Consider the following 72,089-nt stretch of genomic DNA (forward strand, 5'->3'; position numbering starts at 1 on the left):
TGGATCAGCTGAAAAATGGCAGATGGAATATAATGCAGACAAGTGTGAGGTGTTGCACTTTGGGAGGACCAACCAGAATAGGTCTTACACAGTAGGTGGTAGGGCACTGAGGAGTGCAGTAGAACCGAGGGATTTGTGAATACAGATCCATATTCCTTGAAAGTGGCATCATAGGTAGATAGGTTCATAAAGAAAGCTTTTACCGCATTGGCCTTCATAAATCAGTGTATTGAGTACAAGAGTACTCTGAATGTCTTCAGACTACAAACTGAGCGGCCTTTAGATCTAGCTCCAACCTTGATCTCAGCTATGAGTACTTCCCGGCCAAGACCTTTCTTGCTGCTGCTGGGTCCCTCAGGCTTCCCTACCCCCACCATCATTCTCCAACCCTGGCTCCACAATCACCTCCTGAGGGCCTCCATCGTCCTCCCATCCTCCCTTCACTCAACATCCTGACCCTCTCCCTCTTCTGACACTTCCAACACTCCTCACTCCTTCAATCCGAGCTCTAATCCGTGCCATGTCTTCACCATTCTCACCAACTCTGCCTCTCAGCAAGAGCCTTTCCTTTGCCGCCCTTCACCTGCATCTTGTGAATTCTGTGCCAGCCAAGGCTCTGAGGTTGCCTTCAATCTCCTCCACCTCCGAGCCCATTTCTCCAGTAAGAATTTTCCATCTTGCACCAGTGATCCCTTCTACTATTTTGAACCGTCCTCATCTTCTTGGACAACCCACGCTGGTCCTCTGCCTGCCCTGGATCTTCTCATGCCTAATTGCCAATGAAACATCAACTGGCACAACTTCAGTACTCCTCACTCTTCCTCAAACCCTACCTTCTCTGAACATTCTGCCCTCCATTCTCTGTGCACCAATTACAAACTGACCATCAAACCTGTGGGCAAAGGGTTGTTGCTGTACTGTGGTGGATTGACCTCACTGAGGCTAGGCATCACCTCCTCTTTCTACCCCTTGAGGACCATCTGAAAATTGACTCTGACACCATCACTGACCTCATCAACTCTGGAGATCTTCCATCCACTGCCAACAAACTCATAGTACCCTTAACCTGTACTGCTCACTTCTACCTTCTACCCAAGATCCACAAACTTGACTGTCCAGGTAGGCCCATTGTTCTGCCCCACTGAAATCATGTCCTCATACCTTGACTCCATTCTATCTCCCTTGGTTCAGTACTTTCCCACTTACATCCATGACACTTCTCATGCTCCCAACCTATGCGCCAACGTTCAATACCCTGGTCCTGACTACCTCATTGTCACCGTGGATGTCCAGTCCCTATACTCTTTTATTCCACCTCAGAAAAGCCTTAAAGGTCTTCACTGCTTTTTCAATAGAAGGATCAACCAGAACCACCCCCACCCCCCGCCCGACCCACACAACCACGGTCCTCTGTCTGGAACTGATCCACATCCTCAAGAATTTTTCCTTCAATTCCTCCAACTTTCTCCAAACTCAAGAGGTAGCCATGGGCACCCGCATGCGCCCCAGCTACGCCTTCCTTTTTGTTGGCTACATAGAACATGTTCCAAGCCATCCCCAGTAATATTCCCCAACTCTTCCTCCTTCTTCTCATCTGCCTATCATCTTCCCCTGGTGCCGTCTTTCTTCCTTTTCTCCTATGGTCTACTCTCCTCTCCTATCAGATTTCTTTCTCTCCAGCACTTTTCATTTTCTACCCACCTGGCTTCCTCTATCACCTTCCAAGTAGCCTCATTCTTCTCTCCCCACCTTTTAATTCTGCTTCAGGCACTGTGCTGAGCTTGTCAATTTCATCAACTTTGCTTCCAACTTCCACCCTGCCCTTAAACTTACTTGGTTCATTTCTGACAACTCATCTTCTTTCTCAATCTCTCTATCTCTTTCTTTGGAGACTAACATCTTTTATAAGCCTACTGATTCCCAGGGCAATCTTGACTATACCTCTTCCCATCCTGTCTCCTGTGGAAATGCTATTCCCTTAGAACCTTCATCTCTGCCACATCTGTGCGCAGAATGGGACTCTCCTTTCCAGAACATCAAAGATATCTGTCCTCTTTCTCAGAGGAACAGGTTTCTTTGACCACCATTGAATCTGTCCTCAGTCACATCTCCTCCATTTCCTGATCATCAGTGCTCACCTCATCTTCCCACTGCCTTAACAGGGACAGAGTTCATGTGTCCTCACCTACCATCCCTTGAGACTCTGTATGCAACGCATCATTCTCTGCAAGTTCCTCCACCTTCAATGAGATTCTACCGTCAGACACATCTTTACCCCACCCACTCCGCTTTCTGCAGGGATGGCTCTCTCCATGGTTCCCTTGTCCATACATCCTCACCAGTAATCTCCCTCCTGGTACATATCCCACAAGTAGCCAAAGTGCTACATCTGCCCATTCGCCTCCTCCCTCACCTCCATTTCGGGCACCAAACCGTCCTTACAGGTGAGGCAACATTTCACCTGTGCTCCCAATGCAGCCTCTCCCATTGGTGAGACCCGCTGTAAATTGGGGACCACTTTGCCGAGCACCTCCACTCCATCCACCGAAGGCAGATCTTCCCAGTGGCCAAACATTTCAATTCCAATTCCCATTCCCATTCTGAAGTGCCAGTCCATGGCCTCCTCTTGGGCCAAGATGAGGTCGCCCTCAGCGTGGAAGAGCAACACCTTATATTCCGTCTGGGAAGCCTCCAACCTGATGGCATGAATATCAATTTCTCCTTCCCGTAAAAAAAAAGTCCTCTCCTCCCTTCTTTTTCTATTCCCCAACTCTGGTCTTTTACCTCTTCTCAACCGACTATCATCTCCCCCCCAGTGCCACCTCCTCCTTCCCATTCTCCTATGGTCCACTTGCCTCTCCTATCAGATTCCTTTTGCTCCAACGCTTCACCTTTTCTACTCACCTGGCTTCTCCTTTCACCTTCCAAGAAGCCTCATTCTTCTCTCTCCACCTTTTAATTCTGGTGTCTTTCTCCCTTCTTTTTCAGTTCTGAAGAAGAGTTTTGCCCCAAAATGTTGACTGTTTATGCATTTCCGTAGATGCAGCCTGACCTGCTGATTTCCTCCAGCATTTTGTGTGTATTGAGCACAGCAGTTGGGATGTTATGTTGAAATTGTATGAGAGACGTTGGTGAGGACTAACTTGAAGTACTGTGTGCAGTTTTGGTCACCGATCTACAGGAAAGATGTAAATAAGCTTGAAAGAGTACAGAGAAAATTTACAATGGATTGGAGGACCTGAGTTATAAGGAAAGGTTGAATAGGTTTGGACTTTATTCCCTAGAATGTAGAAGACAGGGGCAAAGATTTGATAATGGTATCCAAAATTATGAAGGGTATAGACAGGTTAAATTCAAGCATGTTTTTTCCACTGAGGTTAGGTGAGAGCTCAACTAGAGGCCATGGGTTATGGGTAAAAGTGAAATGTTTAAGGGGAACATGGGGGGAACTTCTTCACTTAGAGGGTAGTGAGGCAATTTAATGGTTCAGCACAGACTAGGTGGGTCAAGGGGCTTGTTTCTGTGCTGTAGTGTTCTATGACTATGAAGAAGAATATATATCATTTAGTCATTTTTTGCTTATTTTCTATTGGCATCTCAATGTTCCCCTTCAAGCAAGGCTAAAAGTATGGCCAGACCAGATGCTTCAGGGACATTTTCTATGTTACACTGACATTGACCACCAAGAGAATGGGAAGAATCCTATGTAGCCTGTGGAATGTACTCAGAGCTTGTGCAGCCTATATTTCCATTGTTGCTGCTAAGATGGGAATATTCTAACTGAACTCACATGGAATGTCCTGGGTAGATCTCTGCTGCTGTGCCGTGAGGTATTTTTTCTTTAGCAGTTTTCTGTAAAAGCAGTGTATCCTGAGAGTTTTGGCTTCAGTTAAAGATAAGGAGCCATGTTTCCCAACTTAGGAATATGGTGTCAGCCAACCAGGGTTGTCTTGGTATGTGTCATAACCTTTTACCTAAAGGAACATCCAAGAGTGCTGGGAGAGAGCAGATTTCTGAAGGGCAGTAGTCTGGTTTCAATTTTTTTTTGGCGGGAGCTGCAGAGCGGGGCACAAGGGAAGAAGCTGCAGAATGCTTCGTGCAGATGAATGGCTCCAGGGAGGAAGGGGCAATACTCCTCAGACAGAGCCAGTGTGTTCGAGGTGGTCTTTGAGGGCAATTCAGACTGTGGCAGGTGCTTTCATGCAAACTGTTGGAACAGCACGTGAGTAAAGTGATACACCCAGCTACTCCAACATGAGCTCCAATGTGTACATTTAAGCTGGTTTAACTGTAATGGGGCCTCCTAATTTTCTTTTCTTTTTCTGTAACTTTGTTAAAGTTGAGAATTTGGTCAATGTATTTCTTTTATAACTTTATGTTGGTGTATGCTCTGTTAATTTTCTGGCAAATGATAACTTTGCGTGGAGCAGTATTTACATGAAGTTCATGTTCCTCCCCAGAACATCTCACCTTTCCTGTCTGGTTGAGCCCCAAATCATACTGATCCTAGACTTACATTGCTCATGAAAGGTGACCTTCCCACCTCTGAGTCACATGGCTGTCAGCGGGGTTAGCTCCTGAGCCAAGTTTGTATGCAAGACAGGTGAGAGGGTTGCACACGTTTCAATGCCTCAAAATATTTAATTGAAACACTGAGAAGAGAAAAGAATGTTTTAAATTTTGGTGGATGATGTCTATGTTTAATAAAACCAGACTGATGTAAACAGCTTCCCAGTCTTGAACAAAAAGAACTACTGGAGGAACTCAGCTGGTCAGACATCATCTGTTCACATTTTCAACTGGACTGAAAGAGTGGAGGGGAGCTGAGATGATGTGGAGAGCTGGCAAGTCATAGGTGGATCTAGGTGAGGAAGGATTGACTGACAGAAAGAGTCCGGTGGGGAAGGCAGGAGATAAAAAGACATCAGTCTGGGAGTTGACAGATGTACTTAACAAAGTATTGTTGATGATGGAATCTGATAAGAAAGGGAGTTGAAGAGGACTCAAATAAAGGAGGAGGGGTGGGCAGATGGAAAAAGTGGAGGAAGGGGGAAATGGCATGTGAGTTATGGGCAGATGAATAGGTGGGGAGGTGGAAAGAATCTGGAGGAAGGGGAGAGAACCTGGGTCAAAGGGGACAGGAGCTGGGCAGTACTGTCAATGGCTCAGAGCAGAGCAGCCTTACAAAATATTCTGAGTCATGGAAAAGGGGGCCGGGCAAATCAGAAGGAGAGAGAAAGGGACAGAGGGGCAGTAGTAACCAGAAATGGGAGAATTCAATGTCCGGCTATAAAGAGTATTGAAATACAGAGAGTCTTAGTGGTACAAGTACAAAGTTCCCAGGGAGGACGTCACATGATGACGTAGGGTCGAGACATTGGGAATCCAGCTCCCCCGTAAAAAGTAATGAAATAAGGTTTAAATGAAGAAGAGTTAACAAATATCTACTAGAAACTATTTATAAGCAACTCAGGATTATCTTTTGATATGGCTCCTAAACCGAAACAGAAGAAAGCTACTACTTTGAAGACTGCGCAAATCAGCGGGGAAAAAGGCCTAACCGTCTCAGTGAAGCCTCGGACTCAAGTTGGATCTCCTCCCGGCGAAGTGCATGGCACTTCTGATGATGCGGGACAGGAAGTTGCAGCAATGTCGGCGGTCTCTAAGAAGAAACAGCAAGAACAATGCATGTGCGAAAGTATGCATGAACAGATATTAACAAAAGTAAAAAAACTACAAATCCCAACTACGGCTAGAAGTGAAACTGGAAGTGAATCGGAAGTGGAGTCAGACTCTTTGGGAAATTCAGAGGAAGAAGAAGAAGAAAAGAAAGAGGAGATTAAAGGAGACATAAAAGATATCCTGATATATATTATGAATGAATTAAAAGCTATAAGAAGGATGCAGAATACACTCGATAATGTGGTGGAAAACAAAGGAAGATGGATAATAAAATTAAGGAGATGGAAGTAAAAGTGGAAGAAAATTCTGAAAGAATAGATAAGATAGAAGACAATAATCTTGCCTGGACAATAGAAAGAAAACAAATGTTGGAAAAAATAGATACACTTGAAAACTCAAGTAGACGAAATAATATCAAAATTGTTGGTCTTATGGAAGGTACAGAGGGAGAAAATCCAATAAAATTTTTTCGAGAATGAATTCCGGAGGAAGCCAAGTAATTGAAATTGAAGCACACAGAGCTTTAAGACCAAGACCTCAACAAGATCAAAATCCAAGATCAACTTTGATAAAATGCTTAAGGTACCAAGATAAAGAAATGATCATGAAGGCAGCTACTCAAGGTGTTAAAAAGAGAAATGGGCCATTGACAATAGAAAGGAAAAGAGTTTTTTTTTATCCAGATATAAGTTACAATCTTCTGAAGATGCGGATGGAATTTAATCCAGTGAAAAAATCTTTCTGGGAAAAGGGCTATAAATTTTTATTGAGCTACCCAGCAAAATTGATAATTTTCCTGGATAACGAAGAAAGAAGATTTTTCATTGACTACCGGAAAGCGGAGAAATTTGTACAAGAATTACCTGATGTCCACGAAGAGAAATAAAGAATTATAAAAATGAAATGGACTAATGATGAAGACTGAAACAAGGTTGGACTTGACGGACATTTATAAAAAAAATAGTTGAGTATTAATTGGGAGTAGAGACATTAATTATTTTCTTTCTTTTCTTCACTAATATATTTTCTTTTTTTTGTGGGGGAGCTGGAGGAGCTCCTGATCGATGGCTGCGAGTTTCACGTGTACAATCATGGTGATTGCCATGACCCATAAAATGGGGAGGGGTAATGTTGTGTTCTTTTTATTTGCAACATTAGTGGGGGGGTACTTTGTTTTTTTTTTCTTATAGATTAGTTATCTTTCTTCTATTTTTCTTCTTTTTGCCTGGATGGTTGGGGAGAAACTCATAGCAACATGGAGAATTTTAAAGAGTTCCGAAGGTATTATGAATGATTAATTTACTTAATTTTTTAAGTCTTAATGTTAATGGAATTAATGGACCTGTGAAAAGAAAAAGAGTTTTAACATATATTAAAAAAATTGAAAAGAGATATAGCTTTTATACAAGAAACACATTTAACAGAAACAGAACATAAGAAATTAAAGAGGGATTGGTTTGGAAATGTCATTGCAGCTTCATTTAATTCAAAATCGAGAGGAGTTGCAATTTTGGTTAATAAATCCTTACTAATTAAAATACAAAATGTAATAATTGATTCTGTGGGGAGATATGTGATTATACGTTGTCAAATTTTTTCAGAATTATGGACTTTTATGAACATATGCACCAAATGAAAATGATGCAAAATTCATACAAGAAGTTTTTTTGAACTTGGCTGATGCACATGATAAAATATTAATAGGTGGAGATTTTAATTTTTGTTTAGATCCAGTTTTGGATAGGTCAACTAAAGTTGCTACAAAATCAAAAGTAATAAAACTAACTTTATTATTAATGAAAGTCTTAAACTTGATTGATATATGGAGAAAAATTAATCCAAGAGAAAGAGATTATTCATTTTATTCAAATAGACATAAAACTTACTCAAGGATTGATTTTTTTATTATCAAAACTATTCAAGATAGAGTGAAAAGTGTGGAATTTAAAGCAAGAATACTGTCAGATCATTCCCCCTTGATAATGACAATGATAATGATGGATAAGGAGGAATCGATTTATAGATGGAGATTTAATTCAATTTTATTAAAACGTCAAGATTTTTGTGATTTTATGAAAAAACAGATTCAATTTTATTTGGATACAAATTTACATTCAGTTGAGGATAAAATTGTATTATGGGAAGCGATGAAAGCATATTTAAGGTGTTAGATTATAAGTTATACATCTAAAATTAAGAAGGAATACATGGCAGAAATAGATCAATTGGAAAAAGATATCATAAAGTTAGAAAAAGAATCTCAAAGATATATGACAGAAGAAAAACGAAGACAACTTGTTAATAAAAAACTACAATATAATACACTCCAGACATATCGTACAGAAAAAGTAATTATGAGAACTAAACAGAAATATTACGAATTAGGTGAAAGATCACATAAAATTCTTGCTTGGCAGTTGAAAACAGAACAGGCTTCTAAAACAATAAATGCAATTAGAACAAGTGTAAATAAGGTTACTTATAAACCTTTAGAAATTAATGAAACTTTAAAAAATTTTATACTGAACTATATCAATCAGAATCACAAAATAAGATTGCTGAGATAGATAAATTTTTATCACAAATAACCCTTCCAAAATTAAATTTGGAAGAACAGAAAGGATTAGATATACCCTTTACATTAAAAGAGGTTGAAGAAGCTTTAGGATCACTTCAGGGTAATAAATCCCCAGGAGAAGACGGTTTTCCTCCTGAATTTTATAAAAAATTTAAAGATTTATTAATTCCTCCTTTTATGGAATTAATATACCAAGTGGAAAGAATGCATTAACTCCCACAATCTTTTTTAACAGCGATCATAACTGTATTGCCAAAAAAAGATAGAGATCCTTTAAAACCAACATCATATAGGCCTATTTCTTTGTTGAATACAGATTATAAAATAATCGCAAAAATTTTATCTAATAGAATATCTAAATATTTACCAAAATTAATACATATGGATCAAACAGGTTTTATTAAAAACAGACAATTAATGGATAATATAACCCGGTTACTTAGAATAATTCATTTGGCACAAAAAAGAGAGGAAATGAGTGTGGCAGTTGCTTTGGATGCAGAAAAAGCATTTGATAGATTGGAATGGGATTTTTTATTTAAGGTATTGGAAAAATACGAGTTAGGAAAATCTTTTATACAATGGATTAAAACCTTAAATACTAATCATCAAGCTAAAGTAGTTACAAATGGTCAGATTTCAACACCATTTTGCTTAACGAGGTCAACTAGACCAGGCTGCCCATTATCACCTGCTTTATTTGTATTGGCAATAGAACCATTAGCTGAATTAATTAGAACAGATTCAGACATTGGGGGCTTTAGAATTAATCAAGAAGAATATAAGATTAATTTATTTGCTGATGATGTTTTGATTTATTTAACAAACCCATTGCAAACTTTGCAAAGATTATCTTTTAGATTGGAAGAATATGGGAAAGTATCAGGGTATAAAGTAAATTGGGATAAAAGTGAAATTTTTCCCCTTACCAAAGGAAATTATAATCAATGTCGATTAGTAACTCAATTTTGATGGTCAATAAATGGGATAAAATATTTAGGTATTAGAGTTGATAATGATGTAAAAAAATTATATAAACAAAATTATTTGCCATTATTAAAAAATAAAAGAGAATCTTGATAAATGGATGATGTTACCAATAACATTAATAGGTAGGGTTAATGCTGTAAAAATGAATATATTTCCTAGATTGCAATATTTATTCCAAACTTTACCAATACAATTACCTCAGAAGTTTTTTCAAGAACTGAATAAATATGTAAGGAAATTTCTTTGGAAAGGAAAGATGTCAAGAATATCATTGGAAAAATTGACATGTAAATTTGATTTAGGAGGGTCACAACTTCCGAATTTTAAGAATTATTATAAAGTAAATCAACTTAGATTTATTGTGTCTTTTTTTGATGAAGAAAAACCGGCATGGATTAGAATAGAATTAGATAAGATAGGAGAAAACATACCAGAAGATTTTATATATAAATGGGAATCCAAATGGATAAGGGAAAAAAAAGAATCTCCTATATTAAGACACTTGATTGATTTATGGAATAAGGTAAATATGGACGATGAGATAAAGAAATCTTTATTAGCAAAAAGAACTTTAATTCAAAATAGACATTCCTTTTACAATGTATAATAAACTTTTACATAATTGGTTCCAAAAGGGGATTAAATATATAGGTGATTGTTTTGAAGGAGGTATATTGATGTCGTTTGATCAATTAAAAAATAAATATAAAATATCAAACAACACTCTTTTCTGCTATTTTCAATTAAAGGCTTATTTACGAGAAAAGCTGGGTCAAACAATGTTGATGCCAAAACCTAGTGAAATAGAAATATTAATTCAAAATGGAAAAATTTAAAAAATTACATCTTGTATGTATAATTTGATTCAAAAACAGACAACTAAATCAGGAAGTCATAAATTAAGAGAAATGGGAATCTGATTTGAATGTTAAAATTGATGGAAAAAACTGGTCAAGATTATGTTCTGATAGTATGAGAAATACAATAAATGTTCGACTTAGATTAATACAATATAATTTTTTACATCAATTATATATAACACCACAGAAAATAAATAGATTAAATTCAAATATGTCTGACCAATGTTTTCAATGTAATCAAGAAATTGGTACTTTTTTACATTCTACTTGGTCTTGTTTTAAAATTCAACCATTTTGGATAAATCTAAGACTTTTATTGGAACAAATTACTGGAGTACAACTCCCACATAGTCCAGTATTATTTTCATTAGGAGACATTGAAGGGACAATACTGAAACTTAAATTGAATAAGTATCAGAAAAAATTTATAAAAATCGCATTGGCAGTAGCCAAAAAAGTTATCGCAGTTACTTGGAAATCTGATTTATATTTAACTATGGATTGTTGGGATAATGAAATATATAGTTGTATTCCACTTGAAAAAATTACATACAATCTAAGAAATGAATATGATGTATTTTTGAAAATTTGGCTTGCATACTTACAAAAGATAGGATTAAATACTTAGGTCCTTTGAAGATAAAATTATAAAGTAATTGGGGAAAGTAAAAATAAATATTAAAATTATTTTGAACTCCATGGAGCATGTGGGGATCCTCCGATATCCAGACAATCTTTCTCTTCTTTTTTTTCTTTCTTTAGATAAGGGTTGGGGGGGGGAGGGTTAATATTCTTTTTCTCACTATTTCATCATTTCTTTTATTCTTGTAATTTTCTAAAATTTAATAAATAAATAAAAATAAAAAATAAGAAGTACAAAGTTCCCTGTAAGAGGTGACACAGGTAGACAGGGTTATCACTCAGGGCATTGAGGACAAGCGTTGGGAAGTCATGTGACAGCTGTACAAAACACTGAGACCACTCTTGCAGTTCTGTGTGCAGTTCACTTTGCATGATTGTACTGAGAATGTCATTAGGCTGAAATAGATGGAGAAAAGGCTCACAAGGATATTACTGAGACAAGAGAGCTTTAGTTATAGGAAAGAACTATTTAGCTGGAGCTTTCATTCCCTGGAGTACAGGACATGGGGGGGAGGGGGTGACATTATAGAGGCATATAAAATCATGAGGGGCATGGGTAAGGTGAATGGTCGCAGCATTTTTCCCAGAGAAGGAAATTAGAGAGCATAGATTTAAGGTGAGTGGGGAAATACTTAAAGAGGATCTGGGGGGATGGGGGGAGGCAGTCATTATTCAGAGGTGGTGGAGATATGGAAGAAGCTGCTCGAGGAACCAGCAGAGGCAGCTACAATGTTTAAAATACATTTGGACATGCACATAGATAAAAAAGGTTTTGAGCAGGGATTCTCAACTTTTTTTAAATGCCATGAATCCTTACCATTAACCAAGAGCTCCATGGACCCGAGGATGGGAACTCTAAGTTTTGAGGGGTATGAGCCCATTGCAGGCATGTGGGATTAACTCAAGTGGGAAACACAATCTGTATGGATGAGTTTGATCAGCGAGCCTGTTTCCGGGCTCTGTAGCTCTGTGCACAGTCCCTTGTGTCTCCATTTCACAAAGGGTATTTTTCTGCAGCCGTACCTCTTAATGGTGGCTGACCGACACCTGACCTGAAACACAGAGGTGAAATATAACGTAGTCAAATTCCCATGGATGGAATCTTCATTCCCACAAGAGAAAGCTTCTAAGGATGTAGAACACTAAAGGAGGTAACTATGTGAACACACACAAGATGCTGGAGGAACTCAGCAGATCAGGCAGCATCTATGGAAATGAATAAACAGTTGATGTTTTGGGTCGAGACCCTACTTCTGGACTGGAAAGGAAGGACTGAGAAGATGCAAGAATAAAAAGTTGGAGGAAGAGGAAGGATAGCTGGAAGATGATAGGTGAAGCTGTCAGGTGTGTAGATCCTTGTTAGTCCCTTGCCATCTGTTTATTTTGTCTGTAGTACCACTTGCCACTCACAAATTACATCTGGGAACTTTAAAACTAGGTGATGCTAGCAAACCTTACTGAGTGCGACACAAAGTATTTTGTGAGGCTGAATTTGTCTGGGCCTCTGACAATACAGTCCAGCTGCTGCTCCAGACCAGTGATGGGACAGAGACACACCTTGTGGGCCTGTCTCCCTGACATACAAATGTTTGTACTTTCAAACAGTCATTGTTATGTTTTAGGCTTTTAATTACATGTTCCACTTAATTTTAGCATTTCAGAATATTTCTATAAGTGAGTCGATCCCTCTACAACATAAGTGTAGTTTCATCCACACAGTATCTGAGAAATTTGAAGCTATGCTAATGAAAATAGGAGTAGAAAGCTATCATGATTGCATTTGTATGCACTGGTTATATCATGTCCCTTCGCATGACTTTCTCTACCTGAGAAAATCAGAAGATAAACACCCTAATAATTGCAGGATCTTTGAACTCTCAAACAGATTTATTAAACAGTGTGCACAGAGGTGAGCGGAACCAGGTTTCAGCATAACTTCCCTGATTCAATAGAAAACTAACAGCTCAATTGTATGGACAAGTTGAATGTGTTGCTGCAGGCTGGAGGTCTTTTAAACAGAGATTCAGAAGTGGGAAAGGAGAAGCTTCTTCGTACAGGACATTTTAGTATAGGAGTTACGTTGCAGTTGTACAAGATGTTGGTAAGACCACACCTGGAGTATTATGTACAGCTTTGGTCACCCTGATAAAGGAAACACCGTTGCGCTGGAAAGAATGCAAGGAAGATTTATGAGAATGTCACCGGGACTCAAGGGCCTAAGTTATAGGGAGAAGGTGAGCAGACCACGACTTCACTCTTTGGATTAGAGGAACTGAGGGGTAATCTTACAGAGGTTTATAAAATCACTAGGAGCATAGATAGAATAGAATAGAACTTTATTGTCATTACTTAAGCAATGGGATTATGGCGCATCTCTAGTCCATGCAAAAACAAATACTTACAAAATATGCCGCATGACTTAATTAAAAAAAGATCCCATATTTACATGTAACAAGTAACTTTGATAGACCATAACACTCAAACGCCATTAGCAAGCTGGGGTGCAGCATTATTCAGCTGCACAATACCCCTTGGGAAGAAGCTGATTTTCAGTATTAATGTCTTAGTGAAGTTATTTCTGTATCTCCTACCAGATGGCAGGAGATTGAACAGACAGTGTCCAGGATGGGATGAGTCTTCAATGTTGTTACCAGCACGCCATAGGTATCAAAAGTTGTAGATTGTCTCCAGGTTTGCTATTTAAGTCTCAATAATATGCTCAACCATCCTGATTACCCTTTGGAGTGATTTGTGACCTCTCTTGCTGCAGCTAGAGTACCACCCTGTCATTCCATATGTCAGTATGCTCTCTATCGCACTTTGATTAAAAATTGGCAGCAATTTTTGGGGCATATTAGCTCTCCTTAAGCACCTCAGTTTGAATAGTCACTGTTGTGCCTTCCCTACTACTGAGGTTGTGTTGACAGACTAAAAGAGCTCCTTAGTGTCATTCCCCCAAAATCTTAAAACTGGAGAACCCTTTCCATTACCTCACCATTTATGAATGGGGTTATAGGATGACTGCACAAAAAGGGAATGATTTAAAAGGGACTTTATGGATTATTTCTCGTAGAAATAATGTGCTCCAGAGGATGTGTTTGAGAAAGATACAATAACAACAGTTAAAAGCCATTTGGACAAGTACAAAGTTAAGAAAGGTTTAGGAATATGGACCAAATGAGAGCAAATGGAAGGGACTAGCTTGAATGGGCATCTTGGTTGGCATAGATGAGCTGGGCCAAAGAACCTGTTTCTGTGCTATATTACCCTATGACTCTAAACGCAGAATCAGAGAGATATGAACTTTTCTTGGGGTCACATGCCCTTTGAAAATGCATAAGAATTTTTCTTACTTATTCTTGCTTTCTAGATGAAATTTTCTTTTTGGCAGTTGGGCTTGGATGAACTTTTGTATCAACTGCGGTTAATTGTTTACTTTGGTTCAGACAACAGTGGGTTCCTTGTGGCAGATCTGAACCAGTGCTGACATGTTTGTCGAAGAAGAAGGAGCAATGTCAGGAAGTGAGGAGGGCCAGGCTGCAAAGGAGATGTGTTGCCTCCTACTGGTAATTTAGTGCCTGCATCTGAGCTGTGATTGCCTTGCTTTAATGGAAGCTACACTGCTCTGAAGAAGCTGTAAAAGGTAAACTGTATTAGTCATTGCAAAGATGTGCAATACATCATTAACAACCAGAAAACATGCTCATAAGCATGCTAATGTCCCACTTCCAGTGACATTGCATGAAATTAATTACACCATTGTGATCATAAGTTGGCACCTGATGACTTGAACTATGTGTGTAATCCCTGTCACATTAACTTGAACATAACCACAGGCAACTAACTGTTTGAGTTTTGAACCAGTATATGGGCAACAAGCAAAGTGTTTAGCAAAAGACCAGCTATCACTAGAGACCAACAATAGCAGCCTAAGATTAGGCGCAGGCCCTGGTCTGTTTGTTGCCATTCCTTGCCTATGAATAGAGACAGTACTTCCATCTCCTGCCTCAGTATGGCTAAAATCAACTCATCCAGCCAAGGCCAATGCTGGAGGCTGGACTGCCCGTGACATATGGGATTTGATTACATGAGTTCATATGCCATTTTAATGTTACTTAATTCAATTAAATCAATGATTACAGATTAGCCAGGGTTTCATTAGAAGACTGTGTTCAAAATATGCTGGAAAAAACAATACATGGATTCCAGTTAATTGGGCCATTGGTTAATCAGGACAACTTATTTGGAACAACTCATAAAGAACCAAAAGTAATCAGGAAAATTGCTAGGATTCCCTTTATTTATTTAGGACACTATGGCTCTTAATTGGGGCAGGAGACTGTTCCTGAACAGTTTCTAACTAGCATCAGTTGTGTGCATTTGTGTGGCCATTAGTGAAGTTTTTAAATAGGGTCAGTTGTGTGTGTTTGTTTTCCAAACACAGAGATTATTATCATCGATAACCAGTACAAAATAAGCAATAAGACAACTCAGAACTTTCTTGCTCACTGTGATTCAAACATTCAGGCTTAGAGCTGTCAGAACTGGCTGGGAGTGAAAAGGAAACAATTTCACCATTTCAGCAAGTAAGGAACTACGAAGAATTTGAAGGTATCATCAATCATTTTGAATGTTACAGTGAAAATTAAGATTTGGAGAATGTAATAGACAAAAGCATTGTCCTGACAAGCGGTCTCGGCCCGAAATGTTGACTGTTCGTTTCAACGGATGCTGCCTGACCTGCTGAGTTCATCCAGCTTGTTTGTACGTATGAAGGCAGTTCATTATCTAGGCTAGGTATCTGCACTAATTGTATTATTTTACAATCAATCAAAAGAGCACGGTAGCATACATGGGATGAGTTCCTCCGTCAATAACTATTAGGCATGAATACACAGCTTTACAATGCTGTATTGGTACTGGTGGTGTTCTAATTTGTTCTAGATTTTTTATAAGTGCATAGCTTATTACTCAGTTAAAAATAGTTTGTCTTTTTATATACCTTATAACTATTTCCATGAAGCCTCAGCTAACTGCAGAAGCTGCTTAACTGGGACAAGATACACTGGTCCTGCTAAATCTTAATTAACCAGAATCCACTGAATATTACGCCAGAAGCATCCTCTGGTAAATATTCAGAAGATCTGGCCCAATGCAGCAAAAGTGTGGAATAGAGTTCTATCATCTGTTAATTAAATCTTTTAGAAAGGGCTGAATAAATATCTGATTGAAACAGAAGACTGAAGGTTTTAAGGATAAGTATGGACGTAGATGATCAAAGGCTTAGTGGAATACTATGGTTCTTGCACTGATGCACTTATTGAAGTGGCATTTATAGAATGCAGCTGGTCATGGATGAACAATGTAGCAAGGTTTAATCAATAATCTGAAGGTTTTACTCAATTACATTCAGGACTCAAGACAATTTGCTGAGTTTCCTTCAACTTGCCTACCTCTAAAGATTAAATGTTTGAGAGAGTTTTGTGGTGTGAAAGTCATGTGCTGCCTTCTGAAGTTAGTTAATGGACAAAATATTATTTTTGAGCATCTATGCTTTCAAATGTTGCTAGGGATTATTCAATTACCATTACCTACTCAAGCCTATACAAAAATCAAATAATAAGCCAAAGTAAAATTTGCAAATTTCCATTAAATTACATTGAATAATAGAGTATTGTAAAATTTGCACTTTATAAAAATAGTAACATCTACTTGAAACGAAAGCATTAAAAAATTGAAAATCTACACAGCCAATTGTTTTATGTAAGTCAAACATCTACAAAACAAACTGATGAACTGGACTATTAACTGTAAATCTCCCAATGCATACTTGTTGGTAACTGTGAGCTGTGTCAGAGTCCATTAATTAGAAATGAACACACTCTCTGGCTTACCTGGATTGCAAATTGCGGGAATTTAATGGGCATATTTTTATTGGAATGGCTTGGAAATTAGGATACTTTCACAGATGAAAGCGAACGTTCACTGATGTTTATACTGTGTTTAATTCTATTTTAAATTCGTGGTGATGAAGCAATTCATGCCTGTGTGGACCAGGACCTGGTCAGTATTTTGAACTTGCAGGTATCAACTGCACTACGTATGGCCAACCAGTGATCTACTGGGGTATGCCCCAAACTTTTCACCGTCAAAAGACAATTCATGAGTTTGAATGAACTCTTCTCCTGTCTGACTGAATGTAAATCCAATAACACTTGTCCAGCTTAACAGTATACAGAGGATATTTGCCCCTTGCCTATCCTCTTATAATAAATGCTACCAACAAAACTACTACCTACCGTAATTTTGTGCTGCAGAACATCCACATTTTTCTATTCTCTGCTGATCCTACTTCTTGCATTTGTTACTGTGAAAAGAAAATGATCTCTCAGGTATGTAGCTGCTCAGAAACATGTCCTGGCTGATGGCACCAAACATATAACACGGGAACATCGCTGCTTTCGATTTTCACTCAGAAATTCATTTTGATTTATTCAGTGAACTGAATTTCAGGCTCAAATGGAACATGGTGGAGCAACTACATAATAGAACTTCAGACTGGGAATAAACTTTAACACATACAAATCTGATTGTAAAATGGGAGATGTAAATTTTGTTTCCTTGCCGGCTTCATCCTTACTCCTACTTATGCGGTCTCCACCTTTGCATCCTCGAGTGCAAAGGGTGTGCTGCTGCCAAGCTGGTGATGTACCTGCCTGAGAAGGGTTATTGGAGTCATTTCAATGTTCCTTGATTGGCTTGCTTTTCAGATGTTGCTCATAACGTTGTAATGTAAAAAAACTGTAATGTGAAAAAATTAGTGATGTAAAACCTTTCAGTAATCATCAATGAACAAGATTAAAGACCATCTTTAAAAATTAGCAAGAAAAAGCTCATATCCCCATAAAAATCTTAATTCTGTGTCTGAATCAACGAATGTGCACAAATATACCTAAAAATAAATTTCCTATTTCAGTACCAGTTTGAGGAAACAAATATCTATCATTTATTTCAATCTACTTTATTGTCTATCTCCTAAGAAGATTCAAGCAATGGGTTAGAATTGCACATTATTAATACACATTCATTTTTAGTTGATTATTTCATTCAAAAGCATTCACCTCAGGGTTACAACTAAATGAAGCCCTGAACTACACCTGATGCTTCACAAATACATGGCTTTAAGCAGGCTAATCAACATTTCATGAAATTTCATGTTAAGTGTAATCACATGAGCCCAGCTGAGGCCTGGCAGTCCATATATTCAAACAGTAGTAAATTGCATTGTACTTGGAGTGAATTTCAATTAAATGTCCTTTAAGATGCTTCTCATCTTAAATACCTGACAGGAGTTTAGCTGTGCAGTTGTGACAGGTTTGGAATATTTCCTCCAAAATCTTTTTGTTACTCTTATCCTTTGACATTAAACAGCTAAGTTATAATGAATGTGTGAAATTTCAGAAGTCAGGGTGTCAGCTGTCCTGAATAAAAAACAATATCAAAACATTTGAAGGCTGTGGAGAATGGTGGAAAATGTGCAAAAGCAGACCTGAATTCCTCCAAGTCTAGCCAATCGAGTTTATTGCTATATGCACAGGTACAGTGAGGTACATGTACAATAAAAACATGCTTGTCACAGCAGCGCAGGCACACAGATTCAGACAACAAAGACCAGACGAGTTTATTGTCAGATGCTCAGCAACGTGAATGCACAGGTGCCATGAAAACCCACTTGCAGCATATGACAGACGCATAGCATCATATTGTATAAGCAGCATTCACAAGAAAAACATAAACATAATTTGTACACACTTTTACAAGAAAGAACACAACTGGAACAAAAAATTCCTTGTAGTGCAAAGCGATCAAAATGGTCATAGTGTTGCTGAACTGCACCGACTAAGGTTTGCCAATTGCTTTGGGAATCGAACGGATGAAGGAAAGCAACTGCTTTTAAACGTAGTAGTGTGGGGACTTCAGGCTTCCGTACTTCCTGATGGATGGTAGCTGTAAGAGATTGCATAGCCCAGATGGTGGGATTCTTTGATAATGTATTTTGCCTTCTGAGGCAGCACCTCCTGTATATACAACTGATAGAGGGATGGATCTGCCTCTGACATATTAACTAGGCTGCCCATAACTATTGTACTGTTCTAATTACTGTACCAGACCATGATGCAACCAGTCAGGATATACACAGATCATAAGTTATACAAGTTGGTTGGCATCTGTCTGTCTTGAAGAACAATGGGTGATGATCATCATCACAAGCCTGGGCAGAAGGTACGGAGATCCTGAGATGCCCAGTCATCAAGATCCCCCTCTCAGCCTCACCAGTGTAGTCCAAAGGAAAGCTTATGAAGCCATACATTTGGCACCAGCTTGGCTATAGGAACTGCCGGAGGGTGTTCAGTGACATCCAGCCAACTTAGGAGCTCCACACTGGATTTGTTGTCTGGGTTTACTCCCACAGCCTTTGTCTCTCCTGAGGCTGCCCACAAGGCAGTGGGGCTATTCACCCACTGCTGGGGATCTGGTTCTCGAGCACCAGGCTGTGTCCACACACAGGTAGGCCTGTGTGCTACATGTGCAGGGGCCAGACCTCCTCCCTGTCGTTCAGCCTGAGTCAGAAAGGAGTTCAGCTTCTGTGCGTTGGCAGCAACCTTGTTGTTGGAGAGGCTGTGTACTGGCAGGGAGAAACTTAGACATTTGGCTCTCCGTATCATTGGACTGCTGGCCAGCGGTGGAAGCTGAAAATGAGAACGACAAGTACTACCCTCTACATTACCACACTAGGCGCATCACAACAGCCATTTTGAAAGCAAGTTATACATAGTCAAATATAATTTATACAAAAGACTGAAGCAAGTAAAATACATCAGTGTAAAAAGAAACATAAAGGTAGACAAGGGCGCGGTAGAGCAACAGGTGACGTGTAGTGTTCTGTTGCTGAGGTAGAGAGATTAGGGTTGTGCAGGTCAGTTCAATAACCCAATGATTGGAGGACAGTAGCTAAATGTGATTCTGGTGGTAAGTGGCAACGGTATGTCAGAACATTGAATTGTGATGGCCAGGCTAAGCTCATTCTTGAGGCTCATTAAGTTCATTCTGATTAAATGATATCATTTTACTCCTTCAACTGGGATAGGTAGAACAAGAAAAGGAAATTGGAATTTCTTCATTTAAGGTCATTACAGGCAGGCTTTAAAAGATGTCAATATCTGCAGAGCCTGTGAAACTTGTGGATGCTTCTGTTTAGGCAACTGGATGTCAATAGCAGGGATAGGAAATGTTAACTCTGGAGGAAGAGCCCAGATTCTGAATGGAAATAGCAGCATTTCCACATAGAGATTTTCCTATTTAACTATGATCATCTGCAGGATATACTGTAGGTACAAGATATGCAGATAGTGTTTTACTAATGTTTCCACTATTTGATCGTTTTTTTCTGGAATCCTCTTGGAGACCAGGGAGGGAGGTTGATGTTGCAGTAGCTTCCAACACTCATTTCCAGGCTGGATCTGACACAAGGATTGCATTCACTGCCACTTAGGGGAACAGCTGCCTAGGTTCTGATATGGATTAGACGATAAAGATTTTTTTGCAGACATAACAACTGCAGAAATCTGAAGCAGAATCAAACTGCTGGAGGAACTCGGTAAGTCAAGCAATATCTATAGGTGAAAACAACTACTGATGAATCAGATCGAAGCCCTGCATTAGGACCTGCAAAAGATTCCTGAAGCATCTGCATTTCATTTTTAATTGTTTTGCTGGTTATCTAATTATTGAATAGTTCTTCAATGGTGGTGTTAATCAGAAACATTCAGAGTGGTTGATTACACTGACATTTTCTGCTAACTCACAGTCTTTGTCAACTGTCAATGTTTTTCATATTTTGTTTTAGTTTGTTTGTTTTGCCATCACCCCATTTTACCTTTGGGTGATCAAATTACCTCAGGGAATGTTCTTTTAATGCACAGATCCTTGCTGGGCGAGGAAGATGTTACAGAGAAGTGGGAAGTATAGAATGCAGGATAGATGCACAGGTCCAACCAGCTTTCCCCCACGAAGTGTCATTATCTGGATCACTCAGAGTAAATTTCATCTTTATTCATGAGGCAGCAACTTGACGTGAACAATAATCCCACTCCACTCATTTTCCTGTAACCTATTATCTCTCGTCTGTCCATCAACTCCCTCCTTATTTTCCTGCCAGAGTGCTGGAAGTCAGGATTGTACTCTGGTGATTTTGAGCTGTGATGCAGCAGCACTAACCATGTTGATTTTCTTTTCTTTAAATGCATGGGGTAGGTTAATTTAGCAGTCTTATTTTGACTTAACCATCTGTGACATTTTATTTTAAAGCATGCATTCAACTTTAAGTGCATCCTTTCATTCACTGGTGCTGAAATATTATTTTATAGTGCTGAAAGATAAACAAATGCTTTGAAGTATTTTAAGTTTTTACAGCATGTGCAGTGAATGGTGTGCACCATTATAGAAATGATTAGGAAACTGGTGTCTGAGTAATATCAGTATGGAATGATGTCTGGATTCTTGATGGTATAGTGATAAACTATTTCCTGCTGAGGCATTCTCGGCCATATCCCAGTATGGTTCATATGGTGAGGCTATTTCGAAAGGGTTCAATGAAGTAAGTAGTAAGTGCAGCATAGAACCTTAAATACAGCCAGCAAGTTCTGTACTGCAGCCTCAACCTTCATATCAGATAGTTATATAGCCCATTACACTTGCTATGGTATAAAATGGACATGTTCTCAAATGAGCCCTGTTGCCTCCCTTGGGCATTTGTACTGCTTGTGCTTGCTAAGACCAACAACAGAGCTTGAAGGACATTAAGGTTTGAGAACATCTCTGTTCAACACTGAATCAAATAAATTATAGCTGCATTTTATGCTTCTCTTTATCTCACACCGTGCTTATTTTAAGGCCAGGGAGTTTTCATTCTTCCCAGGGATTCACCTATTATTAGCATTAATATGAAACTCTCTGCAGGTTAGTAAACAGTTGCTATTTAAGGAATAATAACTTGCAGGATAAATTCTATTCCTTCTCTTTTATCTTGAGTACCGCATAGATTTATTTAATTGCATTCCCTGGATAAAAGGTATAACACATATTCAGCATGCACTGGCTATTTCAATGTGTATTAAACAGTCATGTGTGACATGTAAATTAGCCTTTAAAGCACGTTAATAATGAGCATGGTGCAATAAAGAGCAATAGCCAGCTGTTCAATCTCACAGCAAAAGGCAGTTAAGAATAGCTTGCTCCAGAAACAAGTACAACTGAGGCAGTACAATGTGTAACACATACCAGGCAGGATTGCATTTTGCTGGGGATCTTAAGAGCAAGCAAACAAAGTCAAAGCCTTTAAGAAATAGGATCCTACTCACACTTCACATTTGTAACCCTGAGTGATGAGTGGAGAGACAAACGTAGAGGCTCATGTGAAAAGCTACCAAGGCCTGGGGGACCTAATACTATACTACATGAGATGATAACGTATCCAAGAGACATTTTCATGCTCAGCAGAGCCTTGCCTGCTGGGAGAGAGATTTCATCAATTTCCTAATATTGTAGAACAGATGCCACCACGAGAAAAATAATTTTGGACGTGGGCTATCAGAAGCAGTCTGAGAGATAAAGCTAGAAACCATTTGTGACAGTATTACCAGAAAAAGGTTTAGCGTGATTGCATGACTTTCAGCTATAGATTTTAGGCTGAATGGCCTCTTTTTCCTTAGTAAAAATAGTTATAATTTCATCACAAATACATTGTTTGTTGTACTTAGTCTGGAAGTTAAAAGTTCAAAGTATATTTATTGTCAATATATACATTATACAATCTGGAGATCTGTCTCCATACAGGCAGTCACTAAAGAAAACCAATAGAAGCCATTTAAAAAAAGGCCACCAAAGTGTGTGTCTGTGTGCGTGTGCGTGTGTGTGTGTGCGTGCGTGCGTGTGTGAAAACAAATGGTGCAAACACTAAAATGAGCAAATAGCATTCAGAGCTGAAGTTTTACAAAAGTGAATCCATAGACATGAAGGCAGGCATCACTGTAGCTGGAACAGGCCACAGCCTGTTCGGTGCAGAGCTGAGTAAATGTTGCGGAGCGGCGACCAAAACTGGGCAGAACTGGCCCCTCCCTCACCTTCACTCCCAACACCCTGACCTTTTAATCTGGCCTGGTGCTCAAATCATCTAAACGTTGGATCATTGCTTTCTCTCGGACCGCTTTGGGGCTCAGAACCTGGCGCCATGAATCAGCCTATACCAGACCTTTTCCAATACGGCACGGCACTTACATCAATCAAACCGCGGCTTTTTCCTCATACTCAGAGAAGGGCCCGGGCTCCGCCTCAACTATACATCATCTCCACTCGCCTCTTCATTGTTTGTGCTGATTGTTTACCATAAAAAGTGTTAGTAATGAAGTATTTTGTTGTTTGCTGCCAATAACTAGTCACTTGTCTTCACCAGAGCCATCTTAAACTGGAAACCTCAGAAGCATTTATTATTGTGTTTTGAATTATGACTTGAATTCAACATGTTTTGTATTGGGCTTAAAACATTTTTATTTAATTTTGAATATACGACAAGAAGAATGTATACTCAACTTGAAGAGGTACGATTAAACCCAATTGATTATGATAACCATTACTCATTCATTAATTTAACTGTTGTTTAATTAAGCATCTGCCTTTTTCAGACTTCATTCATAGTTTGACCGTGGACCTCTCTGATTTATTTGCCTTCTCCACCACACGAGAAAACACAACATCCACAGATTATACATAAGACGGGTGTTCTGTAATAATTCTGTCTTGGCAACTGTGCTCCCGAGTTCAGGTGCTTACGCTCTGCACTAAAGAACAGTCATCTCTGCCTGCATGGGTAAGTTGTCTCGCCCTGGTGAAGCATGACCAGCTCATTCTTCCCTTCCGCTTTACTGCGTCCAGTGGAATCTTGCCATATTCCCTCTGACTCACGAACAAAGAGCCCCTCGGGGATTATATGTGCGTGTCCTTTCCCAGTGCCTATTGGGATTGTGAGCACAATGGGGAAAGCGTGTCAGTCACCAGCTGTTATGTTATAAGAATGATAACTCAGGAAAGATTCGCACTCATCTGAAGAAGAACCTGAGTAATATTCCCAGACCTTATCATTAAGATGACTCTCAGGGAACAGAACAATTCATTGGTTTGATACCAGCTTGCACTTGGGAACTCACCTTCAACTCTTCCATTTCCACTTATCTCATGAGGAGTTGAAGGCCTTTTTCTTGAATGCTGTTCTGTGCTTAAATAGTTGCAGCTGATTCGCATTGACCTTCACCTGCCGTCGACCTTCTTAGCAAATGATTGATGGGAATATTTCCCTCTTCAGTATGTTTACCAGTGCGGTGGAGAAAGAAAGCTGAATGATACAAGTTATAATTCCACCAAGATGTCAGAAGACACTTAGTGTTCACGAAGATCCAGGTACAGATGAGTAAATGATCAGCCTTCAGTTCAATACTTTCTTTCTTACTTTAAAGCATTAGTTAATGTGCAGTGTGAGAGAAAAGCACGGAGAATGTGATGTGTGATGCGCTGGAATTCGCTGGTGGCATGAATCCAGTTGCAGCCTGTTCCAGACTTCAATGCCCGCACTCTGCATCAGAAGCAAAAGGTTAGACGCACACATACGTGCGTTCTCCTTCCATCCCTGCACCCCTCAATGTACCAGTGCAGTTAGGCAATTCTGCAAGCAATTAAACTGAGCGACCAGAACATTTCATAATTAGCTTGTTAGCATTACGTCAGCTGCAGCCAATGCACCCCCTATATTTGAGTGGGATTGTCGCCCTTTAGTAATGATACATTTAGATATACTTCAATGCTTTCTTTATATAGTAAATTAATCATGTTTAATTAATTAGTTTTTATGTATATTATATTATTTTTAAAAAGCTGCTTCAAAATGCTACTTTAAAAAATATTTTCAGTTTTTTGTGAATGTTTCTGATAATTTAGAAAGCGTGAAGAGGAATTTAATATGAGTACAGGAAGCTCCAGTGGAGTCATTGGTTCACAGAGAGGTGGGAGGTTTGCAGCTTCCTTTGTGAGAATGTGGTCAGTATGGAACTGGGTCATGCTATTATTCCTCACAATACATATCACACTCTCACAAGGAAGCTTGCACCATCTTAAAAGGCATACTCTTTAATTCTACAAGTCATTAATGTAGAGCTGTAGCCTGCCAGCTCCCCCTAAAAATATTGGGAGCAGCACCATTTCCTTTGAGGTGGTTCTTTGAATGCTCGTCTTTGGTTGCTACCCAATGAGTGGCAACCGGGTCTGGATGGAAACTGATGATTAAAACCTGGAGCTGCAAACAAATGAGCATGTGTGTGCATTGAACAGAAACCCCAAGCATGCACTATTGGCAGTAAAAAACAACAGTTCAAAACATTGGCGCTTCACATCTTTTTAATCAAATTGCTATTTTGCTGCCTAACATCACAGCTTAGCTCATTTAAACACATCATGTGGTGCTTCATATGTGCCAATTTGGAATGCAAAGCTGATTCAAAAATACTAAATAATACAAATATGCTAACACGCTGATGTATAAATTTGAACCTACCAGTAATGCACTCGGAAGTTTAAAGTAAATGCCATCATAAGGCATCTGGCACTGGCATACATCCAGCTGACCTACCGGGTACATTAGAGCAGGTGAAGCTAAAGCAAAGAACAATTGTTGAGCATGAAATAGATAGTTTTTAATGGGAAGAACAATGAACAGAGTAAACTTACTCAATCAGACTTTTCCTTGGTGGGTCTTGGAGTATAAGTACGTGTTTGCAATGTGATTGCGAAGCAAATTCTTTTAATCTTTCAAGTATGAAAGATATTCACTTTACCCCTATGACTGTGAGGCTAAGCACAACTCCAATGTCATATTTAAATTTGCTGACACCTCTATTCTTGTTCGCCGAATCAAAGTTAGGAACGTCCCAGCGTACAGGAGGGAGACTGTAAATCTGGCTATAGATATGTGGTGGCTGCATGACAGCCTGGTATGGACATGTCAATGCCCTTGAATGGAAAATCCTACAAAAAGTAGAAAAACTCTCTCCACCGTTGAGCACATCTACACATTGTTGCAGAAAAGCAGCATCCGCCGTCAGGGAACCCCACCACCCAGGACATGCTCTCTTTTTGTTGCTGCCATCTGGAAGAAGGTATAGGAGCCTCAGGACTCACAGCACCCAGTTCAGGAACAGTTATTACCTCTCAACCGTCAGGCTCTTGAACCAGAGGGGGTAACTTCACTCAACTTCACTTGCCCCAACTCTGAACTGTTCCCATAACCTATGGATTCATTTTGAAGGACTCTTTTTCATCATCTCATGTCATTGATATTTATTGTTTGTTTTTTAATGATTATTATTTCTTATTCTATTTGCACAGTTTGTTGTCTTTGCACACTGGTTGTCTGCCCTGATGGGTGCAGTCTTTCAATAATCCTATAACGCTTGTTGGATTTATTGAGTATGTCTGCAAGAAAATGAATCTCAGGGATGTATATTGTGATGCATATGTACTTTGATAATCAGAATCAGGTTTAATATGCATCGTGAAATTTGTTAACTTAGTGGCAACAGTTCAATGCAATATTTGATCATATAGAATGAAAAAAGTAAATAAGTAAATGAATCACAGTAAGTATATATAAGATAGATAAAAATAGTGTAAAACAGAAATAATGTTTATATAAAAGTGAGGTAGTATTCATGGGTTTAACGGCCATTAGGAATCGTATGGCAGAGGGGAAGAAGCTGTTCCTGAATTGCTGAGTGTGGGCCTTCAGTCTTCAGTGCCTACTTCTCGACGGTAATAATGAGAAGAGAGCATGTCCTGGGTGATGGAGGTCGTTAATCATGGATGATGCCTTTCTGAGGCACTGCTCCTTGAAGATGTCTTGGATAGTAAGAAAGCTAGTACCCAAGGTGGAGTTGACTAATTTTACAACTTTCTGTAGCTTCTTTCAGTGCTGTGCAGTAACCTCACGTTCCCCCCCCCCCCAACCCCCAGACAGTGATGCAGCCTGTCAGAAGGCTCTCCATGGTACACCTATTGTAGATTTCAAGTGTATTAGGTGACAAACCAAATCCCTTCAAACTCCTAATGAAATATAGCCATTATCTTGATTTCTTGATAGCTGCATCAATATATTGGGATGAGGTTAGATCCTGTGATATCTTGAAACCCAGGAACTTGAAATTGCTCATTCTCTCCACTTCTGATTCTGTGTTCCCTTAGTTTCCCTTCCTGAAGTCCACAATCAGTTCTTTCATCTTACAGACATCGAGTGCAAGGTTGTTGCTGCAACACCACTCAACCAGCTAATATATCTCACTCCTTTATGCCTTCTCATTTCCATCTGAGATTCCACCAATGATAGTTGTATCATTAGCAAATTTATAGATGGCATTTGAACTATACCTAGCCATGCATTCATGGGTATGTAGGGAGTAGAGCAGTGGGCTAAGCACATAGCCCTGAGATTTGCCACTGAAGATTGTCAGCAAAGGAGAGATATTTAGCACCAGTCTGGACAGACTGTGGTCTTCTGGTTAGGAAGTCAAGGATCCAATTGCAGAGGGAGGTACAGAGGCCCAGATTCTGTAGTTTATTGATCGATAAAAAGTTTTCTTATACCAGCTTTATAGAACTGTGACCATCCATCTACAGCTCTCAAAATAAAGAAGATGTTAAAATTGGTAAATTACCAAATAACAGAGATATTGTAATCTTTCCATAAACCCTACAGATCAATCATCCCAGGATGTTTTTCAAGACACCTAACATATCCTCTTTCTTAAGATCAACATGCCCTAAAATATCAACACACGATCTCACCATCTCCCTGGAGAACACTGATATGAAGTGCTCATTAAGGATCTTGCCTATTTCTTTTATTTCCACATATAAATTCCCACTTTATTCTTAAGTGGACCTTTCTACTCATTTCTCTGCTTCCCCTCTCATATATGTATAAAATGCTTGGAGATTTTTCTTGACATTTATATTTATTTTACTTGTCAAGGACATTTCAGTACTTCTAATTCCTGTTGCTTCATTATTTACCCGAGAGACAGAGTGGATTGATATTAGAAATTGTATAATAACTCTGAAAATAAGGGAGAAATATTGAATGTACCAGTGATATTCCAAAGGTACAGCTATGATGCATTATATCCATGCAAGTTAAAGAAAACTAGAGATGAAACCATGCAAGAACCATTAGGCACACTCAGTAATCAATTAGACAAGTTGTAGTGGCAGAGATCTGCCAAAGAACTAACACAGTACAATATTTATTTAGAGATACAACATGTTAACAGACGCTTTCTGCTTCAACGAGCCTACTCTGACAGTAACATCCATGTGACCAACTGACCTGCTAACCTGTATGTCTTTGGGATGTGGGAGGAAACTGGAGCACCCAGAGGAAACCTACACAGTCATGGCAAGAACTACTTACAGACAGCGATGGGAACTGAACCTGGGTCGCTGGTGCTGGCATTGCATTATGCTAACCTCTACACTACCATGCTATCCTGTGCCCTTTATGAAGGATAATGGAACGTGCCTGGGAACAATATATAGGCAGCTGAATTTTGGTGGTAAGAGGAAAAAAAGGAAGGAGAGCTGAAAAATATTTAGAACCCCAAAATATGGTGTTGAACAGAAAGTATTCCATCTAAAAAAGCATGTAAGAGGAGAATAGATGAGAGTAATGTAGAAGGCGTAATATATGTAGATTTCTAACTAACTCCTCAGAACAGATTACTGAGTCATTTGAAAACCTATGGAGTCAGATTATGTTGCAGCGGAAGAACGATGTTCCTTACAGCAGCAGATGCAAAGTTCATGACGGGATAGAAGGTTGAAGTGAGGTAATATGTAGTGTGAAGAACTTTTACAAAACAAAGGAGGCATAAATGAACCAACAGAGGGGTAAACAGTTGAAAAATATTTTTCAATGCAAAATGTATTAAATTACAAAAACAAAACATTGTGGAAATTTGAAATAAAAATGCAGGATCTGCTTACTATTTAAAATGATTGAATTGGTAGCTATTAATTTCCCCCAGCAACGATCCGAAGAGTCACCTGTTGGTAGCACCGTGACCCAGTCTGCATTGTGTGAGCCAGCTCTTTCATGTTAACACCCATTTCTTGCCACTACTGTCAGAAATTAACCTAGTTTTCCCCAAGGTAGCAACTCAACTTCAGCAAAGTCATGGCACTTTGATGCACTTGACTTTCTAGGCCAATAGTTTTTACCTGTGGCACTGCTCCAAGTAAGACAGCACAGAATACATGTTGACGCAAGAGAATGGAGATGCTGAAACCTGGAGCAGCAATTAATCTACAAAATTAATTACTCAGTGGGTCAAGCAGCATCGAGAGGGGGGATGAATTGTCCATGCTTTGGGTCAAAACTTTGCATTAGGACAGGATACATGTAGATGGCTATTAGTTGATGAAGCCCATGGCAAGGCCACTTATCCATCATTCTTGTACTGACAAAGAAGGTGTAGTCTACTGCACTTGCTGTATGTCTCTACACAACTATGCAGCGAGTTAAACAGCTTCTCAAGGATCACCCTTGACAGAAGTTTTTTCAGAGTTTTTAATGAGATTCTTTTACTTGTGAAACTGCAGAAAGTTAAGTAAAATACGTATTAAATTCCATACAGAATTGTCTCATTCCTGAATATACTAATACTGTTGACTGTTTGGAAGTTGTTTGTTTGCTAAACTTGGTAAAATGTTTGCAGACATTACAGCTCTAATTGAGAAACCATCATCAGTGCACAGTTGAGGGTGTCGTCTGCTCAAAATGCCAGCTTATATACTCCACTGTGGTCCAAATGGATATTGAGTAGACATTGTGATCTGGTTGGCTGGTTCAGAACACTGTGCCGTGATCATCAACTGCATCATGCATCCACCATTCTGTCTAGCCTATGACGGAATATTCTTCCCTGCTCCGTCAGCTACTGACCATCATAGTCCCTTGCAAGACAGAATGGTAGGTGCATGATATGGCTGATAATCACGGCACTGTATTTGGAAACAGCCAACCAGACCAGGATGTCTAATCACAATCCATTCCGATCCCGGAGGAGTATATAAGCTAGCATTCAGAGGAGACAACATGGCCAACCACACGCTGATGATAGCTACTCGATTGGAGCCAAAATGTCTACAAAACTTTTTCCAAACTCAGTGATCTCTCAAACTTCTAAATAGCCAACCTGAGCTACCAATATTCTGCAATTTTTCAAACTGTTGATTATTCTCACAAAGTACACACATACACAGTATTCCAAAGCTACCCCGTGTAAACAAGAGCAAACTTGTGGTGCAATGATAAACTTAAGCATAGTACTTCTTTCAAAATATATCTACTAAATGTTTACTACTATTACCAAAAATTGAAAACTCACAGATATTGCTGTTTCAAGGGCAAATAAAGAGTGGATGGAGATGGGTGTCTTTTCACAGTGTACTTCGAATTGAATCAAAAACAACTGTGCAGGAAATGATACAAAAATCAGCTTATGTAGAAAAAGTGATGCTCGCCAAAAATGAGCTGCATCTCTCAGGACCAGAACATATAGTGTAACATTCTCAGACCATTCTTTGATGTGAGAGATAAACTGTGTACTTAAATTAACCTGATCTGAAGACGTTCAAAGAAAAAAGTGAATTGTTTCTCAAACCATGTAAGAACAACATGATAAAGCACATACACCTCTGAGACAGATGCTTGTATCTGCAGGGGAAAAGTACCAACAGGACATGAGTGAACAGGAAAATTACAGAACAAGTCCAAAAACATTGGATCTTTAGATCTCGAGAAAGGAACCAATTAAAGGAAATGCTTCACTTTCTTCAACTTTCAGACAGATCCTAGGCAAAAGTTATGTCTTACATTTTTCCTTTTGGATTGTGAAATGTATATAGTGACAATTTATTACTTTCAAATTTTGTGCAGACAGATTTGTTAGAAAATACCCATTCTGAGGCAGTCATCGGTAAGGTTAAAGGAGAATTCACCAGACAAGTCTTATCTGCTGAACACAGGTAATAGGCCAGAGTTCACAGCAGACAATATTTCAGGTTCTCAAAAAGGCCAGTAGTTAGATTGTTGAAAACATCATCTCACATTCCTCAGACAATGGAAGGACTGAAAGTGCAAAGAAGGTGGCAGCAAAACTGCTGGAGCAAATTGAGTTATCATCGGCAAACCCTTACCTGAACTTCCCCGACTTCCATTTTATCCAGCCCACGGGCTGATGGACGTCCTTTGTGGAGAACTTATGGATACAGAAAGTAAAGGTTGCTCAGTATTCATCACACCCCAGATAATGTGAGATCATTCCATATTAGAGAAACAGGTGCCACTTCAAAAAGACCACATAAAGGCTTGTTTGACTAAAGCAGATGTGGAGATACTGGATGATTCAGAACTAACACTGTAGAGTGGGAAACCTGCAGCTCACAGCAGACTTTGGGAAAATCACAGCTAGTACAGACCTGATCAACAAGGACAATTTATTCACCCAATGAGCTCAATGAATTTGTGGCAAAATAAAACAGAAAAGATATTGGCAGTAATTTGGATGCTTTGTCTATTTTGCTATGTGTTTCATAATTAAATAAAGTTCATAACATGCGTATCATATGTCATACCAGTATATGGCAATATTATTGGTTCAAAGCAATCTGTCCTTTCAGGATAAGTCATATAACTAATTGCTTTCCAGTTTAGTTCCAGGAGGTTGCTGTTTAAAATAAAGCAACCATAGGAATACTGAATAACTCTGTAATTTGGTTCATTAATAAAGTGTCTTCGTTGATAGATCAAATGTGATTATTTTAGGTATCTTGGAGAATGGACAAGGGAGATACTGATTACAATTCTAAGAAGAAAGATAGTCAATGATGAAAAAATAAACTTATAGTGCACTTTGGAAGCAATTGTTTTGTTAATGTTTTTTTCCAAGGTTTATAATTTTTGCTGATTCCTAAATATTTCTCTCTTGGTTGCAAAAAATCAGTTGCAGATCTAACGAAATGTAAATCTAATATATTCAAATATAATGTGGAAAATTGCAACTAATTACTTGGAGCAGTTGAACTAATTAATGCCTTCTGCACAGATTATTCAGAACAGTTAAAAAAAACATTTGGCCCTACAGTAGAAGCCTGGCACTTATGTTCCACAGAAACCTCCTCCTCCTACTTCCTATCCATCTCATATCATCAGTATAAGATATTCCTTTCTCTATCATTCAATTGCCTCCTTTCATTTTAAAAGACACCTACGCTATTTTCCTCTGTAAAAATAGCAAATTCTGTTCTAGATTTTTAACGTTCTTGCACATTTTCTGATATTCTGAAGCATAACCATGATCTTGAAGAAGAACATCTCAATTCGGTAAATGAGAGCAGCTTTCATTTGAAACTGCTGTGAAAATTATTGTGACACTTTAATAATTAGCCACAACTAAACTGGTGCTACCATGTCTGTGAATTTGCTGTTGAGGTTCTTGGTGAATTGTACACCCTGTGGCCACTTTACCTCCTTTACCAAATAAAGTGGCCACTGAACATACTGTATGTTCGTGGTCTTCTGTTGCTATAGTCCATCCACTTCAAGGTTTGACATGTTGTGCATTCCGAGAAGCTCTTCTGCTCACCACTGTTATGATGCATAGTTGTTTGAGTTACTGACACCTTCCTGTCACCTTAAACTAGTCTGGCCATTCTCCCTGACCTCTCAAATTAGCAAGGCATTTTTTCTCACCAAACTGCCTCTCTTTGGATGTGTTTTGCTTTTCACACCATTCTCTGTAAACTCTGGAGTCTGTTCTGCATGAAAATCCAGGAGATCGGCAGTTTCTGAAATACTCAAACCACCCCATGTGGCACCAATGGTCAAAGTCATCTATTCCACATTCTGATGCTTAGTTTGAACAACAACTGAACCACTTGACCACATCTGCATGCTTTAATGTACTGAGTTGCTGCCTCATGATTGGACGATCTGATATTTTCATTAATAGACAAATATACCTAGTAATCACTGAGTTATAAATTGTAGTTCCATGGTTAAAGTCACTTAGATCACATTTCTTCCTTTTTCTGATGAATATTCTATACAACAACTAAACCAGCAGTTAAACCAGATGTTTAGTCTGAACAACAACTTGACCATGTCTGCATTGTTTTTATGAACTGAGTTGCTGTCATGTAGTTGGCAGATTAGATATTTGCATTAATGAGCAGTTGTACAGCTGTACCTAATAAAACGGTCACTAAATGTATTTGAAAATGATTCACTGGCCCATTGTTGTTCTTAAAATATGTCCAGAGTTACAAACTTTGATTGTCTGGGTTTTGCTGCATTTAGTATATTGTTGTTAAGGGTTTTTAAATTTAGGAATGCTGTACTAATATTGTCTGGCTGAAACTTCTTGCTTCTAAAATAAAATAATATGTTTGTTGATTACTGTATGATAACATGAATCATCTTAGAGCCTTTGTGCCCCCTACCCAGTCAGGTGCTGCCCTGTGGATAGAGGCATGAATTGATTTCCCATTTTTGTGTTTTGACAGTTGCATAATTTTGCTGAAACCTAATCTTTGTGTTTGCCATATTACCCTTGACATTTCCCATGATATATTATTATGTCCCATTAACCACTTTACTGCTGAGGCCATTAAGATTTCATTACATTTATTACTTTCATTTTAAAGCATTCATTAGTTGCTCGTGTTTTCTCTCTCACCATTTTCTATCCCTGTAGGCTATTCATCACTACCCATGACACATTCTGCTTTGATGGTGGGAGATCTGGTTAACAGACAGCTGCCTTCAGAGGTACTTCAAGATCAGGCATAATCTAACTAGGCAGAGCATAATCAGATCAAGCTTTTTGACATTCTACTCTTTGGTAATCCTTAAATAATATTCAAGCTGATTTTTGCACCAATGTCTAGAACAGAAGCTCTCCTTACCTTTGTTGAGGAAAAATAGCCAGTACACCGTATAATGCTCTTTAAGGCCTACCTTATGATTTTGCTTTGTCATGTACCACTAAGCAAAGCGCAACAATTCCAAGAAATTTGAGGTGATCTAAACAATTTACAGGCAAACAACATTTTGTTGTCAATGTGAAAGGAAGATGGATGCATTAAAGCAACAGAACATTTGGAAGTGAAGATGTTAAGCAGGTGGGAAAAGCAGAGGTTATCATGTTATGGTGAGGAAGCACATCTAAAACAGATAAAGTGAAGTAAAGTTATTCAGTTATTCAGTAAAGTTATGCAATTCTCATTTACTCTGTGCTTAGTTGCTATAGTGAAAGCAATGTAGCATCATCATGTACAGTTACATGAACTCTGCCTATAGTCAGTGCTTAACTACCCTTTTGATGGCATGCTTGAGTCAATAGACAAGGCCAAATTCTAAACTGTAGGAATTATTTCAATGATTAAAGCTGTAATATGGTTGCTTGATGTGTTGATGACATTCTGAAAGGGATTGTGCAACAAAAAGGCACATACACACACACACACACACATATATATATGTGTATATATACACATATACACTCAAGAAGAAGATTAAAAATACTCTGAGAAAAGTAAGAGTTATGGAAGTAGATTCATACGAATTTAATATATGTTCAAAGTTCAAAGTAAATTTATTATCAAAGTGCATATATATCACCATATACAACCCTGAGATTCATTTTATTGCTGGCATACTCAATTAATCCTTAATAGAATAATTACCACAATAGAATCAATGCAAAACGGCACCAACTTGGGTGTTCAATCAGTGTGCAAAAGACACAAACTGCGCAACAACAAAATGAAAAGAAATATAAGCAATGTATATCGAGAACATGAGATGAAGAGTCCTTGAAAGTGAGGCTACAGGTTATGGGAACATTTCAGTGATAGGACAAGTGAAGTTAAATGAAGTTCTCCCCTTTGGTTCAACAAGTTGATGGTAGAGAGTTAATAATTGTTCTTAAACCTGTCATTGTGAATCCCTAGGCTCCTGAATCTTCTTCCTGATGGCAGCAGAGAGAAGAGGGCACATCCTGTGTGATGATGGATGCTGCTTTTCTGCAACAATGCTTAGTGTAGATGTGTTCAAAGGCTTTACCCATGATGGACTAGGCCACATCCACTGCTTTTTGTAGGATTTTCCGTTCAAGGGGTTTACTGTTTCTATACCAGTCTGTGATGCAGCCAGTCAATATAATCTCCACTACATGTCTATAGAGGCTTGTCAAAGTTTTAGATACTATGCTGAATCTTTGCAAGCTCCTAAGGAAGTTGCTGTGCTTTCTTCATAATTGTACTTACATGGAGGTCCCAAAACAGATCTTCCCAGATGATAGCACTAAGGAATTTAAAGTTGCTGACCCTCTCCGTCTCTGATCCTCTGATGAGGATGGACTCTTGGACCTCTAGCTTCCTCCTCCTGAACTCAACTATCAACCCCTCGATCTTGCTGGTATGGCTGGGTAAGAGGTTGTTGTTATGGCACCACTTAGCCAGGTTTTCAAGCTCCCTCCTGTATGCTGATTCATCACCCCCTTTGATTTGGCCCGTGGTGTCATCAGCAATATTGAATATGACATTTGTCATCAACAAACTTAAATATATTGGGAGCACTCAACATACAAGTCAATATCTATTGAAAGACAAACAGTACTACACAATTGTGTATTAGTTCCTGAAATTTATTGATGGAGGAATTCAAATCAAATCGAGTTTAATTATCATTCAAACCACATATAGATATAGCTGAATGAGACAGTGTCTCTCTAGGGCCAAGGTGCAAAACTTACAAATTAGTAAGCAAATATTTAAAATAGCAATTAACATTCAAAATAGCGATTAACACAATTCAAAATAGGGAGCAAAGAAGCATGGTCACTCAGAAGGTATATAGTCCAAGACCTTGAATGACAACGTCTGGCAATTTTTGCTATAGTCTCCCGGCAGTGTGCAGACGCACACAATCCAGCCTGTCATTCTACTGTTTGAACACAAGAGGGCAGCACGGATAGGAGAGGCCAGTGCTGTAATGCTTCAGCACCTTCCCAGCTGGTCGACAGCATTCGGCAAACCCAAGACTCGAGCTCTAGTCCTGAGTTTATCTTGCAGGCCTATCAAGCATGCAATTGTAGATTTTGGCACTCCAGTTATCTCTGCCATCTGGTGATGAATGCTGTCAGGTAGATGACCTTTCATTTGGTCCAGTAGGGTACTCTTTTTGGGCTAGTGTCACATCTTTTCATGGCACCTTGGCAAGAATCTGAAAACTTTTGAAGTCAAATAAAAAACAAAATGATCAAAATTCACTGTTTTTTGATTCATCATTCAGCAGTCCAAATGGATTAATGAACACAAGACTGATAGCTCAAAACACGGTGTGGTGTCTATTGGCTATCTAGGTGCTCTCAGCTGACACTAGTTAGAAACTGTTCAGCACCATCTTCTGTCCCAATTAAGCTGCATGGTTTCCTAAATAAAGGGATTCCTGGCTCATTTCTTGATTAGTTTTTGTTTTTTAAGTGTTGTTCCAAATTAGTGGCTGCCCTGATTGATCAATGGTCCAATTATTCAGAAACCACTGCATTCAGTATTTACTCTTCCTTTCTTTCTGTATCAGAAGCAATCAGTTCTTCTTGTGATCATTGGGATCAATTTTCCTTTTATATTAGCAGAGTCTGTGCTGCTAGGCGTATTCCACATCCGTGCTATTAGCAACACATTACACAAACAGAAGCAAAGTCTGATTCTAATTCTACCCAGTTTACTTTATCTCACCACATCAGTGTTATTCCCTTGGTTCTTTCTATATTCTGTTAAAGTTTTGAATTGAAACATTAACTGTTTTTCTTTTCACAGATGCTGCCTGACTTACTGAATGTTTCTAGCAGTTTTTGGTTTTATTTCAGATTTTCAGCATCTGCAATTTTTTTCTTGATTTTCATATATACAATTCCCATTGAGACAGAAAATTTTTGGAGAACAGAGAACAGGAGAGTGAAGGCTTATGAGAAACAGACAACCTGTGGCCAATGAAGCAACAATTACTGTCATTCCCAATTCATTAAAATCTGAAAATGTATTGAATTACAGTACAATATCAAAAACACATGAGATTCTGCAGATACTGGGTATCTAGAACAATACACACAAAACTCTAAAGGAACTCAGCATCCATGGAGAAGAATAAACAATTGATGTTTACAGTGAAAACCCTGCCTCAGGACTGGAAGGGAAGGAGGAAGAAGCCCAAATAAAAATGTGGATGATGGTAAGGAGTACAAACGGGTAGGTGAGGGGGAAGGTGGGTAGGGGAGGAGGGATGAAGTGAGAAGCTGTGAGTGATAGGTCGAAAAGGTAAAGAGTGATCCCTGTAGAAAGTGGAGAGTTGGGGGCGGGGGATGTGGAATAATGTGTGTTGTGGTAGGATCCTATTGAAAATGGCATTAGTTACAGTGAATCATGCTAGTAGTGGGGGATCATATGATATGTGCAGGGGAAACTCCATCCCTATTATGGTGGTGAGTAGATGGGCTGAGGGCAGATATTTGGGGAAATGAGGAGAAGCATTGATAAATCTGGTGATTTCATGCTTAGACTTATTGAGACTAGCTTATTTTAAAAAAATCCAGACTCATTTAATTACTTGAGTTGAAATTCCCCATCTGCAATGGGGAGATTTGAACTCAAGTCACTTCATCACTGGTCCTGAATTCCGGTATCCTAACCACTGTTCTACCAGACCTTATCTTCAATAGATTGTTATGTTCCTCCGCATCATTCCGACTCACTCATAATTTTGTTTATCCAGATATTCATATAATGATTGATAATTTCCACTCCATTCTCTTTCTCTCAACTTCCTTTCTTTGCACAGTCAGTTTTTCCTCTTCATTTTTCATTATTATTCTTATAGTCCTCAAAGGAGTTTCAGTTTTAATTGATTTCTAATCTTTATTTCTCTGTGGCACTGAAAAACTGCTGGTGGTTTTCATCTTTAATTGAATATATTTATTCTATATTCTTGCAATCTCTTTAAAATTATGAGCTGAGTTATCTGAATGTGGACAGAAACAAACATTAAAGTGGTCCTGTAAAACTAGCATCTTCATAGGTTGTCGAATCATCTTTGTCTTCATAACATTTTAGGAGCTGCACATAGTAAGGTTAGAGATGGTAACTCAGGCTATATCAGAAATCACACAATAAATATGGATTTAGAAATTCAATTACCTAACAGAGCTAAAGAACAACTGATACAAATTATTCAGTGATGGCAATAGTGGAGTGGACACAGAAAGAGACACCAACAGATCACTGTTTATTGTGGCATCAGAGGCAGATACCCAAAGGAATAATCAGAAAGGTATGGTCCTTCACAGAGAAAGCAACTGCTCCTTTACAATGTCAATAGCTTCCAATCAATAGAGCAGGTTGCATCATGACCTTTAATGGTGGACAGCTCCAGAGAAATTCAGGTAAGTTCTGCCCCTTCAACCTGTGGTTTAACAGGTCACATCCGTCACACTGTACTGAAGTGATAATGACATTTTTCAATTGATTTTGCATCTCAGATCTATTGTATAGTACTTAAAAATAGCATTCATTATATGACAGGATTTCTAGATAACACTCTCTATAATCTTATCAGTCAGTTTACCTTCCTTTCTCCCGGTGTCTAGCTTATTCCTTGATTTTCTCAACTATGCCTTTTTTGTTCCTTTCTTGTAAAATTGTAAAACTTATACAGCAGTCATCCAAATTTATAACTGCTGTTACTTGCACTGAGCCTGAAGACGCATTGGCCTAGAAATTCTATCAAGTAGCACAATCTTCATGTTCACTGTATGATATGATTTAGCTGAAAGAAAAATATGGGTTTACTATGAATCCGTTTTCCACCCTGATCTGTTGAGCTAATACACAAAGAAACCCAGGTATGTGGAGTAACTTCCAAGAGCGTGCAACACTATTCTGATGAAAGATGAAAGGCTGTATGATTTTTCTTCCCGCAGATACTGCTTGACTAGCTGAAATCTTCCAATATTTCTGTCTTTGTGTGCAACACAAGCCTGGATGTCACTTCTGTGGTGCATGACTGACCCACAGGTGGTGAAGCAGGCAGAAAAAGATGCTCACAAAACTTGTAATGCCTAGCTTATTGGCAAATGAAAAGAAACAGCCTGACATAGCTGTGGACAACACAGTCCATCATCAGGAATTCAATGCAGATACATTTTCTATCAATATTGACCCCCAAAAAGACTTTCTAGGCCCATGCTATGTTCAAGTAATCCTGGAAGCAACTCTATCACCCTTGTAAGCTTAAACCTCATCTTGACCCCAGGTTACTCTCAGCAGCCAATAACTACCGTTGTTCCTTTACCCTAGCCCTTGTTCTCAATTTCTGGATATTTTCCCTGACTGATGCTCTGCCTTCTCGCATCAGTCTTCACAAGGACGATCCCTGTGCATGAACCATCAACCAAGTCCATTGTGCGCCTGAGAAGTCTGCTTTGTTTGCTGAGTACCGAAGTGTTCTTAGAGGTCCAACTAATTCAGTCTAAAAGTTGAGTGGTCATTCCTCTGCCCTCTTCCATCATTTGAGGCCATTATTAATTCGTAATCAAACTTAAATAGTATTGAAGCCAGGTTTGACTTTGGTCTCACATTATCAGTATTACAATAGTTAAAGTTTAGGCTTGTTATTATGACTCATTGCTCCGTATGCTTTTGTGACCTCTTAGTTTGCTTGCTCTTAGTTCACTGTTTGTGGGAGTCCAATCCTTGATCTAGGATAACTTTCAAGTTTCCTAACATTCAGCCTCTCCAGTGAGGCACAACATGTGGCCTGTAGGCCTGAGCACCCATGCTTGCTGCTCTGCTACTAATTTTTATCTGCTATGGCAAGCTGATCGCTGACACCAGTTCACGGTTGGTGCAGGATGTTCCTGCTGAAAATAGTAAATCCTGTCCCAGAGAAGCTTTTAACAACCTATTAAGCCATGCCCTCAAATCTTATTAGCTGTTAGTTGTCCAAAGGGTTCAAATGTCCCTGAATTATATTCAAAAATCAAATGCATTTATTAACTTCCATAATAAAGGAACTGCTGGGAAAGCTTAATGGGCAACACTTAATAGGAAAGCAAAGTAGTCAGCATTTCAGGTCTGGAACCCTTTATATGTATTTCCTTCAAAATCGATTCCTTTATCATGTCCGATCAGCCCTGAAGAGCAATTATTCATTTTCCTATGAATTTCATTAATGACTTCTGATTATTGGTGAAGTCTTGATTGACATCACCTCCTGTAGCAGTACACATGTTTACTGCTACCTATCGTTAATTTCCATACACCAAATATGGTAATATCTCCAGTTCACAATACTTAGTTTAATGTCCCTGTTTTACTATCAACCCTATTTTCTCCCTGAGGAATACAACAGTTTCACAGAGACTGAAAAATGCACAGCAAATATCAGAAGTCTTTGTGAATGTTGCCTAGAGTTTTATCACTGTATGTGGTCACTTCTGTCAAGTGCCTTAAATTTCAACCATTGCTTTTTATACAGAAGCTTTTCCAAGAAGCTTGATTTTCTGACACTACAAGATAAATGGGAAAGCAATCCAACTAGGTCACACAAAGAGTCTGCAAGTCAATTTTGATAGATTAAATGAGTGCTAGAATTTAGTATTTGCAGTGTGATGTGGAGAAAAGGGAGAATATTCACTTTGGTAGAAAGTGCTGCAAAGCAGAATATTGCTTGATCTGAGATAGACTATGGAACGTACAATGCAAAGTGATCTAGGTATCCTGTACAGGAATTGCAGAAGATTAGCATTTAGGTAGAGCATTTAAGTGAGGAGATGAGAAGAATAAGAGGTGATCCTGTTGAAACATTAAATATTGTCAAAGTAGTGGCATAAAAGATAGTTCATTTTGTGGAAGAATCTGGAACTTGGGGCTTTTGTTGCAGAATAAAAGATCATTTATTGATGATAGGGATAAGGACTAATATCTTCTCTCAAATGGTTGTGAATCTTTGGGATCCTCTCTTTCAGAGGGCTATATAGATCATATTATTCTAGGATGAAATTAAAGATCTTTGATTAATTGGGAAGTTAAGAATTATAGAAAACAGGTAGGAATTTAGATCTAGGTCAGCCATGAACTTTTTGAATGGCAGAGTAGACTAAAAGGGTCTTTAAGTCTTGTTCTTAATTCTTACATCCATATGCTACAAGCTCAACACATGCAGTAGCTTCATCTTTGTCAAACAAACCTGTGTTTAGCATTAGGCCCATGGGTTGGAAATGTAGCTGAGCCTGCAAAAGGCAGAAACTTAAAGGTTGGGTGGGCACTAACGAGGATAGATTGGTGGCTTGATCCTATGAACTTGCCCATTGACCCACCATCAGCAAAGCTAAGGTGGCTTGTCACCTTTAAATAGAAATCACAAGTTTGAGAAATTCGTAAGAAGCCAGTCAAAGTCTGAGAGTGAAAGTAGGCCAACATTTCACATTTCTTTTCATATGAAATGTGATTTGATCTATCTTAAAACACCCTTAATTCAGATCTACTCAAGAGAATGGTAGTATATGGACAAAGGCAATCAGAATAAGGACTTCATTTTTATTTTTTCCTAAATTTGAACTGAATTTATTGTCTTAAGAAACAGGTTGGGAAATTGGAGTAGAGAACTAATAGACAGGTCTTGAGGACATCACCATCAATACAATCAGATGTGCTGAGATATCAAGCATAATATAGAATATTTTAACTTCAATGGAAGCTTTTGAAAATATTTTTCTACAAATATCTATATTCATTGTAGCCTTGCATGCTATCTCAATTCCATATAAACCTACTCTTGATAACAATGCATGCAAAACAGTACCTTGTATTGCTACATCTATGGCTGTATCTGTGTTGTGCAACCCTTTTCAGCGTCATATTCAATTTTTGAGCCATAATGTGGCAGTAATTGATAAATGGCACTGACCAGCCTGCAATGCGCTTGGAAACTTCAAACATTGCATTGTATTTATTCTCAGATAAATTCTTGAGAAGTTATACTGGCGGTTTTCATAAAGTACTGTAATTCTTCAGAAGGGTTCAGATCTTTATTTTCTTTCAGGAACTACTGTATGTCTTCCTATTGATTGTGGTTTTGTTTTCTTCTATAGGTAGCATTTAAATGAAAGGTGCGGCATTTGCAATACTAACTGCTAATAATGGTTGTTACTTTAAGCGAGTCACTCTTTAATAATGGTGTCATTTGACTAAATGCTCCTATAGGTTAAGAAAGGTCCAGAAGCAGTCTGTGACAATCTCTTGAATAAATCACACAACTTTGAACTCTTGATGTTGCATGTGAATTAGTCTGCATGTTCAGCAATGGACTTTGTTAGCATTAGGAATCACTGAGCACACACGTCATAGAAATTGCTTGTGAATTCTTTAGCTGAAAGAACAGAATTAGACTGTATCTGAGTTTCATTAAATGTCTTCAATGAAAGAACAAAGACATGTTCATGAATTTTATTACAAAAGGGAGCAGCTTCACTTTTGTGCCAGAATACAGACACTGTTCTAATTCCTACAACAGGCTAGCTTGAAAATTCTATCGCAAAAACATCCATCTTTTCATATTTGTCATCTTCTATATATTGTTTTCTTTGTGGATATTAGCATTTCATCTTTATATACAGTGTGTGTGTGTGTGTGTGTGTGGTGTGTATGTATATATGTAATGACTTGCCAAACGGGTTCACTGCTAACGTAATGGTCTTTCTGTAGAAGCCGTGTTTGGATAACAGGTACTTTGGAATGTGAGCCGTCCAGTGAGGGGAGCGTATTTGTGTTGTATGCCTTACACCGGTGTGAGCTGGGTCTTTTGTTTGAAGAGAGAGGATGCTGAAGAGAACCTGTCGTAGGATTCATGGGAGACTGTGATTCGATGGAGCAAGGTGCGGGGTCTACTGAGGATCGGTGAATGTGTTTGACTTTTGGAAGAGTTGAGCTCCAACTTGTGCACATTTGACTGTTTAGTTATAATGGGCCTTTTTTTAAAATCTTTTTCTTTTCTTTACCAACTCTTAAGTTAAGATTCATAAATATAATTCCATTCATCATATGCAGTGTATTGTCTGTTATTTCTTGGCACTGGGTTGTAACAGGGTAGCAGATTATAGGCAACCACACAAACCGGGGTTTGAGGTGGGAGAACCATTTCATTCTCACAGGCATTGCGGAACCGCAGAGTGTTTTCCTTAAATTTATGCAGCCAAGGAAACCAGGTGGTTTTATATATAGTTTTTTTTTTGAGAGACCTTGACAAGGATGGTTAGGACCCAAATGCTAGAGTATCCAAAGGGAAGCATCATAACATGATGTAAAGCTGGAACGAGAACTGAGCGAAAACGAATTGTCAGATGATATCTCCAGTTAGATTTACAGTTGAGCACCTAGGCCCTGTTTAGGTGCTCTTTAAATACTCAATTCTTGATGACCAAAACATGATTACCAATTAGCGTGATGGTCCTGAACCCTTACCAGTTAACTATACTCCGTAGAGTCGGAGCGTTTAAACCCCAGAAGCTGACATGATTGGGTGTGTCCAGTAATACACATAAATGCATACATACATATATAGTACACAATATATAAGCTTATTTAACGCACTTTGATCATTAAACATTTTCCTATGTAGAATCATAGCAACGTAATGAACAGGTTTATCCTCAGTTTGACTTTGGGTCCTCCTTGACTCAATGCGACTCCACAGTGAAATCTCTGAGAGCTCAAAAATGAAACTAAATCTATAAATTGGGAAATATCATTTTCCACCCCTTATTCCACACAGCCACTATTTAACAAGTTGTGATAAGGTCTCAGCAAAGTTGATGCAATCTAGGAGTCAATATTACTTTGTTATATAACACAGAAATGAGTCTTTGGTCTGCTGAGTCCGTGCTGTCCGTGAAGCACCTACTTATTCCGATCTTACTTCAATCCCATTTTATTCTCTCCATGTTCCCATCTACTTCCTTAAGATTCCATCACTCAGCTAAATACTGAGTATACTAAATATGTGGCAATCCACATACTTTTGGGGTGTGGATGGAAATCACCAAACCCAGAATTAACCCATCTGCTGAAAGTCAGCATACATAAACTCCACACAGACAGCACCAGAGATCAGGTTGCTGGCTTTATACAAAAGGAATCTAATATCTTTGGTATTGTGTCAAGTTCTCATGGTTTGAATTGTATCAACAGTATTAAAATACATTTTCCCACGTTTTCTCCCATAAACTTTAAAAGCTAAACAGTTATGATTTATTTGCTTTGGTAACATATCAATTAATTTTAAAATTACATGTTAACATGCTTAAGCTGATTAATTTTCAGTGAAAAGTAATTCCCCAGACTCAGTGTGCAAATGTATTCCAAAATAAGAGAATTCAGAAGGGAACCATTTCTACAGGGGGTAGCATAACAGCAAAAGACCATCTGCTGAGACAGGAAACAAGTAAACCTGAACAGCTGAAAGGAGCTGCAGGAGATATGAGGAAAACAGTGACTACATCCCTTATCATTTCATTCAACTGACAGGTTATTTGTTATTAAACTTTGTGTGTTTTGAGGAGAGAATGTGCGGCAGGTTTACAGTAATTGTGAATGAGCACTTACCATTAATAGCCTTAAAGTGCCACTAAATCAATATGTAGTATTCCCTTTAGAACTGATCTTAGATCAACCAACCTGCTTTATTTCCATAAAAGATGTTGTAAAGTTATGGGTTTATATTATTGTTCACTGTCTTGCTGATTCTAGCAATATACAGTGTTTGAGTAAAGAGATACCATTGATGGGTAACTATGTTAGGTATGTAGGTTTTAGAGGTTGGAGAAGGGGAGTGCTGAGGTTGGGGTGGTGAATAATATGCTAGAGACATAATCATTGATCAAAAGCTATCATAGATTCTGTTTGTCTTTTTTTAATCCACAAAATCCAGTGCCAAATTTTCACATGTCAAATGTGAAAATATGAAATTAAAAATCAGACAGGGTGGTAAGTAAAAGATGTGTGACATAGAATGATTATAAAGTTCCTGAAAATTAATGTTGTTCCAATTTCTGAGTGCATAGAAATTTCCAAATAGCCACCTTTGAATCAAAACCTTGCATCTTATTGTTTATAAGAATATATATCACCAGTGATTTGCTTTCTCACATTTTTCACATTTCTAGCGAAACTATCCTGGAAATTTGTGGTTGCTAATTTTGTTTTGTAAATAGAGCTATATTACCTGTGACTTCCCTGTTGAAAACTTAGATAAAATAATTGTTCAGAATACCAGCTGTCTTGTGCTAATTTCATCCCTGATGGATCCCATAAGCACGTGTTAAACAAATGCCCATTCTGAACCCCAGACAGATCTGCACATAAGATGAATAGACTCCATCTGAATTTAATTATTTTATGCCAGGCCACTAGAGCACAGAGCAGGGGAACGGATCAGCAGCTACCGTATTATATTTATTAATTATTTGAACCTTACATCTAAGAATACTAATGGAATCAAGGGATAGAGTACAAGCTGAATGAAAATAGAAAATGCCAGAAACATTCAGCAGGCCAGGTAGCATCTGTGGAAGGAGAAATAGAGTTAATATTTTAGATCCAAGTGGATTTCCGGTGACTGTAGTCTTCTTGATATTCATTCACTAAAATGAAATCATGGAAAAAAGCAGAGAAGATCTGAAGGGCTATTCCTGCTCCTCAAATTTCAAAGCTCTTGTTTACTATACTTTGCTGTACTTTAATCTAGTAAAAGCATGATTGTACCTTTCTCTAAGAGCATCATGTACTGACTGGCTTCTCTCTGTTTCAGGCCTTTGTGTTCTAGTACTTAGCAATCTGAGCAAGACAACAATGGACGTTGCTATGAGATCTCAAGTGGATCCTGGTTCTGCCTCCATTTTTCTTGTATCATTCTTCTCCCTCCTTTCACAATATCCATGTTTTTGGCATTTCCAGCTTTTGTCCTAAAATAAAAAAATAAAAGCCAAGATCCAGATTTGCTCTCCTCTTCCCTTCTTGACATTGCTATCTTCCATTACAAACTTCTGCAACACCCATGACTACACTTCTCTCCGTTCACTTTTGCCTAACAGTCTATTTCAATTTCCTAGTTTCTCTGTCTCTGCCACAATTGCATGCATATCATTGCTTTCCTCCTTGGATGCCTTTCCCTTCCTTCATTGTGGATGCCCTTCTCCCATGGTGGACAGGGATTTTGACCAGGTCTGTTCCATTCCCCACATTTAGAACACAGATGAATTCTAAAGGGAACCCTATCAGAACTATGGTGATCTGTTCTTTGGGCTCAATTTCATCTCACTGGGCTGATGCTGGCAATTTTCTTCAGCATCATTTGAAAGAGACTCTTTTCTTCATGACACCTTAATCTGGGCCCAGCAGACCTTTTTTTTCACCCAACACATCCCCAGGTAATTGTAGGACATAAACCATCTGCCATAATAACTCTTAGCTGCCTGTGCTCCAGGGTCCTTATCACCTCATCCAGTTAAATACCAACTTTTCTGAGCTTTTTTCAATTTACTCATCATATTTGTTGCTGAAGTTATTGCCTCTTTTCAGAAGGAAGACTGAAAACAAACCTTGTGGAAGACTTCCTTTCCTTCCAATAGCTACCCTTGAACGTATAACTGTCGGTCCTTTTCCTTCACTGTCCCCTTCTGCTGTTTCTGTCTTTGAAAGCTCAATGAAAGATGGAGAAAGAGTACTTCATCTTTTGATGCCACAACCCAGTAGACTTGGCAGCAAGAGTAACAATTTCAGATCATAAACAATCCCCCTTTCTATATTTTCAAACAGCCCCTGACAGCATTGCCTCTGCTATTCCTAGTTACACTTCCTACAGATTCTCTTTAATATTTCTATTTGACCCACTATTTTCTTATCTTCTCTTGACCTACTCTGCGATCGCAGTACCTCAGACCCTTGCTACCTCCTGTACTTTTACTAATCCCAATGCTCCATTCACAGTTAGAGCAAACACTAAGCTCTTCACTATATTCGTCTGTTCTAATATCAAACAATTCAGAAGTTTACCTTTAGAGCACAAATTAACAAAGGGGAACGCTGCGTACTTAGTCCCCGATCTACTCACTTTACACCTATGACCGTGTGGCTAAGTACAAGTTTACTGACAATACCACTGCTGTGGGCTGCGTCAATGAGGGTGATGAATCATTTGGGAAGGAGACTGAAAATGTGGCTGAGTGTGTAATAACAACAATAATAAGACCAAGGAACTGATTATAGACTTCAAGAGAGAGAAACCAAAGGTCCATGAACCAGTAATCATTGGAGCATCAGAGTTGGAGAGGGTCAGTAACTTTAAATTCCTGGGTGTCATCAGTTCAGAGGACCTGTCCTGGCCCATTATATAAATATAAATGCAAAGTAAACATGACAACACCTCTACTTCCTCTGGAGTCTGTGGAGATTTGGCATGTCATCCAAAACCTTGGCAAGCTTCAATAGATGTGTGGTGGAAAGTGTGCTGTCTGGCTGCATTATGGCCTAGTATGGGAACACCAATGTCTTTAAGTGGAAAATCCTACAAGAGATAGTGGGTTCGGCCCAGTACATCATCAGTAGAACCCTCCAACCATTGAGCACGTCTTCATGAAACGTTGCCGTGAAAGCAGCATCACCCATCATCATCATCTCTTCTCTCTGCTGCCATCAGGTAGAAGGTACAAGTGCCTCAGGACTCACACCACCAGGTTCAAGACCAGTTATTACCCATCAACCATCTTTGATCAAAAGGGATAACTACACTCATTTAAGGACTTGATTCTATTATTTATATGGATGAATGTTATATTGTTATTTTGTGCTTGTTATTTATTGCTACTTATGTATTTATATCTGCATTTGAATATTTTGTTTACAGTTCCTTATGTTTACAGTTAATGTTCTATAGATTTGCATAAAATGAACCTCAGGGCTGTATGTGGTGACATGTATACACTCTGATAATAAGTTTTACTTTGAACTTTGTCTTTCAAAAGTAAGTGATGTTAAGTATACAAAACAAATCATGGTGAGAGGGTAGTTATGAGTTGAGCAAGGGTATGAAAGGTGGGTCTCACAGAGGTGTATTGGAAAGAGTGTAAAAAACATCAGCACCTGTTCCAGCTTCATTACCTCAACACCTCAACAATGTGGTGCAAGAACCACAGCAACCCACACCCAGATCCCACACCCAGATCCCGCACCCAGATCCCGCACCCAGATCCCACACATAGATCGCACACCCAGATCCCACACCCAGCAACCCACACCCAGCAACCCACACCCAGATCCCGCACCGAGATCCCACACATAGATCGCACACCCAGATCCCGCACCCAGATCCCACACATAGATCGCACACCCAGATCCCACACCCAGATCCCACACACAGCTATCCCGCACCCAGATCCCACACACAGATCCCACACCCAGATCCCGCACACAGCAACCCACACACAGTAACCCACACTCAGATCCCACACACAGCTATCCCACACACAGATCCCACACTCAGATCCCACACACAGATCCCACACACAGATCCCACACACAGCTATCCCACACACAGATCCCACACTCAGATCCCACACACAGATCCCACACACAGATCCCACACACAAATCCCACACACAGCAACCCACACACAGATCCCACACACAGATCCCACACCCAGATCCCGCACACATCAACCCACACACAGCAACCCACACACAGATCCCACGCACAGCTATCCCTGAAGATCATGGAAAGTCTACTTTAGGCATCTGGTCAGCAGGTGCCAGAGTCAGGAAGTAGAACATAATACATAGATCAGTACAGCACAGGAACAGCCCTTTGGCACACAATGGTCAGGTACATGGATGGCAGGGGTATGGACAGCCATAGTCCTGGGACAGGTTGATGGGAGTAGGTAGTTTAAATTGCTTGGCATGGACTAGATTGGCCAAGTGGCCTGTTTCTATGCTTTACCTTTCTATGGTTTCTGAGTCTATGACCTCAACAGAACACAGGTGACATGAATTCCTTCAGAGTTCTTGGAGGTGTATTCATCATTCATTGCTTGGTGGGCCATGAATGCTTTGGTCTTGATTTCATAACTTGGAAATTCATCTGTCCTCAAGGTGGACTTGCTGCCTTAGGAATATATCTCCCCTTGTGTGTGGTGGCAGTACAATGATGTCTAGGACACCAGAAACTACTGTTGCAGGCTCAGTCGGGGCTCTATGAGGACAGAGGTTGGAGAGTCTTGGCTTGGATGGGTCTGGGTGAGGCTAGCTATCAGCAAGCAGAGTAGGATGGCCTGTGGTCCCTGGTCAGAATTGGGAGAGAGGGGACCAGTGATCAAAGATGCGCTTGGATGGTTAGGACACTGATCCATGCAAGAGGTAGGGGAATGGGTGATCGGGGACTAATGTACAGAAGTAAACAACATAAAGAGAACTACCTGATTTGGTCCCTGCCACCTAGTCAGATTGGACTCTTTGAATTGCATAGCTACCAGTGCTCTGAGTGACAATATCAGCTACAATTCAGATCAATTCACACCTATTTCAATGCCATTATGTGTAAGTCTGAAACAAAAAACAGACAGGTTTCGATTCAAAGTGGAAGTAACTTAAAATGACCAGTTTCCTTTTATTTAGTAGATTAATTCCATTGCAGCAGCAAGCTTTCTAGAGGTGAGGTGCTGAATTATGATGAAAAGACTGTATCCATTTATTTTCAAGTTTTTGTACTTATTAAGTGCCTAGCGGGTCTTATGCTTGCTATTTGTTCAATTTAAAGTTGTTAGGAAATTTTATGCTATTTACTTATTGGCTCTCCTGTCCCTCCATCACCAAGCACACCCTCTCCCCATTCTCCCAGAGCCTTTGCTTAAAAGGGAATTCATTAAAGTTACGTACACAACGCTGGAAGAACTCAGCAGGTCAGACAGCATCCGTGAGAAAAGAGTAGCCAACGTTTTGGGCTGAGACCCTTCATCAAGAATGGAGGGGGGGGGGGAACAGAGGACTGAAGCCCAGTAATAGAGATAGGGGAGGGGGTAGGGCCTAGAGGCGGCAGGTGGAAAACCAATCAGAGGAAAGATAAAGGGGGGAGGGAAGGGGATAAGCTTGAAAGAACTGTAGAGATAAAGAAGCAGAAAGTTGAAAGGGGAGAGAGGCAGAGAGGGCCCTGGGATAGGGGAAGGGAATTACCAGAAATTGGAGAATTCAATGTTCATACCACCAGGCTGGAGGCTACCCAGACGGTAGATGAGGTGTTGCTCCTCCAACCTGAGTTTGGCCTCATCATGGCAGTAGAGGAGGCCATGTATGGACATATCTAGATGGGAATGAGAGGCAGAATTGAAGTGGGTGGCAACTGGGAGGTCCTGTCTATTGTGACGGACAGAGCATAGGTGCTCAACGAAGTGGTCCCCCAATCTGCGTCGGGTCTCGCCAATATAGAGGAGGCCGCACCGGGAGCACCGGATGCAATAGATGACTCCAGCAGACTCGCAGGTGAAGTGTAGCCTCACCTGGAAAGACTGTCTGGGGCCCGGAATGGTGGTAAGGGGGAGGTGTGGGGACAGGTGTAGCATTTGCGCTTGCAGGGATAAGTGCCAGGTGGGAGTTCTGTGGGGAGGGACATGCGGACCAGGTAGTCGTGGAGGGAACGATCCCTGCAAAAAGCTGAGAGGGGTAGGGAGGGAAAGATGTGCTTGATGGTGGGGTCCTGTTGAAGGTGGCGGAAGTTGCGGAGGATAATATGCTGGATCCAGAAGTTGGTAGGGTGGTAGGTGAGGACAAGGGTTTTGATTCATTAAAGTTAGCTGTGAAGACTTTCCAAAAATATCCACAATTTATATATCATTTATGGCTTCACAAATAATTGATTAACAGTTGCCAAGGATTACATTGTTAGAGACAATGATTTGAAGGGAATATTGTGCTAAACAAGAAAAGGAGGTTAGCTGGAAAGTTGATGAAGGAAAGGCAGTGGCTGTTACTAACATGGACTTTAGCAAAGCCATGGATAATATCCCACATGGGAGGCTGGTTAAGAAAGGCAGCAACGTGGATTATCAAAGCTTGCAACGGAATTGGGACCAAATGGAAAAATAGGCAGAAAATGGCAGCTGGAGTTTTGTACAGAAAAGTGTGAGGAACCAGGGTAGGACATCCACTATGAATGGTAGGGCACTGAGGAGTGTGGTAGAACAAAGGGATCTAGGAGTACAGGTCCATCATTCTATGAAAGTGGTCTTTCTATGAAAGATAGACTTGTAAAGAGAGCTTTTGATACATTGGCCTTCATAAATCAAAGAGTGCAGGCGAATGTTATGGTGAAGTTCCATTAAGACATTAGTGGAGTCAAATTTGGGGTATTGTGTGCAGTCTTGGTCAGCGACTGTACCTGGAGGAAAGATAGCAGAAGATTGAAAGAGTACTGAGAAAAATTATAAGGATGTTGCTAGGATCTGTGGACCAGTGTTATAGGGAATGCTTGAATAGGTAAGGATTTTGTCCCCTGGAGCAATAGTGAGGGAGATTTGACAGAGATATACAAAATTATAGGTGCTTATAGATACAGTAAATGTAAGCAAGCAACCTTTGGCCAATGAAGTTAGGTGAAACTAGATCTTCAGGTCATAGTTTAAAGGTGAATTCTCAACTCAGAGGGTGGTGTGACTGTGGAATGAACTTTCAGTGAAAGTGGTGGATGCAGGTTAGATTATAACATTTAAGAGAAATTTGTTTAAAGTAAATGAATGGAGGGTTATGCTGTAGGTGCAGGTTGATGGAACTAGGCAGAATAAAAGTTTGGCATGGACTAGATGGGCTGAAGGGCATGCCCCTGTGCTTTAGGTATTGAATTTAAACATACATGGCTAAAATGACAACAATAACGGAAGGACTCAGGGTAAATTTTGTTATCTCCTGACATTAATTCAAATCCACGACTCTGTCAGGTTTAGTAATCACTCCAAGCTAATTATGCTGATGATAGAATCAGCACTGACTGTTTGTACAAAGCTATTTCAGAAAACGACTATCAGAATTTGGAATCAAAAGGATGTTAAAATAATGTTAATTCTTCGTTTAACTGATTGTGAAAGGTGGACTCTTTGCTTAAATATAAATAAAAATTACTGCAACAGCAATATATAATTCAAAATTGTGCACTTCTCCTTTTAATGATGAACTAAAATGTGACTTGTGTATCTAACAGTTTAAATTAACATCTGATGGAACCAACCTTTGTCAAATTGGCAGTGTAGTTATATACCAGGTGGACTGATGGTGAACTCTCTGCAATGAATAATTGTCTCAGATGATCCTTTAGTTGAGGATGATTTGCTTCCACTTTGATTAGAAGATAGAACGTACAAATCTACATCACATTACAGGCCCTTCCGCTCACAATGTTGTGCTGACCATGTAACCTACTTTAGAGACCTAGAATTACCCTACCACATAGCCCTCTATTTTTCTAAGCTCCGTGTACCTATCTAAGAGTCTCTTAAAAGACACCACTGTATCCACCTCTACCACCATTGCTGGCAGTGCATTCCACACACCCACCACTCTCTGTGTGAAAAATTTACCTCTAATGTCCCCCTTGTACCAACTTCTAAGCACCTAAAAACTATGCACCCTCGTTTTTGCCACTTCAGCCCTTGGAAAAAGCATCTGGCTATCCACACAATCAATACCTCTCATCATTTTATACACCTCTGTCAGGTCGCCTCTCATCCTCTGTCGTGCCAAAGAGAAAAGGCCAAGTACACTCTATCTATTTTCATAAGGCACATTCCTCAATCCAGGCAACATCCTTGTAAATCTCCTCTGCACTCTCTCTATAGTAACCTCATCCTTTCTGTAGAGTGACCAGAACTGAACACAGTACTCTTACAGGGGTTTAACTAAGGTCTTCTAAAGGGATCCTAAAGATTCTGTGAATTCTGACAGTGACTAACCCCCTAACTTACCCATTTGTTGTCATATATCAGAGTGACGAAGTTTAACGTACATTTATTATCAAAATATGTATACTATATTCAACTTTGAGATTTATCATCTTGCCAGACGAGTTGCTAATGTGAGTAGTGCGCAGGTGGTGCCTTTTACTCTGGGCTCTTTCTAACTTCCATGTGCTATACCATTTGTTCCTTCTCTATTCAGAATGCAACACAACAGTGAGTAATTGTGGGTAAACAAAGAAGCAGTGTCACGTAAGAGCTATTCAGGCATCATCTTCTTCCACCTATAATACATTCAGCAATAGATCTGTCTTATCTACTTGCTCTTTGTCAACAGCGACAATCATAACCTGAAAAACAAATCTGACCATGCACAGCAGATTAACTTCATTGACATGAATTTTGCATTGAATCTTGTGCTCCTAGTCCCCCATATTCATGATCTTGGGAAGTCCAGCTATATTAAGACCACATATTTGTCGGACAATGTACAAAGTAATGAAATCATGCATATACTGTAAATAAATATAGTATTACCTGAGCATTAAAAAACCTTTCAGTCATTGTGAAAGAAATCATGTTCTCACTAACCATGAAAAATATCACTTTCAACTTTTTTTTATAAAATTGTACTAGGATTTCAGCAATAGAACACTTGAAGGGAGCTGAAGTGGATTTCTGCAGTGTTAACTACACTTAATTTCTGAAATGGATGGGGATTGATAAAAAAAATAAAATTTTTCATGCAAAAACAGACAAATCTTTCCTTTTACAGAAATCCCAAAGTGAGAAAGTTAAAATTTCATTTCAATCTGTTCTGATAGAATGTGCTAAATCTGAATCTCCTCAAAATATTGCCAAACAGCAGAAGCTAACTAGACTGGCGTTAAATCTTATCAGAAGGGCTCTAACTGAATCTTAGCTTGCAGGTATCAACTAACTTAAACATAAAATGCCCCTCATTCTTGAATAATGTGCTTGATTTATTTTTCAGTATAATCTCTATGTACATCATCTGATTGCATTTTTGGAATAGTAAAAACGTAGTTTCTTTTAAAGGCAAGAAAATCTCTTAATTTCACAGATCATACCTCAGTCGCTATAACCTCAGCAGAGGTCTGCAGTACCCAGTAAGGAGTTTCCAAACTGAAGTGCCCAAAAAAGCTTCCTACACAGGCGTACACAGTGTGCAGACAGTTGTGACTAAATGGGAAGGGTTTTTTTCAGCCGGGGTTAGTGAAACTTCGCCACTTTATACCTGAGAGGTTTACGGAGGCTCAGACACTCAGTGTAATCAAGGCACAGCTCGATAGACTTTTGAATTTTATGGAGATCAAGGGATATGGAGAATTTCTGGACAATCGGTACTGTGGCAAGTTTTCAGCCATGATCTTTTGAATAGTAACCATTCAGTGCAGGTAACTGAATGGCCTGCCCCTACTTCTAATTCTACAAAAGAGATGTCCAAAATATTCACTAGGATTAGACATATTGAATGACACATTGTAGATTTATACTCAGTATTACATGGCCATATTTAGTCATTAAAGATGACTTCAAAGCTTTCTCAACATGACATGCTCACCTGCTGACGGGCATTGCTGAGTGGTTCAGGCTGGTTTTATTATCCTCACTTCTTTTCGCCTTTGCTCTCTGTCTCTCCAGTTCTTTGCACAAACTGCCTGACCTCTTTCAATTACCTGCCCGGGGGGGGGGGGGGTGGATGAGGGCAGCTGCATCACCTGTGCCTCCAGCACTGAGTCTGGGACTGTGGCTCAGAAGGGAAATGGGGGAGAAGAGAATCGTAGCAGTGATATGGGTTTTCACCGTCTGCAGAGTTAACACAAAATTCCATGGATGCGAGAGAGACATCTGGATGGTATGTCGACTTCCAGCTGCCCGGGTCAGGAATGTCTTGGATCTAAAATTGTAGGGTAATCTGCCTGAAGTCTTGGTACATATTGGTAACAATGACATAGGTAGGAAATGTGAGGAGGTCCTGAAGGGAGAAATTAAGGAGTTAAGCAGGACATCCAAAGAAGTAATCTCTGGATAGTTGCCTGTGCCACACGCCAGTGAGGGTAAGAATAGGATGATATGGCAGATGAAGGTATGGCTGAGAAACTGGCGCAAGGGGTAGGGTTTTGAATTTCTGGATAATTGTGGGGAAGTTATAACTTGTACAAAAAGGATGGGATGCTCCTGAATCCGAGGAGGCCAATATACTTTGCAGGCACATTTGCTAGAGCTGTTGGGAAGGGTTTGGAGAAATTCAGCAGCAGCATGGACACCAGAGTGATAGAGATGAAAATAGGGCTATTGATTTGCAACCAGTGTATAGTGAGACTGCTAGAAAGGTCAGGCAGACGATAGGGCCAGATTAGATAAAATTACGAGAATGGGCAAAGAAGTTTCAATTGGAATACAGTGTCAAGAAGTGTATGATCATGAACTTTGGTGGAAGGAATAAAAGCAAAGTCTAATTTCTTAATGGGGAGAAAATTTAAAAAATCCAAGGCACAAAGGGATTTGGAAGTCCTGGTGCAGGATTCACTAAAGGTTAATTTGTAACTTGAATTGGTGCTGAGGAAGAAGAATGAAATATTAACATTCATTTCGAGAGGACTAGAAAATAAAAGCAAGGATTTAATACTGAAGTTTTATAAAACACTGGAGAGATCTAACGTAGAGAATTGTGAGCAGTCTTGGGCTCCTTATTTAAGAAAGGATGTGCTGACATTGGAAAAGGTTCAGAGGAGGTTCACGAGATTGACTCTGGGAATGAAAGGCTTATCATTCCCATAATCCTGATTGTGCTGTCTTTACGACAGTTATTTAGTTTATAATATTTTCGCTTAGTAATTCATTCAATAGTATTTTCTAGTTAGAATTAGAAGTGTTTAAAGTATATTCATTGCATGTAAAATATATCGGCATGCGATGACGTCACATCCGGTTTCGCCGCGTCTTGTGGGAAAATACCGGTTTGAAATTAGCGCGAGGGTGGGGGCTTACCACGAGGCTCACCTGAGCAGAAGTTGTTTTGCAGGCATGAGAAATCACAGTGAGAGCAACGCTGTAAGTTAATAGATAACCGATATATTGAACTAAGATGTTAATGCCGATCCTGTTAGAAGTAACGACGGTAGATAATGTTTATGCTTTCGTTAGTTAAAGAGTCACGGATAGTTTGCATGGAAGTGTATTTAAAGTAGTCAATGGAGCAGGTAAACTCTCCCTGTATACTGCACCTTAGTGTAATGTAGTTATAGTCACCTTTGCAAGTATTTACACTTGAAATGTGATATTAAGGAAGGAACAAATACTGTATCAATCTTGAATTGTTTTATCAACAGTTTTCACCATATGTTAATGTGAAGAGTGAACAGTAAATGGTTAATCTTACTGCGATCTGGGTCTTATTAACTGGTTTATCTCGACGTTAAATTCGGCGTTCGTGACACGCGAAGGAGAATGTTACACTGATTGAGAAGTTACAGATCCTGGGCCTCTGTACCTCCCTCTGCAATTGGATCCTCAACTTCTAAATCGGAAGACCACAACCTGTGCAGATTGGTGATCTCATCTCCTTCTCACAGATGATCAATGCTGGTATACCTCAGGGATGTGTGCTTAGCCCACTGCTCTACCCTCTCTATACCTATGACTCTGTGGCTAGGCATGGCTCAAATGCCATCTATCAATTTGCTGATGATACAACCATTGTTGGTAGAATCCCAGGTGGTAACGAGAGGTCACACAGGAGCGAGATATGCCAACTAGTGGAGTGGTGTCACAGCAACAACCTGGCAGTCAGCATCAGTAAGATGAAAGAGCTGATTGTGGACTTCAGGAAGGGTAAGACGAAGGAACACATACCATCCTCATGGAGGGATCAGAAGTGGAGAGAGTGAGCAGTTTCAAGTTCTTGGGTGTCAAGATCTCTGAGGATCTAACCTGGTCCCAACATATCGATGCAGTTATAAAGAAGGCAAGACAGCAGCTATACTTCATTAGGAGTTTGAAGGGATTTGGTATGTCAACAAATACACTCAGAAACATTTGTAGATGTACTGCAGAGAGCATTCTGACAGGCTGCATCACTGTCTGGTATGGGGGGGGGGCACTACTGCACAGGACCGAAAGAAGCTGCAGTCAGCTCCATCTTGGGCACTAGCCTACAAAGAACCCAGGACATCTCCAAGGAGCGGTGTCTCAAAAAGAAAGCGTCCATTATTAAGGACATGCAGCACCCAGGGCATGCCCTTTTCTCACTGTTACCATCAGGTAGGAGGTACAGAAGCCTGAAGGCACACACTCTGCAATTCAGGAACAGCTTCTTCCCCTCTGCCATCCGATTCCTAAATGGACATTGTACCCTTGGGCACTACCTCACTTTTTTTTAATAAATATTATTTCTGTTTTTTGTATGATTTGTAATCTATTCAATATATGCATGCTGTAATTTATTTATTTATTTATTATTTATTTTGTGTTTTTTTCCCTCTATATTATGTATTGCATTGAACTGCTGCTGCTAAGTGAACAAATTTCCTGACACAGGCCAGTGATTGTAAACCTGATTCTGATTGTATGAGGAGCTTTGGACCTTCACTCACTGAAGTTCAGAAGAACAAGGGAGGGGGGGATCTCAGTGAAAACTCAGATGTTGAAAGGCCTAGATAGAGTGGATGTGAAGAAGCCATTTACTATGTTGGGGAAGTCGAGCACCAGAGGACACAGTCTCAGAATAGAGGGGCGTCCAACTTCTTTAGCCAGAGGGTGGTGGATCTGTGAAATTCTTAGCCACAGCTGACTGGGTCATTAGGTGTATTTTGTTACGAATGCGCCACAACTCTGAGGGGCTGAAGGGTACCATGTAGCCCCCTCCTTTTTGAGAATCGCAAGATCACTATTAAGTCAGTTCAGGAGAGAAAGACATGCAGAATCCACAAAGAGTTTGGAATGTGTCCTGGCCTCCGAAAGGCGGAACCATTGATACCGGTTATTGTCTCTTGGAGACAGAATTGTGTATTGAATCCTGTACGATGCATCAAAGCCCCCAGGCAATGAACCGGGGGGGGGGGGGTTGGTGGAGGGATGGCATCATCCCAACCTGATTGACATCTGAGACCCTGCGAGTCAGGATAAAAGAGGGTCTGTGGGAACAGCCCCTCAGACGCACCAGAAGAAACGCTAGAACTCCTGTAACAGTGTAATAGTGAAGCCGGTGGAAACAGCCCACGTGCATCTCTTTCCATTTGCCTTGGAGTTGGTGGGGCTTGCCACGGAAGAATGGTTTTAGCTAACAACAACGGGGAAATCAGTCCCCCAATGACTCTCGAAGGATTGACATCATAAAAGGAATGGGCAAGTTAAACCTTCGTCTTTCCCTTGACTCCAACCAAAGGCTGCAGCCTACAGCTTGAATGAACTAAAGTGACTTTTGTATTTCCATTGGACAATACATTGTCCCCTAGACAACAATAGAGCTATTTCTTATTGATTATTATTATACCCGCGCTTTTAGATTTAGTATTGACGACGTATGTTATCTGTATGTTTGCATTGATATTATTTTTGTGTATTTTATCAATAAATACTGTTAAAAATAGTACCATCAGACTTCAACGGACCTCTCTATCTTTGCTGGTAAGTGACCCAGTTACGGGGTACGTAACAGTTGGGGTTCTCATCTCGAGATTTGACACCAAATTGGGAGGCCAGTGAATCGGGCTTGTAAGTCCAAACTTGGATCTGGTTATGCGGGTAGCCAGACGGGAAACCAGCAAAGATGGACGTGGATAAATTTATAGAAAACCCGACTCTAGAGGCGCTAGAGGCGGCTACCAAATCGGACTTGATAAATCTGGCAAAAGGACTAAACCTCGCAGAGGTGAGGTTATCCATGAAAAAGCAGGAGGTGCGAAGGGCCATAACTCAGTATTATATTGGGAAGAATGTGTTTGCAGCTGAGGTGTTGGAAAATATCCCTGAAAAGGTACCAGCTAGTGGGACGGCTCTGTTAGAGTTGGAGAAATTAAGGTTGGAACATGCAATTAAGTTAAAGCAGCTGGAAGCAGCTGAGAAGGAGAAAGAAAGAGCTGAGAGAGAGAGAGAGCATGCGCTCCAGCTAAAGGAGTTAGACGTGAAACGGGAGCAGGAAAGAGCTGAGAAACAAAGAGAGCATGAAATTCAGTTAAAACAGCTGGAAGCAGCTGAGAAAGAGAAAGAGAGGGCCGAGAAAGAGAAGGAGGCAGAGAAACAGAGGAAACATGACTTGGAGATGGAGAAGTTAAGGCCAGGGCAAAGAGATCAAGGGTCAGACCGAGAGGAGCGGTTCAATGTTAGTCGAGAGTTGAGGTTAGTACCTCTGTTCGAGGAGATGGATGTTGATAGTTATTTCTTGCTTTTTGAAAAGGTGGCAGTGAATCAGAAGTGGCCCAAAGAGCAGTGGGTGGCGTTGTTACAAAGTGTGTTGAAAGGGAAGGCACAGCGGGCATATACGGCGTTGTCCATGGAGGAGGAAGAGGAGGAGAGTTATGACAAAGTAAAGGTGGCCATTCTCCGGAGTTATGAGTTAGTACCTGAAGCGTATAGACAAAAGTTCTGGAACTTAAAGAAAGGGGGGAATCAGACGAATACCGAGTTTGCCTATGAGAAGGGTGAGCTCTTGGACCATTGGTGTGCAGCTGAAATAGTGGACGAGGATTATTGGCATCTCAGGGAGTTAATACTGTTTGAGGAATTTAAAGGTTGTGTTTCGGAGGATATCCAGATGTATTTGAATGAGAAGCCAAATAAGTCCATCTCAGAATTTGTTAGGTTCGCAGATGAATATGCCCTAACCCACAAGACAAAGTTTTCCTCGAATATAAGTTCCCAGAGAGACCGTGGGAACAATCGAGAAAGCCCGCCGGCTGAGGCAAAGGTCCCGCCGGGAGCTAGTGGTAAGGTTGAATGGGAAAGGCCAGATGGCCAGAGATTTCTGGGCTTGACCTGTTTTAATTGTGGAAAGGGGGGGGGACATATTGCATCTAGGTGCTTTGCTCCGAGGAAAGAGACAGGAAAAGGGAAAGCAGTGGTCCCTATCGGATCTGCCGTGGTAATCAGTAAATCGACAAGAGATCCCCAGGTAGACAGAGTACGAGAAGGTTCTGAGAATTGTACGTCAAACGGAACTGTATCTGTGAGGAAGGGAGACACACCAGTTCCAGTACGGATCTGGAGAGACACGGGGGCTGAACTATCATTGATCAGCAGTAAGGTACTAGATTTTGGTTGCAAGACGGGAATGGTAGCTGTGGAAGGAATAGGAAAAGGGATGGAAATGGTATCCTTGCATAGGATCATTATGGATTGTGAGCTGGTGTCTGGACCATTTGAAATAGGGGTGCGATCAGAATTCCCGAGAACTGATGTGGACGTCCTTCTGGGTAATGATTTAGCCGGTGGTAAGGTTTGGTCAGTGATTAAGCTGACGAGACAGCCGGTGGAGGTCCCGCCCCTAGATTCCAAGATCAATTCCGCATGCGTGATGACTCGCAGCATGTCGAGAAAGGCAGCTGAGAATGAAAGCAGTTTAAATCCGGCCAGTATTGATTTGGCCGAGACGTTTTTACCAACCCTGTACCACGAGGGTTTAGAGGGTGGTAAAACGAAGAGTAGTAAAGTGAAAGAGAGTAAGGGAGAGGAGGTAGATCTTCCCTTAGCGAGGAGAAAAGTTCTAGAGGCAGAAAATAAAGATGAGAAGCAGATAGAGCTGTTAAAAGGTCCAGTGTTGGACATGGATGATCTGTCTGGTTTGGCAGAACTGTTTGACGAAGTTGAAAATTCTAAAGGTGTTCCCAATAATGAAATGAGGGCAGCCTAGCTGAAAAGGGTGCCCTTAACTTGAAGAAGTCTGCTAGGTTGGCAGATGAGGCTGTTTCAGACCGCAAGGTTGAGTTTACTCCGGAAGGGAGTTGCCCAGAGAGTAGCTGGGAGAATCAGGGGAATTTAGAATTTGAAAAGGGTATGGGTATTGAAAGCCTGGAAGAGGCAAATGTCCCATTTGAGTGTGTCCAAGATGTAGATGCACGTGGTACTGAACCTAATAGTGGAGCTCAGAAAAAGTCTGAGTTATTTGATTCAGTTGAAAAGGAATGCGGTCCTTGTGGGTCAGATAGACTTGGTTCAGGGAAGAAAGGGTTAACCTTGGTAATAGTGGGAAGTGAGAGTTCCCAGGTGTTTGTGCTCGAAGGTGTGTTAAAAGTTAATGCGGAGATCAAAAGTGGGGAGATGAATATTATTATTGAAGGAAACGGGAAATATGTAGTTCCCAAATTGAATGAAGAAAATTTAAAGGCTGGATTGATATCAAAGGCAGCCACCAGGCTCCAGTCATTTCAATGGTGTGATACCACAAAGCCTGCAGATCACTTACAGGTTGAGTTGGAAGATGACGGGGGGGTGGGGGGGCCCACACGCTATTGTTATTCCAGAGTGTGGTGTGAAAAGGCAGAATTTGAAATGCTGTTTGAACAAATAGTTCAAACTGAAAACTAATAGCCTGAAGGGTCCTGAAGAGAAAACTAGCAACTTGCGTAAAATTAAAGAATTGGGTGGAAATTCAGTAGATGGTCTAAGTTTGGGACACATTGTTGATAAAATAACTCCTATGGAAGGAGCGGACGAAAACCTATTTTGCCAGGGTGTACAAGCTCCCCACGTGGGAATTAACTGGAAAAGAGGCGAGGGTCAATGGGGACGCCATTTTTAAATAGCAAAAGCCGGTTTTATGGGATTTCAACAAAGCATGTGAATAATAAAGACAACCCCATGGAAGCCTGCCTGTTAAGTTTGAAAGCAACAGAAAGATTAGTATTTGTATGAACTTTTGTTGTATACACGTAAGCTAAGATCACAATTCTTTAGTTTTTATTTGCTGAAGGAAAGAAATAAAAATAGGTGGTTATTAAATTGAAGTCTGATGCTACAAGACTTTAGTAAGGTACAAGATGTTAAGATATTAAAGGAAGTGACACTGTAATTGTTAACTGTTTAGATGCTGAATTGAATGTATAACTGTATTACTCTGTAGAGAAAAAAAATCTTTTGTATTGTGTTAGATTCTAAAATCCTGTAAGACTCTGTACTACTTCGTTTTCACCGCTGGTGAAAACGCTTTGAAGAAAGGGGGTGTTACGAATGCACCACAACTCTGAGGGGCCGAAGGGTACAGCGTAGCCCCCTCCTTTTTGAGAATCGCAAGATCACTATTAAGTCAGTTCAGGAGACCCAGGAAATGAGAGAAAGACATGCAGAATCCACAAAGAGTTTGGAATGTGTCCTGGCCTCTGAAAGGCGGGACCATTGATACCGGCTATTGTCTCTTGGAGATGGAATTGTGTATTGAATCCTGTACGATGTATCGAAGCCCCCAGGCAATGAACCGGGGGGGGGGGGGTTGGTGGAGGGATTGTATCATCCCAACCTGATTGACATCTGAGACCCCGTGAGTCAGGATAAAAGAGGGTCTGTGGGAACAGCCCCTCAGACGCACCAGAAGAAACGCTCGAACTCCTGTAACAGCGTAATAGCAAAGCCGGTGGAAACAGCCCACGTGCGTCCCTTTCCATTTGCCTTGGAATTGGTGGGTTTTGCCATGGAAGAACGGTTTTAGCTAACATCAATAGGGAAATCAGTCCCCCAATGACTCTCGAAGGATTGACATCATAAAAGGAATGGGCAAGTTAAACCTCTGTCTTTCTCTTGACTCCAACCAAAGGCTGCAGCCTACAGCTTGAATGAACTAAAGTGATTTTTATATTTCCATTGGACAATACATTGTCCCCTAGACAACGATAGAGCTATTACTTATTGATTATTATTATACCCGCACTTTTAGATTTAGTATTGATGATGTATATTATCTGTATATTTGCATTGATATTATTTTTGTGTATTTTATCAATAAATACTGTTAAAAATAGTACCATCAGACTTAAACAGACCTCTCTATCTTTGCTGGTAAGTGACCCAGTTACGGGGTATGTAACAATTTAAAGCAGAGATTGATAGATTCTTGATTAGTCAGGATTTGAAAAGTTCTGGGGAAAATAGGGTTGAGAGAGAAATGGATTAGCCATGATGAACTGAAGGATCACACTTGAAGGGCCACATAGCCTCATTCAGCTCCTGTTTCTTATGGGCTTACGCTCTCAACACTAAGAATTCACCTCATAAGCAAATTTGCCTTCTACAAGTCTTTTAAGCAACACAGTGATACTATACACTGTGATAGAAAAGGTATGTAAAAAGGGAAATGTTCTGATAATCTTGGGGGATTTCAATAAGTAGGTAGATTGGGAAAATCACGTCGGTGCTGGATCCCAAGAGAAGGAATTTGTAGAATGCCTACAAGATGGCTTTTTAGAGAAGCCCACTAGAAAAATGACAATTCTGGATTGGGTTTTATGACCCAGAGTTGATTAAGAAGCTTAAGGTAAAGGAACCTTTAGGAGAGAGTGATCATAAGATGATAGAATTCACCCTGTATTTTGTGAAGGAGAAGCTAAAATTGGATGTATCATTACTGCAGTAGAGTAAATGGAATTGAAGTGACATGAGAGAGGAGCTGGCCAAAGTTGATTGGGATAAGACACTAGCAGGGATAACGGTGGCATAACAATGGCTGGTGTTCCTGGGGTAATTCAGAAGGCACACAAAAGATACATCCCAAAGTTGCAAAAGTATTTTAAAGGGAGGATGAGGCAACTGTGGCTGACAAGAGAAGTCAAAGACAACATAAAAGCAAAAGAGAGGGCACAAAATATTGCAAAAAATAGTGGGAAGGAAAAGGATTGGGAAGGATTTTAAAAACCAACAGATGGCAATTAAAACAGAAATAAAGGGAGAAAGGATGAAATATGAAGGTAAGCTATTCAATAATATTAAACAGTATACATATTTTTCAGAATAAATAACAAACAAAAGAGAGATGAGAGCGGATATTGGACCACTGGGAAATGACACTGGAGAGGTAGTAATGGGGGACAAAGAAATGGAAGACAAACTTTATGAATATTTTCCATCAGTCACCATGTAAGACTCTAGCAGAATGCGAGAGATGTGTGAGTGTCAGGGGACAGGAATGTGTGACATTGCTATTACCAAGGAGAAAGTGCTTACCAAGCTGAAAAGTCTGAAGGTACATAAATAAGTCACCTGGACTAGATGGACTACACCATCTAGGTACTGGTACTGAACAAGGTAGATGAAGCAATTTTTGGAGTATTAGTAATGATCTTTTAAAAATCATTAGATTCTGGAATGGTTCCGGAGGACTGGAAAATTGCAAATATCATTCCACTTTTTAAGGAGCGGTGGAGGCAGAAGAAAACAAATTATAGGCTAATTAGCCTGAGCAGTGGCTTGAAAGATGTAGGAGCCTATTTCCAAGGATGAGGTTTCAGGGTACTTGGAGGCACATGATAAAATAGGCCAAAGTCAACAAGGTTTTGTAAAGGAGAAATCTTGACTGACAAATCTGCTGGATTCTTTAAGGAAATAACAGACAGGATAGATAAGGGAGAGTCAGTGGATGTTGTTTATGTGGACTTTCTGAAGGCCTTTGACAAGGTGCTACATAAGAGGCTGATTAATAAGATAAGAGTCCATGGTATTACAGGAAATGTACAAGTATGGATAGAAGGCTAGCTTACTGGAAATCCACTCCTATCAGTTTCATTCTTCTCCTGCCTTTTACTTTTTCCAGCTATGCTTCTTGCTTCATCCTCCCTCCCCTAGTCACCTGGCTTCACCCATCACCTTCTAGCATGTCCTCCTTTCCATACCACCACTTCTTTATTCTGGCATCACCCCCTTCCTTTCCATTCCTGATGAAAGGTCTGACTCAAAGCATTGTCTGCTGGTAGAGTTAAGTCAGCGCACATAAGTAATAACATCTCTTCCTCACAGACTATCAACACTAGTACACTTCAAGGATGTGTACTTATCCCACAGCTCTAATCTCTCTATACTCATGACTCTGCACAGTTCAAATGCCAGCTTTTCACAGAAAAAATTTAAATTGTGTCAGGAAGGCATACATGTGTGAGACACATCAGCTGGTGTTGTGGGCCATGGAGGAGTTAAATATGAAAGAAAACATTGAACTCTAATAGGTCAAGAGCAGTGGAGGCAGACAAACCAATTGTCTTTAGTCTTGTCATGTGCTTGAAGGAATGGAAGCTGCCATTTTGTGAAGCTGCTCTGTAACGTCCGTCTTGTTAACTGTTTGGGAACTGATTTTTCCTTAGGATAATCTTATCAGAGGAATTGAGTGTGGACACAAGGAGTTTTTGCTATTGACCTGCTAAATCTTAGACTATTCTCAGTTAAGCTGTGTATTGTGTACAATAGCAGGCTTGTAGAAGTAATCTCGCTATCTCAGCTCAGCGTCTGAGTGACCTGAGTTTGTGTAGCCCTTGGGCTACAACAAATGGGAAGATGTTGTAGGTCAGTCAGGTGACCTAGAGCCAATAACACTGAAATGTAACATTTGAACTGGTAAGGAATGAACATAGAAGCAGAGGCCTCAAATGTAAAGTAGTAATAACTTTGAAGTTTCATCATTGCAAGGAGGAACCCCCATACCAGTTATTGGAAGAAGAAGGATCGATTGTCTGGCCAATCCTCTATTTTGGTTTTATAAATTGGAAAAGTGGTCTGAGTGAGTATTGATACAAAGAGGGCAGCAGAATTCATGTTTTAGGTTGTTCACCTAGGGTCAATATAGTTATATTGTTGTATATGCAGAGACATTAAAGCACATGCTTCGATTCATTGGGAGTTGGGTAATGAGTTTCCTAGTGTAGTTCCATTGATGAATGGTCAACAGTGTCTTGGCAACAATCTCAAACTCCATTTCGACAAAACCACTAACTGATTGTGAGCTTACAAAGGGAAAGTCCGGGGAACACAACCCATTACTCATTGAGGAGTCAGCAGTGGAAAGGGTGAGCAGCTTTAAAGTGCTGGGTATCAAATCTCAGAGAATCTATTCTGGGACCAACATATTAATGCAAACAGGAAGAAGCCATGCCAGTGGCTCTACTTCAATAGGAGTTTGAAGAAGTTTTGTATGTTAGCAAGGATTCTTTCAAATGATGGAGAACGTTCCAGCTGGCTGTATCACAGCCTGAAATAAAGATTCCAATATACAAGATTGCCAAAGGTTGCAGAGCTTTGTAAATGCAGCTACCTCCATCACAGGCACCAGGCTCCCCATTATCAAGGACAGCTTAAGGGGGCAATGTCTCAGGAAGATAGCAGCCATCACTAATGATCCTCACCTTCCGGGACAACCACTCTTCTCACTACTACCACCTAGGAGGAGGTACAGGAACTATAAGTCTTCAATCAATGATTTTTGCTTCTTCCCCTCCACCATTAGATTTCTGAATTGTCTATGAATCCATGAACACTAACTGTTTTTTTCTCTAATTTTTGCATTATTTATATATTTTGTCATTTATAGTAATTTTAAGAATTGTTCTGCTGCCTCATAACATATAAGGCAGTGGTAACAGACCCGATTCTTACTCCAATAATGAAGCTTGCCTATTTTCTATATTAATTACATAAAATTAAAAATTGCATGGTCTCCTTTGTGATGATAATCCCCTCTTTTTTGATTTTTCTTTTCTTTGCTGAATCCAGCTGATGCAATAAAGAGGGAAATCTGACCTCAACCCAACATTAACAAATACAAATCTTTTCTGCTATGATAAGGGCAGGCATATAAATGAATCAAATTCAACTGCAGCCAATTTGCACTTGCAGATTAAGTGAATGACAAAGCTGTTTCTCTTAATGATATTGAAATACTGTGTGTGCCTGTCACACAGGCCTATGGCGTTACTGCATGATTAATAATTCAACAACATAATATGTGTGTATTGGACTGCACTTCTGAAGACAGGTCCCATAAAGTAGCATTCAACAACGTGCTTTTCTACATTGGGCATTTAGTGATTTCAACAGGTTTAAAGTTTAGGGATTCTCATTGCATACTGGCTGTCAGTCTTTCTACAGGACAATGCCATCAACAAGAGTTGACTCTCTTTGTGGGATTCATGCTTATCCCCACAGTCCAACATAATGAATTATTTGTAAAATAATTTGGGATGCTTTAAGCAAAGGGACAGGGTGTTTTAAAATTATAATCTTCCTTTCCAATGGTAATAATATTCGTTAAAAAATAGCATATTTGAAAATATCGTTAAATAGGGTTCCAGGATGAAATTGTAGACCAGAGACAATAGAGAATTATCATCATCCATTTTTAACTAGAACAATAGCACTTTACCTTATTTGCACAGTGAAATTCAATCTAAGGTATTTGATGAGAAAAGGATTTTTATTATAAATGGGGGCGGAATTAACAGCCGTGGAGTAGCAGAAGTCAAGGAGAAATGCCACAGACAACTAAAAAAGAGCTTTAATGATCTGTGTTTCTATAAAAAATATAATGTAAATAGTGAGCATAATAGATAATTGAATGAAGTGCTGTTTGAGGTTATTGATATTGCCTTGAATAAGTATATCAATTTAAATACTTCACAATTTTCAGTGGAGGTAGAATAATTGCTAGAAAAGATATCAATCCACTTCAGGATATGTCTGATCAACAAACTCCAGCAAATCTCATTTCCATTATTCTGATCGGGTCAGAGTAGGGTCTAGCTGAACTGTGCTGAATGGCACCATAGAGCGCAGGCACAAAGGGAATGTTGCATGGTGAGAATCATTCATTAATGCAATCTCAGATGTGCTAATGTGAGAAAACACAAATTTCGCAAAGACGACCCAGCATCTGCTGACTAGCATGTATGTAATGATAGAGTAAAAATCAAGCACGTACAAAATACAAGTCATTTATCACATTAGTAATAATGATAGCAAGTTGCTTGTAATAATTATTTCAAATATCATTACATCTAATATATTCAGCGTATTCCTTCCATCCTTCAGTCAGACTACATCGGTCAAATTAAGGAGGTGGCAATATATTATCAAGAAAATAAAAACACTGAGTGAATTCAAAAGGAAAAGGTCAAAATCTATCTTATCTGAGCATACATATAAGAATATTTTGCTTTCAGTTTCTAAGATTTTGTTTTAGTTGTCCACTTTTTGATTAATCAGTATTCATTATTTCAATGAATATACACATGTTCTCTATCAGATGCAGCATTGTATATTCTCTTCCATGAATCAAAAAATTCTGATATCATTCCTTCGTAAATATACTTAATTAGGATAAATATTACACCCTTGTATAGTTGAGTCACTTGGAGTGTAATAGCAAAGCAGGAAGCATTATATTATTGTTAATTTTAAGTTAAAGGTTTTATAAACTTGTAAAAATTTATAAGATTTTGACAGTGCCAAATAGTTAAGATCAATGATTCACAGAAAAAGCACTTAAGTGATCCCTACCATTGATTTTCTTGCCATTTCCCCTTCAACTCCCCAGCCATTACTCATCTTCAAGTTCAAGTTCAGTTTATTGTCATCCAATTGAACGCATGTATACCGCCAATGAACCAATGCTCCTCCAGACCAAGGTGCACAACACAATATGTATAACCTATAACATGTAAAGTAATATTACTGCAAATAAATTAATAAATAATAAGATGCATTTATAACACAAGTTAAAAGTAAACAGGATAGCTCAACTGGTGCTTCATACGTGATAATAGCTGGGAGATGGCAGGCAGTTCAATAGTCTTACAGGCTCAGTGAAGAAGTTGTTTTCCATCCTAATAGTTCTTGTCCCTAATGCTTCTGTACCTCCTACTTGATGGGAGGGAGTCAAAGGGATTGTTGGATGGATGGGAGGTTCACTGACAACTCTAAGGGCCCTGACTATGCTGCACTCCAAATAAATATATCTGATGGGTGAAAGAGACACCCTGCTGATCCTCTGAGCAGTCCTCCCATCCTTTGTAGGGACTTGTGGTCACATACCTTGCAATTCCCAGACCAGGCAGTTATGCAGCTGGACAAGACACCCTCAATAATGCTCCTGTAAAAATTGGTTGGAATAGGTGGAATAGATGGAGAGGGAAACTCGCTCACCTCAACTTCCCCAGGAAATGGAAATGCTTCTGTGCTTTCTTAATCAAAGAGGTGATGTTAAGGGACCATGTGAAATCGTTTGTTACATCTATTCCTAGAAATGTGGTGCTCCTAACTCTCTCCACTGGGGAGCTATTTATGTGCAGTAAAATATGGTCAGCCTGTACCCTCCTAAAGTCCACAACTGTCTCTTCGGTCTTGTCCATGTCGAGACTTAAGCTGTTGTGTTTGCACAATTCTACCAGCCACTCCACCTCCTTTTTGCCTGCCGCCTCACCGTCATTTTGATTGCCCTTTTGCTGTACATCTTCTCAAATGTGATCATCTTCTCATTCTTTTATTCACCCATTGTCAGCCTATGCCACCTTATTCCTTCTTCAAAAAGAACTCAAATGCTTTTCTCCTTCAGAATGAGATGCTGGTAAGCTTAGTACCTCTTCAAGTTGTTATCCTTCAGTCACTTGGAAACAAGTGCAAACTGAGGTTGGAAACATGCAGCAAAGGACAGAAAATTCCCCAGAGTTAGCTGAGTTTCACAATCAAGTTCTAGATATGAGTACAAGGATTTAAACAGGAGTACCAATTGTATTCAATATCTTGGAGAATTTATTCACAAAGAATTAAATAAATTCTCCACAAAGCAAAAGGAGAAAATTTAGATCAGGATTTAAAACAGAAACATAAATTAAAGAAACTGAAAAATTAATATTGACATTCTGAATGTATGTTAACATAGAGGGAACAAAGTAGTGAGAGGGGACACTATGGTTATGGGGTCAGACGAGCGATTCTGTGGACACAGGAAGGAAACTTGGATGGTAGTTTGCCTCCCAGGTGCCAGGGACTGGGATGTTTCAGATTGTGTCCAAGATATCCTGCAGTGGGAGGGAGAACAATCAGAGGTCGTAGTACATATTGGTACTAATGACATAGGTAGCAAAAGGGAGGAGGTCCTGAAAAAAGACTGCAGGGAGTTAGGAAGGAAGTTAAGAAGCAGGACCGCAAAGGTGGTAATCTCGGGATTACTGCCTGTGCCACGCACCAGTGAGAATAGGAATAGGATGAGGTGGAGGATAAATGTGTGGCTGAGGGATTGGGGCAGGGGGCAGGGATTCAGATTTCTGGATCACTGGGATTTCTTTTGGGGCAGGTGTGAGATGTACAAAAAGGATGGGTTGCACTTGAATCCCAGGGGGACCAATATCCTGGCAGGAAGGTTTGCTAAGGCTACTTTGGAGTGTTAAAACTAGAATTGTTGGGAGGTGGAAACAGAACTAAAGAGACTGGGGAAGAGGCCGTTGGCTCACAAATAGAGAAAGCTTGTAGACAGTGCAAGAGGGAGGCTAGGCAGGTGATAGAGAAGGGACGCACTCAGTCTGAAGGTTTGACATGTGTCTATTTTAACGCAAGGAGTATTGTGAACAAAGCAGATGAACTTAAAGCATGGATCAGTACTTTGAGCTATGATGTGGTGGCTATTACAGAGACTTGGATAGTTCAGAGACAGGAATGGTTACTTCAAGTGGCGGGTTTTAGATATTTCACAAAGGACAGGGAGGGAGGCAAAAGAGGTTGGGGCATGGCACTGTTGATCAGAGATAGTGTCACGGCTGCAGAAAAGTTGGACGCCATGGAGGGATTGTCTACGGAGTCTCTGTGGGTGGGAGTTAGGAACAGGAAGGACAGAACTGGTTGTTTTTTATGGGCCACCCAATAGTAACAGGGATATCAAGGAGCAGATAGGGGAACAGATCCTGGAAAGGTGTAACAATAACAGAGTTATTGTGAATGAGATTTTAATTTCCTAAATATCAATTGGCATCTCCCTGGAGCAAGGGGTTTAGATGGGGTGGAGTTCGTTAGGTGTGTTCAGGAAGGTTTCTTGACACAATGTGTTGATAAGCCTACAAGAGGAGAGGCTGTACTTGATTTGGTATTGGGAAATGAACCTGGTCAGGTGTCAGTGGGAGAGCATTTTGGAAATAGTGATCATAATTCTATCTCCTTTACAATAACATTGGCGAGAGATAGGAAAAAACAAGTTAGAAAAGCGTTTAATTGGAGTAAGGGGAATTATGAGGCTATCAGGCAGGAAATTGGAGGCTTAAATTGGAAACAGATGTTCTCAGGGAAAAGTACAGAAGAAATGTGGCAAATATTCACAATATTCAAATATTGTGTAGAGTTCTGTATAGGTACGTTCCAATGAGACGGGGAAGCTATGGTAGGGTACAGGAACTGTGGTGTACAAAGACTAATAAATGTAGTCAAGAAGAAAAGATTCAAGATTTAAGATTCAAGATTCAAAAACTTTATTGTCATTCTAACCGTACATCAGCTCTGCAGGGCAGAATGAGACAGCGTTTCCCAGGAGCAGTGCAATCATAACATAACAAATGCAACACTAAATAATAAACATAACAATAAATAGTAAAACACAACAGCCACATGTCAGTTAAAAACAAGTTATAAGTGTCCAGTGCAAGTTAAAATTGTCCAAAGCAGAGTCAGGTAGAACAGCTATTTAGCAGTCTGACTGCCTGCGGGAGGAAGCTGTTTAGTAGCCTTGTGGTTTTAGTTTTGATGCTCCTGTAACGTTTACCTGATGGCAGAAGAACAAACTGTTCATGGAGAGGGTGCAAGGGGTCTTTAATGATGTACCCTGACTTCTGGAGGCATCAACTCTGAAAGAGGTCTTGGACAGAAGGTAGGGAGACCCCAATAACCTTCTAAAGAAAAGCTTAGAAAAGGTTCAGAGATCTAGGTAATGTTAGAGATCTAGAAGGTTATAAGGCGAATAAGAAGGAGCTTAAGAAGGAAATTAGGAGAGCCAGAAGGGGCCATGAGAAGGACTTGGCTGGCAGGATTAAGGAAAACCCCAAGGCATTCTACAAGTATGTGAAGAGCAAGAGGATAACACGTGAAAGAATAGGACCTATCAAGTGTA

At 39.7% G+C, this 72,089-nt stretch overlaps 2 long non-coding RNA genes across 2 annotated transcripts; one reads left to right on the forward strand and one right to left on the reverse strand.

Moving 5' to 3' along the window:
- Positions 1–9,635: 9,635 nt before the first annotated feature.
- On the reverse strand, positions 9,636–24,145 carry LOC132395693 (uncharacterized). The gene is made up of 3 exons (XR_009512716.1): positions 24,015–24,145; positions 17,052–17,119; positions 9,636–11,804 (listed from the first exon to the last, which is right to left on the reverse strand). It is a non-coding gene; the product is annotated as an uncharacterized LOC132395693 (long non-coding RNA).
- A 35-nt stretch (positions 24,146–24,180) lies between these two features.
- LOC132395692 (uncharacterized) lies at positions 24,181–45,442 on the forward strand. The gene is made up of 3 exons (XR_009512715.1): positions 24,181–24,264; positions 36,840–37,201; positions 42,730–45,442. It is a non-coding gene; the product is annotated as an uncharacterized LOC132395692 (long non-coding RNA).
- Positions 45,443–72,089: the final 26,647 nt, after the last annotated feature.

The sequence above is a fragment of the Hypanus sabinus genome, chromosome 6, assembly GCF_030144855.1.
Source record: "Hypanus sabinus isolate sHypSab1 chromosome 6, sHypSab1.hap1, whole genome shotgun sequence".
Lineage (NCBI taxonomy): Eukaryota > Metazoa > Chordata > Chondrichthyes > Myliobatiformes > Dasyatidae > Hypanus > Hypanus sabinus.